The sequence below is a fragment of the Aegilops tauschii genome, chromosome 6 (genome assembly GCF_002575655.3).
Source record: "Aegilops tauschii subsp. strangulata cultivar AL8/78 chromosome 6, Aet v6.0, whole genome shotgun sequence".
NCBI lineage: Eukaryota > Viridiplantae > Streptophyta > Magnoliopsida > Poales > Poaceae > Aegilops > Aegilops tauschii.
The window spans coordinates 404,557,381-404,629,469 of record NC_053040.3 but is presented as its reverse complement, the minus strand read 5'-3'; positions in this window follow the sequence as shown (position 1 = coordinate 404,629,469).

Here is a 72,089-nt window from a genome sequence, read left to right as displayed (position 1 = left end):
GACACCAAGGAGGCCGTGACGGTGCTCAAGCTCGCCCTCAAGACCGCTGTGGCAGCGCAGCCTGCCGACGCAGGCACCTCCGTGCCCAAGGGAGCTGCACCGACCAAGAAGAAGCAGTTGTACACACAAGACAAGGCAGAAACCAAGCAAGTGCCAGTCCACGAGGACGGGTTCTCAGGATCCACCTTTACCATACGCGCCGGCCTCGGCATAAGCCAAGAGAAGGCGCTGGTGGAGTTCTTGCACACAAACAAGGACATATTCGCATGGCAGCCCGATCAGCTGGTGGGAGTCCCGAGAGAGGTGATTCAGCATCATTTAAGGGTGTGCCCCAATGTGCGCCCCGTAAAGCAGCGGGCAAGACGACAGTCCACAGAGAAGCAGGCTTTCATCGTCCAGGAGACCCGCAAGTTGGAGGCGGCGGGCGCGATTCGCGAGGTTCAATACCCCGAATGGTTGGCTAACCCCGTCGTGGTGCCGAAGAAAGGCGGGAAGGAGCGAATATGCGTCGACTTCACCAACCTCAACAAGGCCTGTCCCCAAGATCCGTTCCCGCTCTCGCGCATCGACCAGATCGTCGACTCCACTGCCGAGTGCGACCTGCTGTGCTTCCTGGACGCGTTCTTAGGGTATCACCAGATCAAGATGGCAGTAGAAGATGTAGAGAAGACAGCCTTCCTAACCCCGTGTGGGGTGTATTGCTACACCTGCATGCCCTTCGGACTGCGCAACGCGAGCGCAACCTTTCAGCGGCTGATGCACATCGCCTTGGGGCGGCAGCTCGGGAGAAACACGGAGGCCTACGTCGACAACATTGTAGTAAAATCTCAGGAGGCAAGGACCTTGATTCAAGACCTGGAGGAGACCTTCACAAGCCTGCGCCAAGTGAACTTGCGGTTTAACCCGGAGAAGTGTGTATTCGGTGTCCCTTCTGGCAAGCTGCTAGGATTCCTCGTATCCCATAGAGGGATCGAGGCGAATCCAGAGAAGATCAAGGCCATTGAGGACATGAGCCCACCACAGACCCTTAAGGAAATGCAGAAGCTGGCTGGCCGGGTAACCGCGCTAGGACGCTTCATCTCCAAGCTAGGGGAATGCGCCCTACCCTTCTTCAAGCTGATGATGAAGAAGGGCCCATTCGAGTGGACCTAGGAGGCCAACTGAGCTTTTCGAGACCTCAAGAGGTACCTGACCAGCCCCCCGGTGATGGTAGCGCCACGACCCCTCGAGCCCCTAGTACTCTACCTCGCTGCGACTCCATACTCCGCCAGCGCAGCACTGGTGGCGGTTCGGGAGGAGCACCAAGCCAAGGGCGCGCCGCGCCGGACTACGACTGGAGCAATGCAAGATCAGGAAGGCGCCGCAAGACCCGCGGCAGTGCCGACAGAAGACCGAGCTCAACAGGATGACGCCGCCAAAACTCCCGCAAACGATCAGGCGTCAGGAGTCCCGTTACCTCACGAGGCATCTCAACCTCCGCAAGACGCGAGCCCAGACACTGCGCTAGCACTCGTCGAACACCCGGTATATTTTGTCAGCACCGTGTTGCGAGATGCGAGGGCACGATATCCCATGCCTCAGAAACTTCTGCTCGCACTCTTGGTGGCCTCGCGCAAGCTGCAGCACTACTTCCAGGGGCACTTCTTCTCAGCTTACCCATTGGAGAGGGTGCTCAGGAGCCCCAATTCTGCTGGAAGGGTCGCTGAGTGGAACATCAAGCTGCAAGCATTCCAGTTAGAGTTCAGCACCACCAGGGTCATCAAGGGAGCCGCGCTCGCTGATTTTGTGGCAGAATGGACGGACGTCCCGATGCTTGGAGTAGGCAAAGACCGGTCAACCTCGCCAGGAAGTGAAGCACCAGACGGTTGGGTCATTGTACTTCGATGGCGCCTTCGTGCACCAGGGCGCAGGGGCTGGAGCAGTACTCATCTCGCCCACTCAGGATAAGCTCTATTACGCCGTGCAGCTCTGCTTTCAGCAAGGTGAAAAGGTCAATAACATCACGGAATACGAAGGCCTCATAGCCGGTCTGAAGGCCGCGATAGCTCTGGGGGTGAAGCGCCTTACCGTTAAAGGCGACTTGCAGCTCCTCGTCAACTTCCCCAACAAAGTATACGAGCCGAAGGACGAGCATATGGAGGCATACCTCGCGGAAGTGCGCAAGATGGAGAAGCAGTTCTTGGGCCTGGAGCTGCAGCACGTGCCTCGGGGCACCAACAAGGAAGCCGACGACATCGCCAAGAGAGCATCCAAGCGGCAGCCACAAGAGCCCAGTGTCTTTGAGGAACGGCTCTTCAAGCCATCGGCGACACCACCACTCTCAAGCGCGGCTCAGCCTCGGGAGGAGCTTCCACAGCCTCCTGCCTCAGGAGCCCCGGCCTGTGGCCCGACCTCAGGAGCTCGCTTGGTCTTGGCACTCGAACCTCAGGAGGGATGCTGGGCCAAGGAATTCAAGGAGTATCTGATGCAAGGGGCACTGCCAGAGAAGGAGGAGGATGCCGATCGTGTGGTTCGGCAAGCCACGGCGTACTGCATCCAGGATGGTGAGTTGTACAGGAAGTGGCCAAACGACGTTTCCCTACGCTGCATTTCCAGGGACCAGAGGAAGGAGCTGCTAACTGACATACACGGAGGGGACTGCGGGCACCACTCATCGTCACGGACCCTCGTCGGCAAAGTATTCTGTAGTGGTTTTTACTGGCCCACTGCGCTCAACGATGCAGCTGAGCTGGTGAAGTCCTGCAAAGCCCGCCAGTTCCACGCCAAGCAAATTCATCAGCCGGCTCAGGGCCTCCGGGCTATTCTGCTCACATGGCCGTTCGCGGTATGGGGGCTGGATATCTTGGGCCCGTTCCCTCGAGTGCCTGGGGGCTACCGCTACCTCTACGTCGCCATCGACAAGTTCACCAAATGGGCAGAAGTGGAAGCCGTCCGCACCATCCCAGCTGGCTCTGCTGTCAAGTTCATCAAGGGCCTCGTGAGCTGCTTCGGGTGCCCAACCGCATCATCACAGATAACGGCTCCCAATTCACTAGTAACCTCTTCAAAACCTACCGTGCTAACCTTGGAACGCAGATTTGCTATGCTTCGGTGGCACACCCCAGGAGCAATGGTCAGGCCGAGCGCGCCAACGCAGAGGTCCTGAGGGGCCTCAAGACCAGGACCTTCGAGAAGAAGCTCGAGGTGTCACGCCCAAGATGCGACCCTATCCTAAAGGAACTCGAAGGTCCCACCAAGGATAGAAGCGCATCTTGAAGACGCTTTTGCAAGGTGGATATCATTACATCAACATTACATAAAAGATGGGGATACATTCAAGGCATACAAATGCCACAAGAATACATCAATATACATGAGAACCACATCCGACTACGGATGAAACACAAACAGAAACTCAAACGACATCCACCCTGCTAGCCCAGGCTGCCGACCTGGAACCTATCCCCTGATCGAAGAAGAAGCAGAAGAAGAAGTCCAAAACAAGTAACATCGCTCTCGCGTCATGATCATCGCAAAACCTGTACCTGCAACTGGTGTTGTAGTAATCTGTGAGCCACGAGGACTCAGCAATCCCATTACCATGGGTATCAAGACTAGCAAAGCTTAATGGGTAAGGAAGGGGGTAAAGTCGTGAGGTTGCAGCAGCGACTAAAGCATATATGGTGGCTAACATACGCAAATAAGAGCGAGAAGAGAAGCAATGGAACGGTCGTGAAGCTAGCAATGATCAAGAAGTGATCCTAAACTCCTACTTACGTCAAACATAACCCAGAAACCGTGTTCACTTCCCGGACTCCGCCAAGAAGAGACCATCACAGCTACACACGCGATTGATGCGTTTTATTTAAGTCAAGTGTCAAGTTCTCTACAACCGGACATTAACAAATTCCCATCTGCCACATAACCGCGGGCACGGCTCTCGAAAGTTTATACCCTGCAGGGGTGTCCCAAGTTAGCCCATTATAAGCTCTCACGGTCAACGAAGGATATTCCTTCTCCCGGGAAGACCCGATCAGTCTCGGAATCCTGGTTTACAAGACATTTCGACAATGGTAAAACAAGACCAGCAAAGCCGCCCGATGCGCCGACAATCCCGATAGGAGCTGCACATATCTCGTTCTCAGGGCAACACCGGATGAGAGTAGCTACGAGTAAAAACCAGACTTCGAGTTTCTCCGAGGTGGCCCCGCAGGCAGCTCGGTTCGGACCAACACTTAGAGAAGCACTGGCCCGGGGGGTTAAAATAAAGATGACCCTCGGGAGCGCGACTCCCAAGGGAAAAGAAATAGGTGATAGGCAAATGGTAAGACCAAGGTTGGGCCTTGCTGGAGGAGTTTTATTCAAAGCGAACTGTCAAGGGGGTCCCATAAATCACCCAACCGCGTAAGGGACGCAAAATCAAGGAACATAACACCGGTATGAAGGAAACTAGGGCGGCAAGAGTGGAACAAAACACCAGGCATAGGCCAAGCCTTCCACCCTTTACCAAGTATATAGATGCATTATTAAATAAGAGATATTGTGATATCCCAACAAAGTCCATGATATACATGTTCCAACATGGAACAAACTTCATCTTCACCTGCAACTAGCAATGCTATAAGAGGGGCTGAGCAAAAGCGGTAACATAGCCAAACAACGGTTTGCTAGGAAGGGTGAAAAAGGTTAGAGGCTGACATGGCAATCTGGGAGGCTTGAAGAGCAAGTGATAGGTAGCGCAGCATAGCGATAGAACGAAGCAACTAGCATAGCAATGATAGTAGTGAGATCCAGGGTAACGGTCATCTTGTCTGAAATCCCGCTAGGAAGAAGAACGAGTCTATGAAGAAGATGAAGCCACGAAGGCGAACCAAGCGTAGACGAACGAATCCTCACGATCGCAACGAAACGGGAACTATCGAGAAGGAGCACAACATGGTAAACACACCACACATGAACAAGGCATGATGCTCAATCAAGTATGATGCATGACAAGGCTATATGAAGCTACTCATGGCAAGAGATGATGCATACAAGAACAACACATCAAAGCAAATTTAAATGAGGCCGGAACTAACATATAACAAATCCGGTAAGTCCTCGTATGAAAATTTCGAAATTGGTCCAGATCTGAATAAATCTTATGTTCAAGTTGTTAAACAGCAAGTTAAGATGCACCAAAATGATCTACACGAACTTCTAGTCAAGTTACATATAAAGTTCATTTAGTTCGGAGCTACGGCCTAGAAGATATGAGCAAAGCAAGTTAAACATAGCATTGATGCAAAATACATTCAAACATCAAGCAAACACTCTCAAAACAAGGAAGCAACAAGGTAATATGAAACTACATGAAAAACTAAGCAAGTTTCATATAGAGCAAGCTCAAAACGGAGCAACGGTGCAACACATACACTCCAAACAAGATATAACAACAATCTGTCCAAAACAGCAACTAGGCATCTTGCAAGCATCAAAACAATATGCTACAGCACCCCAACATAACAAAAAAAGGCATGGATGTGATGTACAGGTAAAGCATGAAAAAATGTGAACACTGAGCTATCTCCAGAAATCACTAGAATATGCTCAAAAGAACATGGCAAGATTGCAAATAATAACAGTTTCACAGACTTAGCAGAAAATCACTGGACATGGCAGAAATAACATCAGGTTGCTAAGTTTAGAGCTATCAAACAACATGCTACAGGAATATATCATGGCAAATGAAAGTATGGAATGATTCTACTCAAAGCATATAACAAATGTCCCTTACTGATCACGAGCCAAAAAGGCACAGAAGATATGATGGCATCCATGTACACATAGCAAGTTTTATAAACAAATTCAGACTTGGCAGAAAAACTGAGCATGGCATAAACAGAATTATGAAGGCATCTCAGCGAGCTCAAATCACCCATCACAAAGAATTTCATGGCATGTGAAGGCATCTAACAGTAAGATGGCATAATTATGAAGCTAAGCATGGTAAGAGAAAGTTCATAGGGTGCACGGATCACTAGCAAAATACATGTCAAAACTGAACTTCATGTTAACAGGCTGACAACAACATTATTTAGCAATTTGAGAGCAAGATTACAACAAGCTACAGCTGACTATAAATGCAACCAATGGTATGGATGGATAGACCATAACATGTATAACAAAACACCCTTAGTGAATATCTCCAGATTATGCATAGAACTCATGGTAGCGGCATGGCAACATAGCAACAAAATATAACTGACTCAGACTTAGCAGAAATGACCAAGTCACAGAAATCAGCAACATCATGGAGGCTACTTTGCATGCTTGTGTAAGTCACCACATATATCAAAAAAATACAAGACAAGCACCCCTGTAAAGATGGCATGATGTAGTTCAAAACTCATGTAGACATCAAGCTTATAGGATGCACGCACAAAATGCAATGAAAAAGCCAAACCATCAAGTTATGTTAAACTACAGCAGACAACATCACATAGCACTCTTGCAACGATGATTAGGGCATCAATATTAACTCAAACAAGCATGGCACAATGGAATCAAATGTAAAGCATCTCATGATGAACATTTTGACATATTACACGCACAAAACGGAGTAGCACACATGAAGTTATGGCATGATGAACAGGGCATAAAAATATCACAGGAAAATGACAGTGGAAAACGAGGGGGGTTCGACCTTCAGATCTGGGGTTTGACCGCGGCACGGATCCCAAGGCGGCGGCGGATCTCGCCGGATCTCCGCCAGAGAAGTGGCCGGAGCTTGGGGGAAGAAGGCCGGAGCGCGGGGGGCGAGCAGATCTGGCCGGAGCTCGGAGCAGCGGGTCGGCGGGGGACGCCGCGGCGCAGGCGGGCGCCGGACGGCGGCCGGCGGCGAGGCCGGGGACCGGCCGCGGGGCGGCACGGGGTCGGCGACGGGAAGGTGAGGCGGCGGTGGTCGGCGACCGGAGGCGGCGAGCGGCGCTCAGGAGAGGCGCGTGAGGCAAGAGGCCGAGGGGCAGCGGCGCGGCTGGAGGCCGGCGGAGGCGGGGCGGCCGGACGTCGACGGGACGCCAGCGCGGGGCGCGGCGGTGGGGCGCTCGGAGCGCGGCGGCGTGGCGCTCGGAGCGCGGGCGGCGGCGGATGGGCTCCGAGGGCCTGCTTCGGGCACGCGGGCCGGCGGCGGCGCGGAGACGCGCGGGACGGCGCGTGGCGCGCTCCCGTTGGCCACGGGAGGCGGCGGAGCTCAGGTGGAGGCTGGGGATTGGCTGGGGTGAGGTGTCCGGGTAAGGCGGACATGTCCGGCGCGGCGGAGACGCGTTCGGCGGCGCGGAGGAAGAGGAGACTAGGGTTTGCACCGCGAATTTCGGGGGAGGCACACACATATATATAGATAAAGGGAGCTAGGAGAGTCCAAATGAGGAGTGGTTTTCGGCCACGCGATCATGATCGAACGACCGAGAGCATGGAGGGGTTTTGGATGGGCTCATGGGCTGTGGTGAAGGGGTGTTGGGCTGCAAAGAGAGAGGGGCTTCGGGCTACGCGGTTAACCGTTGGGGCATCAAACGACCTCCAAATGGAACGAAATTTGACGGGCGGTCTACCGGTGCTATACCAAGGACACTCGGCAAATCTCGGTTCATTCCGAGAACGTTTTTCTCCCGCTCGCGAAACAAGGTCTGAGAGGGGCGACGGGCGCGTGCGAGTGTGGTCTGGGCTCAGAACGGACAACGGAGAGAACCGGGAGGACCCGAACGGATGCAAGTTTTGAAAAGCATGCAGATGAAATGCAGATGATGACATGGCAAAATGCAACACGCAAGCAAATGACATGGCAACAACGACGAATAACTGGCAGACACCTGGCGCATCAAATCTGGGGCGTTACACGAGGCCTGTGGCAGGGGCTGGTACGACGAGCTCCAGTCCGTGCTATGGTCCATCCGCACCACCGCCACCAAGCCGGCGAGACCCCCTTCTTCCTCGTCTACGGAGCTGAAGCGGTCCTCCCTCATGAGGTCAAGCATCGCTCCGCATGGGTCCTGGCATTTGATGAGACGCAGCAGGACGCCACGCGGGGAATGGACCACGTGCTAGGGGAGGAACGCTGATGCGAAGCCGCATTGAGGGCAGCAAGGTACCAGCAGGCGCTGCGGCGATACCACTGCCGCAACATCCGCTCCAGGACGCTCGAGGTAGGCGACCTCGTCCTAAGGCGGGTCCTCTCCAGGGAAGGGCTGCACAAGCTCTCAGCTATGTGGGAGGGCCCGTTCAGGGTCGCCCATGTCTCCAGGCCCGGTGCCGCGCGCCTGGAGACGCAGGACGGGGTACCCATCCAGAACGCCTGGAACATCCAGCACCTCCGGAAGTTCTACCCATGAAGCAAGGCCCAGAGCCTATGAAGAAAGGCCTAGAGCCTGTGAAGAAGGCCCGGCGCCTGTGAAGAATCGCCGCCCGTGACACTCTCACGTAATAATGAGTGGGGCTGTACACGCCCCGGAGTCTCAGGAGCGCCGGCCTCAGGCCCTGCGGCTCCCTCCCACGCCTAGTGGCAGCACTTAGCTCCGCGCTGGTGAGAAGACTTGAAGACTAGATTAGGTGCCGGACGCGGCTTTTCATTTGCTTTCCGTAGTTGGCTCGTGTTTCCTTAATCAAAGTTTGCTTTTGGTGTTCCTCGCTGATTCGATTCCCTCGCCTCTTACCGCTTTTTCCGACTCTGGTTCGCTCGTGTTCTCTCTCTCTCGCATACCTCGTGAGGGGGCTAGGCAGGTGCCCTCGTGAGCATTTTTCTCCTCTCTGCCTTCTCGCGAGCCCCCTCGTTCGAGCCCAAAAACTGGCGCATCTCTCCTGGTCCGTGCCCCCTCGGGTACTGCGATACAAAGCGCCAGGTCAAGGCTTGGGCGAACGGCAAATCTTCCGGCGTACCTTCTAACGAATTTTTGTAGTTCCTGAGCAAACAGGTCAAGATGGACACGAGGAAACAAACACCTCGTAAGGAAGGAGGCATCCCGAATGCACCAGGTTAAGTTATCTTTTGCGCAAAATAACAACACGGCACGGGAACAACGCGCATAGTGCAATAACCAAGGAACCATAGTTCGGTACACGCCCCTCTGGGCCCATACAGGTTTCATTTTCGATGCAGGAAAAAGAGCAAAACAAAAGCAGCGTTGCAGCGATCCACGGAGGCAGGACCCTAGCGACGCCCCGAGCCTAGTCAGACTCCTCCTCGCGCTTCACGGAGGCGCGGCGACGAGATGACCTGCTGCCGCCTTCAAGGCGGGCGCGGCGGCTGGTCGTAGCCACCACTGCTGGAGCTGTCGCCGGAGGAAGAGCCGCCGTAGCTGGACAAGACACGGTCGCCGCCGAGGTCAGGCTCGCCCTCATCCTCATCGCGGCCGTCGCCAAGACAAAGCACCTCTTTGTCGTTGTTCGCCTCGGGGCAGCACCCGGTGCGGCGACCATCTTCCCCAAACACCCTCACATAGAGGGTCGCTCCACCATCATACTTGAAGTGGAGGGTGCACCGCCTGCCTAGGCCGCGCGCGTGGGCGAACGTCTGCCAGCCGCGGGCCTGGGCTATGTTGCCCGCGGCGGAAGTCTCGACCGCGACCCAGAAGGCCTTGCTGCAGCAACCATCCGCCTGCAGCCAAAGCCCGCCTGGACCAGAGGCCGGCAGTTCGTCGACAAAGAAGCGCGGAAGCTGGAGCCAGTTGCCGTCCGGGTTCTCCGACCAGACGACGAACTCCGGCGACACTTCCGCCGCGTGGAAGCGCGGACGGGGAGGCCACGCCACCATAGCACGCCTCCCTTCTTCAATTGGACCGCCATGACTGGGACGACCCCCTCCGCGCACCGCGGCGCCGCCACGATGGTGGGCCGCAGCGAGGGTCGCGACGTGCTTGCGCGGACGGCCGCGTCCGTGTTTGGGCGCCGGGGAGCCGGGTCCCTCCCGAGGGGCCTTCCCCTTCTTGGCGGCAGAGAACTTCCTTCGTGGCGCCATTGGTGGCACTGCTAGCAATGGAGCGAGGAGGAAGAAGCAAGCGAGCAAGGAAGAGATGATCGACGGGGGCTCCGCCCCCCCTCCCCATTTATAGCGGGAGAAGGCCAACCGGCGCCTCCCACAATCACAGGTAATGATGGTTTTCCGTGCATGTCGCAGGGACTTGTCACGTCAAGCAGTTGCCGAGGCAGCGTGGGGAAGCGCAGACGCCCACGTCCAATCAACCGCCACGTGTCGACCAAGGCCGCAGGCTTTTGGGGCCCGCGGCGCTCCGTACTTGACCTTTGGCTTCGCCTCGAAGCCAAGCCCAAGCGCACCTTGGGCCCAGGGGCTACTGTCGGTGTTCTGGGAATGGGGATCCCCAGACTTGCCTGCCTGCGGCCCATGGCGTGGCTATGCTGGCGGGCCTGTACGGCCCATCTTCATCAACAAGGCATTCAATACCCTCGCGAGGGGCCAAGCCTCGCGAGGCGGACGACGCAAGACCTTCTCAGGAGCTGCCTCGCCAGGCAGGCTCACGAGGAGCGGAGATATCAAGGCGGGGCCAACCTCGCGAGGCTCTCATGACGTGAGCCGTGACGATCAGGATCAGGCGGGTGCCAGCGCATGCAACGTCCTTGTTTCCTCTTTGGTGCTAAGGCGGCAAGCGTAGGCGCGGAGTACCAAGGCATCAGACAAAGGTTTCCATATCGGTGCAACAAGACCGGGACTGGAAGGACTGCAAGATGGAGGTCGCCATGGAGCCCAAGACGACGTCACCGCCAGAGCCCTTTTGCAGGCGAAGACCGCTTTTGTCAGGATAGCTTGTACTAGCTGTCCCCTTTCAAATTGCCCGCTGTTGTTGGCTCCCTTCCCGCTCAATATTTGGGAAGAGGACCAGGGCCTATATAAGTAGAGCTAGCCACCACAGTAGAGAGGGGATCTCGTCCGATCTTGAGCCAACCCACGCTCGCACAAGAACACCTCAACCTCAGAAGGCTGTTCTTCCCCTTGTACTGTTTCTCATCAGCCCAAGAGGCAATCCACCACCACCACACTGGAGTAGGGTATTACACCACATCGGTGGCCTGAACCAGTATAAACCTCGTGTCTTTCTATGTTGCGAGTTCGTCGAGTTCGTCCGCGAGATCCAGTGAGCTAGGGCGTAGATTGGTAGGAGGGAAAGAACTTCGCGTGCACCCCAGAGTTCGAACCTTAAGGGTTTTGCCGGAACCCGTGATCCAACAATGACATAATAAACAACCGCGATGCCACGGGACGGATCGCCAAATGGGCCATAGAGCTACTTCCATTTGACATAACATACAAGCCACGTCGAGCCATCAAATCCCAAGTGTTGGCTGACTTCGTCGCCGAATGGACAGAGGCCGAACTCCCTAAAGATTAAGGCGCATATTCCAATTGGGTTATGTATTTTGACGGCTCCAAAATGCTGGCGGGGCTAGGAGCGGGAGTCGTGTTAACATCCCCCACTAGAGATGTCGTCCAGTATGTACTCCAAATACTATACGCAGACTCCAACAACGCAGCCGAATACGAGGCCCTATTGCATGGTCTTCGGATGGTCGTATCCATGGGCATACAATGCCTAGTGGTGCGCGGGGATTCAAACCTCGCAATATCTCAAATAAACGGAGACTTTTATGCCAAAGATCCAAAGATGGCAGCTTATCGTAATGTTGTCTTAAAAATGTCAGCTCCGTTCGAGCGGCTCGAATTTCATCACGTCGCCCGAGAAAGTAATCAGGCAACGAACGTCCTTGCGTGCATTGGCGCCAAGCGCGACCCCGTCGCACCCAACATTTTCCTCGAAAGGCTTTTCAAGCCATCCGTGGTGTGGCAAGGGGAGGGCGGCAACAACAGTCCAGATTTGAATACAACCCCAAATCCCGAACACACCGATAGTATCGGGGGCTCAGCCACCGAAATAACACCGTCGGCTCATCTCATTATGGCAGTCATTGCCCCATGGACCGAACCCTTCTTGGCCTACATTAATAGGAAGGAGCTTCCCGAAGACTAGAATGAGGCTCGCCGCATTGTCCGGCGTTCGAAGGCCTACAAGGTTCACAACGGAGAGCTCTACAAGAAAAGTACTACCGGAGTGCTTCAAAGATGTATCTTCGAGTAAGAGGGGCGGCAGCTTTTAGCGGAAATTCACGCTGGTCTCGGCGGACACCACGCCGCAGCTCGGGCCCTTGTTAGCAAGGCCTTCCGTACTGGGTTTTATTGGCCGACAGCCCGAGCAGACACGCAGGACCTTGTTCAACGCTGCGTCGGATGCCAACTCTTCGCCAACCAAAGCCACATGCCCCCAACTGCCTTACAAACTATCCCCATTACTTGGCCTTTCGTGGTCTGGGGACTGGATATGGTTGGACCCCTTAAAGGGGGAAGCCATAAGAAAAAAAATATCTGCTGGTCATTGATAACCAACAAGTATAGGGGATCAATTGTAGCCTCTTTCGATAAGTAAGAGTGTCGAACCCAACGAGGAGCTAAAGGTAGAACAAATATTCCCTCAAGTTCTATCGACCACCGATACAACTCTACGCACGCTTGACGTTCGCTTTACCTAGAACAAGTATGAAACTAGAAGTACTTTGTAGGTGTTTTTGGATAGGTTTGCAAGAAAGTAAAGAGCACGAAAATAAAACTAGGGGTTGCTTAGATAAAAACACAACTAAAGTAAATATAGCGAGTGTGGAAAAGTGGTGGTAGGAGTTGCGAAATTGTCCCTAAGCAATTGACTACTTTACTAGATCGATATCAAGTTTTATGTGGGAGAGGCCACTGCTAGCATGTCATCCCTTACTTGGAATTCTATGCACTTATGATTGGAACTATTAGCAAGCATCCGCAACTACTAACGTTCATTAAGGTAAAACCCAACCATAGCATTAAGATATATTGGTCCCCCTTCAATCCCGTATGCATCAATTTCTATGCTAGGCTGAAGCTTCTGTCACCCTTGCCCTCCAATACATAGTCCTATCAACATACAATTAACCCTATGGTGTGATCCACGTGCGCGCTCATATGATGGGCACCAAAGGACAGCAACATAACCACAAGCAAATTAAATCAATCATAGCAATCCATCAACCACCGATAGGACAACGAAAATCTACTCAGACATCATAGGATGGCAACACATCATTGGATAATAATATGAAGCATAAAGCACCATGTTCAAGTAGAGGGTACAGCGGGTTGCGGGAGAGTGGACCGCTGTAGATAGAGGGGGGAAGGTGATGGAGATGTTGGTGAAGATGGCGAAGGTGTTATTGAAGATCGCGGTGATGATGATGGTGGCCACAGCAGCGTTTCGGCGCCACCTGAGGAGAGGGGGAGAGGGGCCCCCTTCTTAATCTTCTTCCTTGACCTCCTCCCTAGATGGGAGAAGGGTTTCCCCTCTGGTCCTTGGCCTCCATGGCGTGGGAGGGGCGAGAGCCCCTCCGAGATTGGATCAGTCTCTCTGTCTCTCTCTGTTTCTGCGTTCTGGTCTGCAGCCCTTTCACCGTTTCATATATATATATATATATGGAGATCCGTAACTCCGATTGGACTGAAACCTTCGCCGTTATTTTTTTTTACCAAAAATTAGCTTTCTTGCGGCCGAAGAAGGGCATCAACCGCCTTACGGGTGGCCCACGAGGGTCAGGGGCGCGCCCCTGCCTCGTGGCCACCTCGGGCACCGTCTCAGGTTGACTCTTCTTCCGGAATTCTCCAAATATTCCAAAAATATTCTCCGTCCGTTTTTATCCCGTTTGGATTCCGTTTGATATGGATATTCTGCGAAACATAAAACGTGCAACAAACAGGAACTGCACTGGGCACTGGATCAATATGTTAGTCCCAAAAATAGTATAAAAAGTTGCCAAAAAGTATATGAAAGTTGTATAATATTGGCATGGAACAATCAAAAATTATAGATACGACGGAGACGTATCAGCATCCCCAAGCTTAATTCCTGCTCGTCCTCGAGTAGGTAAATGATAAAAAGATAATTTTTGATGTGGAATGCTACCTAGCATAATCTTGATCACATATCTAATCATGGCATGAATAAGACACGAGTGATTCAAAGCAATAGTCTATCATTTGACATAAAAACAATAATACTTCAAGCATACCAACCAAGCAATTATGTCTTATCGAAATAACATAGCCAAAGAAAGCTCATCCCTACACAATCATATAGTGTGGCTATGCTCCATCTTCACCACACAAAGCATTCAAATCATGCACAACCCCGATGACAAGCCGAGCAATTGGTTCATACTTTTTAACGCGCTTCAGCCTTTTCAAACCTCACACAATACATGAGCGCAAGCCATGGATATAGCACTATAGGTGGAATAGAATATGATGATAGGGGTTATGTGGAGAAGACAAAAAAGAGGAGAAAGTCTCACATCGACGCGGCTAATCAACGGGCTATGGAGATGCCCATCAATTGATGTCAATGTGAGGAGTAGGGATTGCCATGCAACGGATGCACTAGAGCTATAAGTGTATGAAAGCTCAAACTGAAACTAAGTGGGTGTGCATCCAACTTGCTTGCTCATGAAGACCTCGGGCATTTGAGGAAGCCCATCATCAGAATATACAAGCCAAGTTCTATAATGAAAATTCCCACTAGTATATGAAAGTGATAACTCAAGAGACTCTCTATATGAAGAACATGCTGCTACTTTGAAGCACAAGTGTGGTAAAAGGATAGTAACATTGCCCCTTCTCTCTTTTCTCTCATTTTTTTCTTTTTTTTCCTTTTCTTTTTTTGGCCTTTCTCTTTTTTTATTTTTTTTATTTTTTTCGTCCGGAGTCTCATCCCGACTTGTGGGGGAATCATAGTCTCCATCATCCTTTCCTCACTGGGGCAATGCTCTAATAATGATGATCATCACACTTTTATTTACTTACAACTCAATATTACAACAAGATACTAGAACAAAGATATGACTCTATATGAATGCCTCCGGCGGTGTACCGGGATGTGCAATGATCTAGCGTAGCAATGACATCAAAAAACGGACAAGCCATGAAAATATCATGCTAGCTATCTTACGATCATGCAAAGCAATATGACAATAAATGCTCATGTCATGTATATGATGATGATGGAAGTTGCATGGCAATATATCTCGGAATGGCTATGGAAATGCCATGATAGGTAGGTATGGTGGCTGTTTTGAGGAAGATATAATGAGGCTTATGTGTGATGGAGCTTATCGTATCACGGGGTTTGGATGCACCGGTGAAGTTTGCACCAACTCTCGAGGTGAGAAAGGACAATGCACGGTACCGAAGAGGCTAGCAATGATGGAAGGGTGAGAGTGCGTATAATCCATGGACTCACATTAGTCATAAAGAACTCATATACTTATTGCAAAAGTTTATTAGCCCTCGAAGCAAAGTACTACTACGCATGCCCCTAGGGGGATAGATTGGTAGGAAAAGACCATCGCTCGTCCCCGACCGCCGCTCATAAGGAAAGCAATGAAAGAACACCTCATGCTCCGACTTCGTTACATAACGGTTCACCATACGTGCATGCTACGGGACTTGCAAACCTCAACACAAGTATTCCTCAATTTCACAATTACTCAACTAGCACGACTCTAATATCACCATCTTTATATCGCAAAACTATTGCAAGGAACCAAACATATCATATTCAGTGATCTACAAGTTTTATGTAGGATTTTATGACTAACCATGTGAATGACCAGTTCCTGTCATCTCTCTAAATAGATATAAGTGAAGCAAGAGATTTAATTCTTTCTAAAAAATATTTGCCCGTGCTCTAACAAGTACTCCCTCTGTTCCGAAATGTAGGTCGTTTAATGATCTGTAGTACAAAATTTCCTAGGCTACGAAATTTCTCGAGTTTCCCATTCTACCCCTCTTCTCGTGCCCACCGACACGTTCCCCTCTCTCTCGCGCGACGCCGCCCACCACTCGCTCCCCTCCACTCGTCTCTCTCTCGCGCGCGACATGCCCTCTCTCTCTCCCTCTCGCCGGCATCTTGCTCCGCACCGCCGCCTAGCTCACCGCTCCCCACGCGCCGCCGCCTAGCTTACCGCTCCCCACGCGCCGCCCTCTCCTACTCCGGCAACGCGGTGCTGGGCGAGGAGTAGATGCAGAAAGCTGCCATTTTTATGCGCCGGCAACACGCTGCTGGGCGAGGAGGACGTGCGCACTGGCGCTAGATCTGAGTGCGCCGGCAGTCGATCTGCTTTGAGGCTTGAGGGAGGCGCTGAACCGGCCCGGGCGTGAAGACGGCGGTGTGGGGAGCTGGAGCACGAGCGGGAGGAGCTGGAGCCGCATCTGGATGTCGCCGTGATGATGAGCCGCATCTGGACGTCGTCGTAGATGGCCAGGGCTTTAATCTGGAGCTCATTTAACTTGGCCAGGGCTTAAATCTGGAGCTCCATGGCGTTCCACAAGCGCGGCGGCCAGGCAATACTCCACTTGTACTGCATCAAGGTCTGACCACCGTCTCCTCTTTGATTAACTGAAATCATTTACTGTAGGACTTGCAAGCAGCTGTGCTTGCAAGCAGTAGCCCTTCTCTCTTATTCTCATTTCTCTCATCTCAAGCAGTTAAAAACTTTAATTAATTAAAACTACTTAACACAAAATTAAATGAAACTTTTCAAACAAAAATGATCATATATATATGGACTAAAGTTTCAGTATAGTTCCAAGCACAGTAAAGTTTCAGTAATGTTATGGAGTACTGAATTTTGCAATTTTGGTTCTCTGTAATTTTGCAATATTGCTTGCAGTCAGTATTGCTTTAATCTGTGAAAATTGGAGTAGCATTATTGCTTGCTTTGTAGTGCATTTTTGCTAGGGACCTGATACTCCATAGTCCATAGTAGTGCATTTTTTCTGCAACCTAAACTGGAGTAAACTAGAGTAGGACCTGATACATTTAAGCCATTTGCTAGCACTTCTTGCAGCAGTACAGTAGCATGTGAGCACTTCTTTCAGGAGTATGTTGGAGCTACAAGTAGGACTTACTGTTATAGTAGGACGTGCTCTCTTCTTCTTGATAGGACCGTGTACAAGAGCTGCGACTACGACTACGACGACTCCGGACTCCATTCCGAAAGATTGCCACCGAGTAGAGATGCTTGGTGCCACTGTTAACAGCAAGTCGCGGCTCTTACTCATAGCAACTGTTAACAGCAAGTGCTGATCATAGTAAAAGATTAAAGAAACTTGAGGAATGAGTATTTTTTTAATGATGCTTCTTGTGCCATATTTTCCCAGGAATGAGTACTTCAAACGCTGGTAGCATCAGCAGCACCAAAGGGTAGCTTCAGGTTCTCTCCTGGCCATGGAGCCATGGGCTGTGAATATTAAGCACGAAACAGGGGTCTCCTTTCCTCTTAAGCAGAGTAAGTACTCCATTATGATGCAAATTGTTGGAGTATCTTTCTAAAATTTTGAAAAGGAATCAAGACCTACAGTTTTACTCTATTTGGCATTCTTTCTGTATACATACATTTGGCATTCTTGTTCAAATTATCAGTTCAAATTTAGTGATATCTCTGAATTATACTCCATCAGTACTGCCAAATTCAGTTAACTTGTTCACATTATTTGTTGAATTGTCGGCAACAAACATCTGAATCAAATGCAGGCAGAAGCTCCGGTTGAGGAGATGAACCTGGGCCGCAGCCGAGCCCAGCAGCAGGTCGAGGAAGAACCTCCACCTGGGCATGCACGGGCCAGGAGGAGCTCCTGGACGTGGGAGAGGAGGAGCGCCTGGGCTGGAGGTGGAGGCGCCTGGACCTGGGCGCAGTCGCCGGATGTGGGAGCGCCTGGACCTGAGCGCAGTCGCCGGATGTGGGGGTCCCTGGACCTGGGAGCAGTCGCCGGATGTGGGGGTCCCTGGACCTGGGCGCAGTCGCCGGATGTGGGGGCGCCTGGACCTGGGCGCAGTCGCCGGAGGTGGGGGCGCCTGGGACCTGGGCACAGTCGCCGGATGTGGGAGGAGGTGGCGATGGAGGGCGGAGGGCGAGGGCGGAGGTGGGCGTGGAGCTGGAGGGCTGAAGGTAGAAGACGACGCAGGCTTCAAATTCAAATTGGGGGTAGTACGGTCCTTTTGCACGATTTCACCTGGTCGGAACAAGGTCGCCAGCGACCTACATTTCGGAACGGAGGGAGTATAAGTGAAGCAAAAGAGCATTCTACAAATGGCGGTTGTCTAAGTGAAGAGAAACAGGCAATCCAAACTTCAAATGATATAAGTGAAGCACATGAAGCATTCTATAAAGCCATACTCAAAAAATTTAAGTGAAGTGCAATGAGCATTCTATAAATCAACCAAGGACTATCTCATACCAGCATGGTGCATAAAAGAAAAAAGATAACTAAGTGCAACAGACGCTCCAAGATTGCACATATCGCATGAACGAAACGAATCCGAAAACATACCGATACTTGTTGAAGAAAGAGGGATGCCTTCCGGGGCATCCCCAAGCTTAGACGCTTGAGTCTCCTTGAATATTTACTTGGGGTGCCTCGGGCATCCACAAGATTTAGCGCTTGCATCTCTTCCTTCTTCTCACATCGAGACCTTCTCGATCATCGAACACTTCACCCACACAAAACTTCAACAGAAAACTCGGTAAGACCGGTTAGTATAATAAAGCAAATCACTACTCTAAGTACTGTTGCAAACCAATTCATATTTTGTTTTTGCATTATGTCTACTGTAATATAACTTTTTCATGGCTTAATCCACTTATATAAATTGATAGTTTCATCAAAACAAGCAAACTATGCATCAAAAACAGAATCTGTCTAAAACAGAACAGTCTGTAATAATCTGAACATTCACCATAATTCTGATACTTTAAAAATTCTGCCAAAATTAGGAAAAATAAAAAATTTGTACAGAAAGACAGTGCAAAAAGAATCAGAACCATTTGACGTTCCAGTAAAACATTAAAAATCTCGCACTACAGCCAAAGTTTCTGTCATGCACCGCACAAACCAACAAGCATTGTAACCATCCTAAAGGCAAACCTTGGCACATTATTTTTATAATACAATGGAATTGTACAAGGGGATAATTATTTTTGTTGAAAAGTTTCTGTAATCAAGATTCACAAAGTTTCCGTGAGCATGAACAAAGTTCAAGGAGCTCTCCCACTTCAACAATGCTTGTCTTTCTCACTTTCGCTTTTCTTTTTTGAAAAAGGTTTTGGATTCCCCTCTTTATTTTTGTTGTTTTTAAACTATATGAAAGCACACAACAGAAATAAATGACTCTCTAAAACTTCCGGGTTGTCTCCCTGACAGCGCTTTCTTTAAAGCCATTAAGCTAAGCATATTGTGCTCAAGTAATGGATCCACCCGGATCCCAAGGTATATCAAAGCCAATTTTAGTCAACAATGATTTGTAATTTAGTAGTGAGCACAAAGTAACATATATCATGAAATGACGAAGTCTAACTCTCTTCCTATGCATCGGCATGTCATAAAAGAACAATTCATGCACGCAAAGTAAAGGCCAATGCATAGTATAAGCAGTTTCTTGCAATTCTATCGTGTTGGAAACATAAAGAGGCGGAGATGTAGTTCCTCTCTCATAATAATTGCGAGTAGGAGCAGAAAGCACATGCATATTATATCTATCAAAATTATCATGTGCAATGGTAAAAGGCAACCCATCAATATAATCCTTAATAAGCACAAACTTCTCCGATATAGTGTAGTTGGGAGAATTCAAAAAGATAATAGGACTATCATGCGTGGGTGCAATAGCAAAAATTTCATGTTTAACATAAGGAACTATAGCAAGTTCATCTCCATAAGCATAATTCATATTGGCATCTTGGCCACAAGCATAGCAAGCATCATCAAAAAGGGATATTTCAAAAGAATCAAAGGGATCATAACAGTCATCATAGCAATCATCCTTCGGTAAGCACGAAGGGAAATTAAACAATGTATGAGTTGAAGAGTTACTCTCATTAGAAGGTGGGCACGGGTGATCAATCCGCTCTTCCTCCTTTTGTTCTTCGCTCTCCTCCTCATCTTTTTCATCCAATGAGCTCACAGTTTCATCAACTTCTTCTTCCATAGATTCCTGCAAGATATTAGTCTCTTCTTGGATAGCGGAGACTTTCTCAATAAGCGCATTAATATAGGAATTATATTTATAATTATCATAGCAATATTTGAAGATAGCTAAATTTTCAGGTCTATAAACAGCATCATCAAAATCTTCAAACTCTTTAAACATAGATTCAATTTCATAAGCACCCACAAAAGCAACAAATTCTTCTATTTGTTCCACATCATACTAATCATATATACCATTAGCATAAGAAGCTAAGGTTTTATTATCATTAAATTTGCATGAAAAGGGAAGGTGTGGAGCCTTCATCCTAGAGCAACAAGTATAATCATAACTCAAGCATAGTTGCCTAGCATACCACTTCAATATATGAATTTGATCCCATAATAGTTTCCCTTTTTGTGTCAAGCGGTAATCCCCAAAGTATTCACGTTGATCCAACGTTACTCCCATTACATAATTGAATGGGTTTTCTCAGGATTATTAAAGTAGTACATAATATCTTTCACATAACCAGCATCGAGGGTTTTAGGAGGTTCCCCATCTCCATGAGCAGAAAGTACACCTAAATTTTTTGGTATTTCGTGTTCCATATCCATAACTAAAGATAAAGAACAACTTAGAACAGCAAATAAAAATTACTTAATGATAAAGCAAACAAGCACACACGAGAATATTCACCCCACGCTATTGCTCCTCGGCAACGGTGCTAGAAAAAGGTCTTGATAACCCACAAGTATAGGGGATCAATTGTAGCCTCTTTCAATAAGTAAGAGTGTCGAACCCAACGAGGAGCTAAAGGTAGAACAAATATTCCCTCAAGTTCTATCGACCACCGATACAACTCTACGCACGCTTGACGTTCGCTTTACCTAGAACAAGTATGAAACTAGAAGTACGTTGTAGGTGTTTTTGGATAGGTTTGCAAGAAAGTAAAGAGCACGAAAATAAAACTAGGGGCTGCTTAGATAAAAACACAACTAAAGTAAATATAGCGAGTGTGGAAAAGTGGTGGTAGGAGTTGCGAAATTGTCCCTAAGCAATTGACTACTTTACTAGACCGATAGCAAGTTTTATGTGGGAGAGGCCACTGCTAGCATGTCATCCCTTACTTGGAATTCTATGCACTTATGATTGGAACTATTAGCAAGCATCCGCAACTACTAACGTTCATTAAGGTAAAACCCAACCATAGCATTAAGATATATTGGTCCCCCTTCAATCCCGTATGCATCAATTTCTATGCGAGGCTGAAGCTTCTGTCACCCTTGCCCTCCAATACATAGTCCTATCAACATACAACTAACCCTATGGAGTGATCCACGCGCGCGCTCATATGATGGGCACCAAAGGACAGCAACATAACCACAAGCAAATTAAATCAATCATAGCAATTCATCAACCACCGATAGGACAACGAAAATCTACTCAGACATCATAGGATGGCAACACATCATTGGATAATAATATGAAGCATAAAGCACCATGTTCAAGTAGAGGGTACAGCGGGTTGCGGGAGAGTGGACCGCTGTAGATAGAGGGGGGAAGGTGATGGAGATGTTGGTGAAGATGGCGAAGGTGTTGGTGAAGATTGCGGTGATGATGATGGTGGCCACGGCAGCGTTCCGGCGCCACCGGAGGAGAGGGGGAGAGGGGCCCCCTTCTTCCTCTTCTTCCTTGACCTCCTCCCTAGATGGGAGAAGGGTTTCCCCTCTGGTCCTTGGCCTCTATGGCATGGGAGGGGCGAGAGCCCCTCCGAGATTGGATCATATAATAGCATGAAACAATCAAAAATTATAGATACGTTGGAGACGTATCAGCATCCCCAAGCTTAATTCCTGCTCATCCTCGAGTAGGTAAATGATAAAAACAGATTTTTTGATGTGGAATGCTACCTAACATAATCTTTATTGTGGCAAGAATATTTACATCCAAAAGATTCTAGACAAAAGTTTAATATTGACATAAAAATAATAATACTTCAAGCATGCTAACTAAGCAATTATGTCTTATCAAAATAACATAGCCAAAGAAAGCTTATCCCTACGAAATCATATAGTTTGGCCATGCTTCATTTTCGTCACACAAAATGCTCCCATCATGCACAACCCCGATGGTTCATACTTTTTAACGCGCTTTAGCCTTTTCAACCCTCACGCAATACATGAGCGCAAGCCATGGATATAGCACTACAGGTGGAATAGCATATGATGATGGGGGTTATGTGAGAAGACAAAAAAGGAGAAAGTCTCACATTGACGCGGCTAATCAACGGGCTATGGAGATGCCCATCAATTGATGTCAATGCGAGGAGTAGGGATTGTCATGCAATGGATGCACTAGAGCTATAAATATATGAAAGCTCATCAAAAGAAACTAAGTGGGTGTGCATCCAACTTGCTTGCTCACGAAGACCTAGGGCATTTTGAGGAAGCCCATCATTGGAATATACAAGCCAAGTTCTATAATGAAAAATTCCCACTAGTATATGAAAGTGACAAAATAAGAAACTCTCTATCATGAAAATCATTGTGCTATTTTGAAGCACAAGTGTGGAAAAAGGATAGTAGCATTGTCCCTTCTCTCTTTTTCTCTAATTTTTTTGTTTGGGCTTCTTTAGCCTCTTTTCTTTTATTTGGGCTTCTTTGGCCTTTTTTTGTCCGGAGTCTCATCCCGACTTGTGGGGGTGTCGGAGTAATGGGCCACGGGTAGCCTAACCCATGTCCCAGAACCTTTCAAGACATCGGGGCCGGCTGTGCCCCTCGAGACGTCAAGACGAAGCGCCGCCTTCTGGTAGCCGGCTGGCTGAACGACCGACTGCCAGAAGACGGCCATGCTCAGAAAGGCGGCTCCAAGACGGGCCGACTCCTAGCAGGCGGCCTCCAGAGAGGCCGGCTCCTAGCAGTCGGCCCATGGCGCCCTCGAAGTCTGCGGCCCCATTAAGAAGACAAGACAATGCAAGGCTACAGTGTATCCCATCACCCCCGTATCCAGGGCCGGACGTGGCCACAGTGTTCCGTACAGGCGGAGATCTCGGCGCGGCACTGTTGCCACTCCACCCCTGACGTCACTCCTGTCAGGCGGAGCCCTGCTCCCATGACCGCATGTCGGTACGGCCAGAAGACGGCGGGCCCTACCAGGCAGCGAGAGCCCGGAAGGCGGCCGAAGCGTCACCAGTCGGACCCGAGGGAGGCCGGCTCCTAGCAGGCGGCCCGTTCCTTCCTCGGGGCCCGTGCACCATTAACCAGATAAGACCCGGAGTGGCTACAGCGATCTCCCGCTAGGCGGCGGGACTGTAGCCACGCTCCCCTGACCAAGCAAGCGTCATTAGCATCACGGCTATAGTAATCAGCAGCCGGCAAGACCTGCGAGCGGGAGCGGCCTGTCGGCTCCGTACCAGACCAGACGGCGGGACCCACCAGGCGGCGGGCCCCAGCAGCCGCCAGGGAAGCCGGCGACCAGAGAGACTGACAGCCGGGTCCTACACCCGGCCAGATTACCGTTGTACCCCTGGGGGTAGGCCTATATAAACCCCCCAGGGCACCCATGCAAAGGGTTCCAACCTGTTAGAATTAGACTCACACCTAGGGGGAGAGGAGAGCAAGCCCTGCCTTCTCCTACCTCTAGCATACAGCTCGAGGAGCACCATTGTACTCACTAATGCCTTAGTGATCATGCGGAGGCCCCGCAGATCAGGACTAGGGGTGTTATCTCCTAGGAGAGCCCCGAACCTTGGTAAAGTGCGCCGGCGTTCGTGTCTACGCCTCATCCCGCTTCCAGGCACCGGCGACGTTCTACTCGTTCCCACCATGATAAGCCATCCATTGGCATATGTCGCACCCAACCCCCGACATTTGGCGCCCACCATGGGGCGAGGTGCACCGTCTCCCGGAGACATGTTCTGGACGGGAACCCTGTTCCTTCCTGGCAAGCGCAGCCAGCCCAGCACGCCAGATGGTGTCTGCGCCGACGAGCTACACGGCGCGGAGGTTGCCTGCGCGGTGAGCTACCTCGCCGATCTTGTTGGCGAGATTCGCCTCTCCGACGAGCCCGCGTCTGATGCGGGCACCGATGGCCGTGAGAGCCGCCTCGTGAGCCTCCTTGATCAGCTCCATGTCGCCAGCGAGCCTGCTGCTGACTTGGAGTCAGTTGGCTCCACCGACCCGATGTTGGTCGACTCCGACACGGCGTCGCTTGATGCGTTCCCCACCAATGTGGTGGTCTACGACGAGCCGCTTCCCCGCGCGGACAGCGGCGGCAGCACCGCCACAGAAGTGCTCGTCATCAGCCATGGCGAGCACTCTGGCCGAGGTGGCCGTTGGGAATCGTAGCATAATTTAAAATTTTCCTACGCTCACCAAGGTGCATCTATGGAGTATACTAGCAACGAGGGGAAAGGAGTGCATCTACATACCCTTGTAGATCGCGAGCGCAAGCGTTCCAATGAACGTGGATGACGGAGTCGTACTCGCCGTGATCCAAATCACCGATGACCGAGTGCCGAACGGACGGCACCTCCGCGTTCAACACACGTACGGTGCACCAACGTCTCCTTCTTGATCCAGTAAGGGGAAAGGAGAGGTTGATGGAGATCCAACAGCACGACGGCGTGGTGGTGGATGTAGCGGGTCTCTGGCAGGGCTTCACCAAGCTTCTGCGAGAGAGAGAGAGGTGTTGCAGGGGAGGAGGGAGGCGCCCAAGGCTGTGTGTTGCTGCCCTCCCTCCTCCCCCTTTATATAGGCCCCCTGGGGGGGCGCCGGCCCAGGGAGATGGATCTCCAAGGGGGGGCGGCGGCCAAAGGGGGGAAGGGGTGCCTTGCCCCCCAAGGCAAGGGGGAAGCTCCCCCCCTAGGGTTCCCAACCCTAGGCGCATGGGGGGAGGCCCAAGGGGGGTGCCCCAGCCCACTAAGGGCTGGTTCCCTTCCACTTTGAGCCCACGGGGCCCTCCGGGATAGGTGGCCCCACCCGGTGGACCCCCGGGACCCTTCCGGTGGTCCCGGTACAATACCGGTAACCCCCGAAACTTTCCCGGTGGCTGAAACTGGACTTCCTATATATAATTCTTCACCTCCGGACCATTCCGGAACCTCTCGTGACGTCCGGGATCTCATCCGGGACTCCAAACAACTTTCGGGTTTCCGCATACATATATCTCTACAACCCTAGCGTCACCGAACCTTAAGTGTGTACACCCTACGGGTTCGGGAGACATGCAGACATGACCGAGACGCCTCTCCGGTCAATAACCAACAGCGGGATCTGGATACCCATGTTGGCTCCCACATGTTCCACGATGATCTCATCGGATGAACCACGGTGTCGAGGATTCAATCAATCCGTATGCAATTCCCTTTGTCAATCGGTATGTTACTTGCCCGAGATTCGATCGTCGGTATCCCAATACCTTGTTCAATCTCGTTACCGGCAAGTCTCTTTACTCGTACCACAATGCATGATCCCATGACTAACGCCTTAGTCACATTGAGCTCATTATGATGATGCATTACCGAGTGGGCCCAGAGATACCTCTCCGTCACACGGAGTGACAAATCCCAGTCTCGATCCGTGCCAACCCAACAGACACTTTCAGAGATACCCGTAGTGCACCTTTATAGTCACCCAGTTACGTTGTGACGTTTGGCACACCCAAAGCACTCCTACGGTATCCGGGAGTTGCACGATCTCATGGTCTAAGGAAAAGATACTTGACATTGGAAAAGCTCTAGCAAACGAAACTACACGATCTTTTATGCTATGCTTAGGATTGGGTCTTGTCCATCACATCATTCTCCTAATGATGTGATCCCGTTATCAATGACATCCAATGTCCATAGTCAGGAAACCATGACTATCTGTTGATCAACGAGCTAGTCAACTAGAGGCTTACTAGGGACACGTTGTGGTCTATGTATTCACACACGTATTACGATTTCCGGACAATACAATTATAGCATGAATAATAGGCAGTTACCATGAACAAAGAAATATAATAATAACCATTTATTATTGCCTCTAGGGCATATTTCCAATAGTCTCCCACTTGCACTAGAGTCAATAATCTAGTTACATTGTGATGAATCGAACACCCATTGCGTCCTGGTGTTGATCATGTTTTGCCCTAGGGAGAGGTTTAGTCAACGGATCTGCTACATTCAGGTCCGTGTGTACTTTACAAATATCTATGTCTCCATTTTGAACACTTTCACGAATGGAGTTGAAGCGACGCTTGATATGCCTGGTCTTCCTATGAAACCTGGGCTCCTTCGCAAGGGTAATAGCTCCACTGTTGTCACAGAAGAGAGTCATCGGGCCCGACGCATTGGGAATCACCCCTAGGTCGGTAATGAACTCCTTCATCCAGACTGCTTCCTGTGCTGCCTCCGAGGCTGCCATGTACTCCGCTTCACATGTAGATCCCGCCACGACGCTTTGCTTGCAACTGCACCAGCTTACTGCTCCTCCATTCAAAATATACACGTATCCGGTTTGTGACTTCGAGTCATCCAGATCTGTGTCGAAGCTAGCGTCGACGTAACCCTTTACGACGAGCTCTTCATCACCTCCATAAACGAGAAACATATCCTTAGTCCTCTTCAGGTACTTCAGGATATTCTTGACCGCTGTCCAGTGTTCCATGCTAGGATTACTTTGGTACCTTCCTACCAAACTTACGGCAAGGTTTACATCAGGTCTGGTACACAGCATGGCATACATAATAGACCCTATGGCCGAGGCATAGGGGATGACACTCATCTCTTCTATATCTTCTGCCGTGGTCGGGCATTGAGCCGTGGTCAGGCATTGAGTCGTGCTCAATTGCACACCTTGCAATACAGGCAAGAACTCCTTCTTGGACTGATCCATACTGAACTTCTTCAATATCTTGTCAAGGTATGTACTCTGTGAAAGACCAATGAGGCGTCTTGATCTATCTCTATAGATCTTGATGCCCAATATATAAGCAGCTTCTCCAAGGTCCTTCATTGAAAAACACTTATTCAAATAGGCCTTTATACTTTCCAAGAATTCTATATCATTTCCCATCAATAGTATGTCATCCACATATAATATGAGAAATGCTACAGAGCTCCCACTCACTTTCTTGTAAACACAGGCTTCTCCATAAGTCTGTGTAAACCCAAACGCTTTGATCATCTCATCAAAGTGAATGTTCCAACTCCGAGATGCTTGCACCAGCCCATAGATTGAGCGCTGGAGCTTGCATACTTTGTTAGCATTCTTAGGATCGACAAAACCTTCCGGCTGCATCATATACAACTCTTCCTTAAGGAAGCCGTTAAGGAATGCCGTTTTGACGTCCATCTGCCATATCTCATAATCATAGTGTGCGGCAATTGCTAACATGATTCGGACGGACTTCAGCTTCGCTACGGGTGAGAAAGTCTCATCGTAGTCAACCCCTTGAACTTGTCGATAACCCTTAGCGACAAGTCGAGCTTTGTAGATGGTCACATTACCATCCGCGTCCGTCTTCTTCTTAAAGATCCATTTGTTTTCTATGGCTTGCCCATCATCGGGCAAGTCAGTCAAAGTCCATACTTCGTTTTCATACATGGATCCTATCTCGGATTTCATGGCTTCTAGCCATTTGTCGGAATCCGGGCCCGCCATCGCTTCTTCATAGTTCGAAGGTTCACCGTTGTCTAACAACATGATTTCCAGGACAGGGTTGCCGTACCACTCTGGTGCGGAACGTGTCCTTGTGGACCTACGAAGTTCAGTAGTAACTTGATCCGAAGCTTCATGATCATCATCATTAACTTCCTCCCCAGTCGGTGTAGGCACCACAGGAACATTTTCCCGCGCTGCGCTACTTTCCGGTTCGGAAGGGGTGACTATCACCTCATCAAGTTCCACTTTCCTCCCACTCAATTCTTTCGAGAGAAACTCCTTCTCTAGAAAGGACCCGTTCTTGGCAACGAAGATCTTGCCCTCGGATCTGAGGTAGAAGGTATACCCAATAGTTTCCTTAGGGTATCCTATGAAGACGCATTTTTCCGACTTGGGTTCGAGCTTTTCAGGTTGAAGTTTCTTGACATAAGCATCGCATCCCCAAACTTTTAGAAACGACGGCTTAGGTTTCTTCCCAAACCATAATTCATACGGTGTCATCTCAACGGATTTCGACGGAGCCCTATTTAAAGTAAATGCGGAAGTCTCTAAAGCATAGCCCCAAAATGAGAGCGGTAAATCGGTAAGAGACATCATAGATCGCACCATATCCAATAGAGTGCGATTACGACGTTCGGACACACCGTTTCTCTGAGGTGTTCCAGGCGGCGTGAGTTGTGAAACTATTCCACATTTTCTTAAGTGTGTACCAAATTCGTGACTTAAATATTCTCCACCACGATCTGATCGTAAGAATTTTATTTTCCGGTCACGTTGATTCTCGACTTCACTCTGAAATTCCTTGAACTTTTCAAAGGTTTCAGACTTGTGTTTCATTAGGTAGACATACCCATATCTACTTAAATCATCAGTGAGAGTGAGAACATAACGATATCCTCCGCGAGCCTCAACACTCATTGGACCGCACACATCGGTATGTATGATTTCCAATAAGTTGGTTGCTTGCTCCATTGTTCTGGAGAACGGAGTCTTCGTCATCTTACCCATGAGGCATGGTTCGCACGTGTCAAATGATTCGTAATCAAGAGACTCCAAAAGTCCATCTGCATGGAGCTTCTTCATGCGCTTGACACCAATGTGACCAAGGCGGCAGTGCCACAAGTATGTGGGACTATCGTTATCAACTTTCATCTTTTGGTATTCACACTATGAATATGTGTAACATCACATTCGAGATTCATAAAAAATAAACCATTGACCAGCGGGGCATGACCATAAAACATATCTCTCAAATAAATAGAACAACCATTATTCTCGGATTTAAATGAGTAGCCATCTCGAATTAAACGAGATCCAGATACAATGTTCATGCTTAAAGCTGGCACTAAATAACAATTATTGAGGTTTAAAACTAATCCCGTGGGTAGATGCAGAGGTAGCGTGCCGACGGCGATCACATCGACCTTGGAACCATTCCCGACGCGCATCGTCACCTCGTCCTTCGCCAGTCTTCGTTTATTCCGTAGTTCCTGTTTTGAGTTACAAATATGAGCAACCGCACCGGTATCAAATACCCAGGAGCTACTACGAGTACTGGTAAGGTACACATCAATTACATGTATATCACATATACCTTTGGTGTTGCCGGCCTTCTTCTTGTCCGCTAAGTATTTTGGGCAGTTCCGCTTCCAGTGACCACTTCCCTTGCAATAAAAGCACTCAGTCTCGGGCTTGGGTCCATTCTTTGACTTCTTCCCGGTAACTGGTTTACCGGGCGCGGCAACTCCCTTGCCATCCTTCTTGAAGTTCTTCTTACCCTTGCCCTTCTTGAACTTAGTGGTTTTATTCACCATCAACACTTGATGTTCTTTTCTGATCTCTACCTCAGCTGATTTCAGCATTGAATATACCTCAGGAATGGTCTTTTCCATCCCCTGCATATTGAAGTTCATCACAAAGCTCTTGTAGCTTGGTGGAAGCGACTGGAGGATTCTGTCAATGACCGCGTCATCTGGGAGATTAACTCCCAGCTGAGACAAGCGGTTGTGCAACCCAGACATTCTGAGTATGTGCTCACTAACAGAACTATTCTCCTCCATTTTACAGCTGAAGAACTTGTCGGAGACATCATATCTCTCGACCCGGGCATGAGCTTGAAAAACCAGTTTTAGCTCCTCGAACATCTCATATGCTCCATGTTTCTCAAAACGCTTTTGGAGACCCGGCTCTAAGCTGTAAAGCATGCCGCACTGAACGAGGGAGTAATCATCAGCACGCTGCTGCCAAGCGTTCATAACGTCTTGGTTCTCAGGGATTGGTGCTTCACCTAGCGGTGCTTCTAAGACATAATCTTTCTTGGCTACTATGAGGATGATCCTCAGGTTCCGGACCCAGTCCGTATAGTTGCTGCCATCATCTTTCAGCTTGGTTTTCTCTAGGAACGCGTTGAAATTGAGGACAACGTTGGCCATTTGATCTACAAGACATAGTGTAAAGATTTTAGACTAAGTTCAATAATTAAGTTCATATAATCGAATTATTTAATGAACTCCCACTCAGATAGGCATCCCTCTAGTCATCTAAGTGAAACATGATCCGAGTTTAACTAGGCCGTGCCCGATCATCACGTGAGACGGACTAGTCAAGATCGGTGAACATATCCATGTTGATCGTATCTTCTATACGACTCATGCTCGACCTTTCGGTCCTCCGTGTTCCGAGGCCATGTCTGTACATGCTAGGCTCGTCAAGTCAACCTAAGTGTATTGCGTGTGTTCCGAGGCCATGTCTGTACATGCTAGGCTCGTCAACACCCGTTGTATTCGAACGTTAGAATCTATCACACCCGATCATCACGTGGTGCTTCGAAACAACGAACCTTCGCAACGGTGCACAGTTAGGGTGAACACTTTCTTGAAATTATTATAAGGGATCATCTTACTTACTAACGTCGTTCTAAGCAAATAAGATGCAAAAACATGATAAACATCACATGCAATCAAATAGTGACATGATATGGCCAATATCATTATGCTCCTTTGATCTCCATCTTCGGGGCACCATGATCATCTTCATCACCGGCATGACACCATGATCTCCATCATTGTGTCTTCATGAAGTCGTCACGCCAACGATTACTTCTACTTCTATGGCTAACGCGTTTAGCAACAAAGTAAAGTAAATTACATGGCGTTATTCAATGACACGCAGGTCATGCAAAATAATAAAGACAACTCCTATGGCTCCTGCCGGTTGTCATACTCATCGACATGCAAGTCGTGATTCCTATTACAAGAATATGATCAATCTCATACATCACATATATCATTCATCACATCTTCTGGCCATATCACATCACATAGCACTTGCTGCAAAAACAAGTTAGACGTCCTCTAATTGTTGTTGCAAGTTTTTACGTGGTTTGTAGGTTTCTAGCAAGAACGTTTTCTTACCTACGTATGACCACAACGTGATTTTCCAATTTCTATTTACCCTTCATAAGGACCCTTTTCATCGAATCCGTTCCGACTAAAGTAGGAGAGACAGACACCCGCTAGCCACCTTATGCAACTAGTGCATGTCAATCGGTGGAACCTGTCTCACGTAAGCGTACGTGTAAGGTCGGTCCGGGCCGCTTCATCCTACAATGCCGCCGAAACAAGAAACGACTAGTAGCGGCAAGAAGAATTGGCAAACTCAACGCCCACAACTGCTTTGTGTTCTACTCGTGCATAGTAACTACGCATAGACCTGGCTCATGATGCCACTCTTGGGAATCGTAGCATAATTTAAAATTTTCCTACGCTCACCAAGATGCATCTATGGAGTATACTAGCAACGAGGGGAAAGGAGTGCATCTACATACCCTTGTAGATCGCGAGCGGAAGCGTTCCAATGAACGTGGATGACGGAGTCGTACTCGCCGTGATCTAAATCACCGATGACCGAGTGCCGAACGGACGGCACCTCCGCGTTCAACACACGTATGGTGCACCAACGTCCCCTCCTTCTTGATCCAGCAAGGGGAAAGGAGAGGTTGATGGAGATCCAACAGCACGACGGCGTGGTGGTGGATGTAGCGGGTCTCTGGCAGGGCTTCACCAAGCTTCTGCGAGAGAGAGAGAGAGGTGTTGCAGGGGAGGAGGGAGGCGCCCAAGGCTATGTGTTGCTGCCCTCCCTCCCCCCCTTTATATAGGCCCCCTGGGGGGCGCCGGCCCAGGGAGATGGGATCTCCAAGGGGGGCGGCGGCCAAAGGGGGGAAGGGGTGCCTTGCCCCCCAAGGCAAGGGGGAAGCTCCCCCCCTAGGGTTCCCAACCCTAGGCGCATGGGGGGAGGCCCAAGGGGGGTGCCCCAGCCAACTAAGGGCTGGTTCCTTTCCACTTTCAGCCCACGGGGCCCTCCGGGATAGGTGGCCCCACCCGGTGGACCCCCGGGACCCTTCCGGTGGTCCCGGTACAATACCGGTAACCCCCGAAACTTTCCCGGTGGCCGAAACTGGACTTCCTATATATAATTCTTCACCTCCGGACCATTCCGGAACCTCTCGTGACGTCCAGGATCTCATCCGGGACTCTGAACAACTTTCGGGTTTCCGCATACATATATCTCTACAACCCTAGCGTCACCGAACCTTAAGTGTGTAGACCCTACGGGTTCGGGAGACATGCAGACATGACCGAGACGCCTCTCCGGTCAATAACCAACAGCGGGATCTGGATACCCATGTTGGCTCCCACATGTTCCACGATGATCTCATCGGATGAACCACGGTGTCGAGGATTCAATCAATCCGTATGCAATTCCCTTTGTCAATCGGTATGTTACTTGCCCGAGATTCGATCGTCGGTATCCCAATACCTTGTTCAATCTCGTTACCGGCAAGTCTCTTTACTCGTACCGCAATGCATGATCCCGTGACTAACGCCTTAGTCACATTGAGCTCATTATGATGATGCATTACCGAGTGGGCCCAGAGATACCTCTCCGTCACACGGAGTGACAAATCCCAGTCTCGATCCGTGCCAACCCAACAGACACTTTCAGAGATACCCGTAGTGCACCTTTATAGTCACCCAGTTACGTTGTGACGTTTGGCACACCCAAAGCACTCCTACGGTATCCGGGAGTTGCACGATCTCATGGTCTAAGGAAAAGATACTTGACATTGGAAAAGCTCTAGCAAACGAAACTACACGATCTTTTATGCTATGCTTAGGATTGGGTCTTGTCCATCACATCATTCTCCTAATGATGTGATCCCGTTATCAATGACATCCAATGTCCATAGTCAGGAAACCATGACTATCTGTTGATCAACGAGCTAGTCAACTAGAGGCTTACTAGGGACACGTTGTGGTCTATGTATTCACACATGTATTACGATTTCCGGACAATACAATTATAGCATGAATAATAGACAATTACCATGAACAAAGAAATATAATAATAACCATTTATTATTGCCTCTAGGGCATATTTCCAACAGTGGCCAGGATCCGTTGCAGGCGGCGATGCAAGACTTGACTGCGCCCATCCCGGAAGACGCCGACGCCGAGACGCTGGAGGCACGCCGTGTCCATCTCGTCGAAAGCGCCAACCGACTGGCCAGCATGAGACGCCTTTCAGAGGCCTACCAGCGAGAGATAGACCGTGCCGTCGGCGGCACGCCAGCTCCCGGTGTCCTAGCCGTATTGGCCTGGTCCGGCAGCGTGGCGCGACCGTCGCCAGCATGTTCGGGACAGATCGTCCCGTCTACGCCACGCCTGCAGAGAACATACGAGCTGCCTAGGCGGCAGCAGATGAGCTAGACAAGCTCGAGGGTGACGAGCATTGCCACATGACGGAGCGAGTCCAGCAGCTCCTCGACGCGGCTGCTGAGCAGCAAGAGGCCAGGTGCCGCACTGAAGCAGCCAACCGGCAAAATGATGACCTGCCTCCTCACCGAGACCAAGGCGCGACATCCCGGACGCCGACTGGTGGCGTCCGTGATAGAAGAGACAAGGAGTCGGCTGCCAGCCGCAGCTGGACTCACATCACCATCGAGCGCGACCAAGACGGCCGCCCGAGGGCAGTGCGGCGGCAAGACGACTGTCCGCCTCCTCCCCCCGCAGGGAGAGGCGTATTTCCCCACCGCCTGTTGATCACCCGTCACTCGGCGACCGCCTTGGCCGCCGAGAGGGAATCGGAGAAAACGATGCCCGCCACCGGATTAATCGCCTCAATCAATCCCTGGCGCTAGAAGAAGAAGATGAGCTGGGTCCGCCTTGCTTCGGCCCCCGCATCCGAGACGAGCCTTTCCCTAGAGGGTTCACGCTCCCAAGAGACAAACCCAAGTACACCGGCTCCGTGAAGCCGGAGGATTGGCTGGTCGACTACTCCACAGCCGTCAGCATCGCCAACGGCAAAGAGCGCTTTGCCGTGAAGTACGTTCCGCTCATGCTCCAGGGCACGGCCCGGACGAGGCTGAACAGCCTGAAGCCCCGCAGCATCAACAGCTGGGTTGACTTCACTGAAGCATTCATCCGCAACTTCACCAGCACGTACAAGCAACCGCCCAAGCCTCGCCAGCTCTCCTTGTGCGTCCAAGGCCCCAACGAGTCGACTCGCGACTACCTCACGCGCTGGGCCAAGCTGCGCAACTCTTGCGAGGGCCCGCTTCCTCCTCCTCCTCAGCAGCCGGCGGTTCGGCCAGTCAGCACGATACTGTTGGGGAACGTAGTAATTTCAAAAAAATTCCTACGCACACGCAATATCATGGTGATGCATAGCAACGAGAGGGGAGAGTGTTGTCCACGTACCCTCGTAGACCGATAGCGGAAGCGTTATCACAACGCGGTTGATGTAGTCGTACGTCTTCACGATCCGACCGATCAAGTACCGAACGTACGGCACCTCCGAGTTCTACACACGTTCAGCTCGATGATGTCCCTCGAACTCCGATCCAGCCGAGTGTTGAGGGAGAGTTTCGTCAGCACGATGGCGTGGTGACGATGATGATGTTCCACCGACGCAGGGCTTCGCCTAAGCTCCGCAATGGTATTATCGAGGTGTAATATGGTAGAGGGGGGCACCGCACACGGCTAAGAGATCTCAAGGATCAATTGTTGTGTCTCTGGGGTGCCCCCCTGCCCCCGTATATAAAGGAGCAAGGGGGAGGCAGCCGGCCTAGGGGAGAGGCGCGCCATAGGGGGGAGTCTTACTCCCACCGGGAGTAGGACTCCTCCTTTCCTTGTGGGAGTAGGAGAAGGGAAGGGGGAAGGAGAAAGAAGGAAGGGTGCGCCCCCCTTCCCTAGTCCAATTCGGACCAGACCAAGGGGAGGGGTGCGGCCACCCTTGAGGCCCTTTTTCTTCTTTCCCGTATGGCCCAATAAGGCCCAATACGTATTCCCGTAACTCTCCGGTACTCCGAAAAATACCCGAATCACTCGGAACCTTTCCGAAGTCCGAATATAGTCGTCCAATATATCGAGTTTTATGTCTCGACCATTTCGAGACTCCTCGTCATATCCCCGATCTCTTCCGGGACTCCGAACTCCTTCGGTACATCAAAACTCAATAAAACTGTCATTGTAACGTTAAGCGTGCGGACCCTACGGGTTCGAGAACTATGTAGACATGACCGAGACATGTCTCCGGTCAATAACCAATAGCGGGACCTGGATGCCCATATTGGCTCCCACATATTCTACGAAGATCTTTATCGGTCAGACCGCATAACAACATACGTTGTTCCCTTTGTCACCGGTATGTTACTTGCCCGAGATTTGATCGTCGGTATCTCGATACCTAGTTCAATCTCGTTACCGGCAAGTATCTTTACTCGTTCCGTAACACATCATCCCGCAACTAACTCATTAGTCACAATGCTTGCAAGGCTTATAGTGATGTGCATTACCGAGTGGGCCCAGAGATACCTCTCCGACAATTGGAGTGACAAATCCTAATCTCGAAATACGCCAACCCAACAAGTACCTTTGGAGACACCTGTAGAGCACCTTTATAATCACCCATTTACGTTGTGACGTTTGGTAGCACACAAAGTGTTCCTCCGGTAAACGGGAGTTGCATAATCTCATAGTCATAGGAACATGTATAAGTCATGAAGAAAGCAATAGCAACATACTAAACGATCGAGTGCTAAGCTAACGGAATGGGTCAAGTCAATCACGTCATTCTCCTAATGAGGTGATCCCGTTAATCAAATGACAACTCATGTCTATGGCTAGGAAACATAACCATCTTTGATTAACGAGCTAGTCATGTAGAGGCATACTAGTGACACTCTGTTTGTCTATGTATTGACACATGTATTATGTTTCCGGTTAATACAATTCTAGCATGAATAATAAACATTTATCATGATATAAGGAAATAAATAATAACATTATTATTGCCTCTAGGGCATATTTCCTTCAGTCTCCCACTTGCACTAGAGTCAATAATCTAGTTCACATCGCCATGTGATTTAACATGAATAGTTCACATCACCATGTGATTAACACCCATAGTTCACATCTTTATGTGACCATCACCCAAAGGGTTTACTAGAGTCAGTAATCTAGTTCACATCGCTATGTGATTAACACCCAAAGAGTACTAAGGTGTGATCATGTTTTGCTTGTGAGATAATTTTAGTCAACGGGTCTGTCACATTCAGATCCGTAAGTATTTTGCAAATTTCTATGTCTACAATGCTTTGCATGGAGCTACTCTAGCTAATTGCTCCCACTTTCAATATGTATCTAGACCGAGACTTAGAGTCATCTAGATTAGTGTCAAAACTTGCATCGACGTAACCTTTTACGACGAGCCTTTTGTCACTTCCATAATCGAGAAACATATCCTTATTCCAGTAAGGATAATTTTGACCGCTGTCCAGTGATATACTCCTAGATCACTATTGTACTCCCTTGCCAAAATCAGTGTAGGGTATACAATAGATCTGGTACACAGCATGGCATTCTTTATAGAACCTATGGCCGAGGCATAGGGAATGACTTTCATTCTTTTTCTATCTTCTGCCGTGGTCGGGTTTTGAGTCTTACTCAATTTCACACCTTGTAACACAGGCAAGAAATCTTTCTTTGACTGTTCTATTTTGAACCACTTCAAAATCTTCTTAAGGTATGTACTCATTGAAAAAAAAACTTATCAAGCGTCTTGATCTATCTCTATAGATCTTGATGCTCAATATGTAAGCAGCTTCACCGAGGTCTTTCTTTGAAAAACTCCTTTATGCTTTGCAGAATAATTCTACATTATTTCCGATCAACAATATGTCACTTACATATACTTATCAGAAATGTTCTAGTGCTCCCACTCACTTTCTTATAAATACAGGCTTCACCGCAAGTCTGTATAAAACTATATCCTTTGATCACCTTATCAAAGCGTATATTCCTACTCCGAGATGCTTGGACCAGTCCATAGATGGATCGCTGGAGCTTGCATATTTTGTTAGCACCTTTAGGATTGACAAAACCTTCTGGTTGCATCATATACAACTCTTCTTTAATAAATCCATTAAGGAATGTAGTTTTGTTTATCCATTTGCCAGATTTCATAAAATGCGGCAATTACTAACATGATTCAGACAGAGTTTAAGCATAGATACGAGTGAGAAACTCTCATCGTAGTCAACATCTTGAACTTGTCGAAAACCTTTTTGCGACAATTCTAACTTTGTAGATAGTGACATTACTATCAGCGTTCGTCTTCCTCTTGAAGATCCATTTAATCTCAATGGCTCGCCAATCATTGGGCAAGTCAATCAAAGTCCATACTTTGTTCTTCATACATGGATCTCATCTCAGATTTCATGGCCTCAAGCCATTTTGCGGAATCTGGGCTCACCATCGCTTCTTCATAGTTCGTAGGTTCGTCATGGTCTAGTAACATAACCTCCAGAACAGGATTACCGTACCACTCTGGTGCGGATCTTACTCTAGTTTACCTACGAGGTTTGGTAGTAACTTGATCTGAAGTTACATGATCATCATCATTAACTTCCTCACTAATTGGTGTAGAAGTCACAAGAACAGATTTCTGTGATCCAATAAGGGAGCAGGTACAGTTACCTCATCAAGTTCTACTTTCCTCCCACTCACATCTTTCGAGAGAAACTCCTTCTCTAGAAAGGATCCATACTTAGCAACGAATGTCTTGCCTTCGGTTCTGTGATAGAAGGTGTACCCAACTGTCTCCTTTGGGTATCTTATGAAGACACATTTCTCCAATTTGGGTTTGAGCTTATCAGGATGAAACTTTTTCACATAAGCATCGCAACCCCAAAATTTTAAGAAACGACAACTTTGGTTTCTTGCCAAACCACAGTTCATAAGGCGTCGTCTCAACGGATTTTGATGGTGCCCTATTTAACGTGAATGCAGCTGTCTCTAATGCATAACCCCCTAAACTCTAAACAATTAGTGGTAAATTGGTAAGAGACATCATAGATTGCACTATATCCAATAAAGTACGGTTATGACGTTCGGACACACCATTATGCTGTGGTGTTCCAGGTGGCATGAATTTGTGAAACTATTCCACATTGTTTTAACTGAAGGCCAAACTCGTAACTTAAATACTCTTCTCCACAATCAGATCGTAGAAACTTTATTTTCTTGTTACGATGATTTTCTGCTTCACTCTGAAATTATATGAACTTATCAAATGTTTCAGACTCTTGTTTCATTAAGTAGATATACCCATATCTGCTCAAATCATCTGTGAAGGTCAGAAAATAATGATACCTGCTACGAGCCTCAATATTCATCGGACCACACACATCTGTATGTATGATTTCCAATAAATCTGTTGCTCTCTCCATAGTTCCGGAGAACGGCGTTTTAGTCATCTTGCCCATGAGGCACGGTTCGCAAGCATCAAGTGATTCCAAAATCCCATCAGTATGGAGTTTCTTCATGCGCTTTACACCAATATGACCTAAACGGCAGTGCCACAAATAAGTTGCACTATCATTATTAACTTTGCATCTTTTGGCTTCAATATTATGAATATGTGTATCACTATGATCGAGATCCAACAAACCATTTTCGTTGGTGTGTATGACCATAGAAGGTTTTATTCATGTAAACAGAACAACAATTGTTCTCTAATTTAAATGAATAACCGTATTGCAATAAACATGATCAAATCATATTCATGCTCAACGCAAACACCAAATAACACTTATTTAGTTTCAACACTAATCCCGAAAGTACAGGGAGTGTGCGATGATGATCATATCAATCTTGGAACTACTTCCAACACACATCGTCACCTCGCCTTTTACTAGTCCCTGTTTATTCTGCAACTCCCGTTTTCGAGTTACTACTCTTTAGCAACTGAACCAGTATCAATTACCGAGGGGTTGCTATAAACACTAGTAAAGTACACATCAATAATCTGTATATCAAATATACCTTTGTTCACTTTGCCATCCTTCTTATCCACCAAATAGTTGGGGTAGTTCCGCTTCCAGTGACCAGTCCCTTTGCAGTAGAAGCACTTAGTCTCAGGCTTAGGACCAGACTTAGGCTTCTTCACTTGAGCAGCAACTTGCTTGCCATTCTTCTTGAAGTTCCCCTTCTTCCCTTTGCCCTTTTCTTGAAACTAGTGGTCTCGTTAACCATCAACACTTGAAGTGGTCTCGCCAACCATCAACACTTGATGTTTTTCTTGATTTCTACCTTCATCGATTTCAGCATCACGAAGAGCTCGGGAATTACTTTCGTCACCCCTTGCATATTATAGTTCATCACGAAGTTCTACTAACTTGGTGATGGTGACTAGAGAATTCTGTCAATCACTATTTTATATGGAAGATTAACTCCCACTTGATTCAAGCGATTGTAGTACCCAGACAATCTGAGCACATGCTCACTAGTTGAGCGATTCTCCTCCATCTTTTAGCTATAGAACTTGTTGGAGACTTCATATCTCTCAACTCGGGTATTTGCTTGAAATATTAACTTCAACTCCTGGAACATCTTATATGGTCCATGACGTTCAAAACGTCTTTGAAGTCCCGATTCTAAGCCGTTAAGCATGGTGCACTAAACTATCAAGTAGTCATCATATTGAGCTAGCCAAACGTTCATAACGTCTGCATCTGCTCCTGCAATAGGTCTGTCACCTAGCGGTGCATCAAGGACATAATTTTTCTGTGCAGCAATGAGGATAATCCTCAGATCACGGATCCAATCCGCATCTTTGCTACTAACATCTTTCAACATAATTTTTCTCTAGGAACATATCAAAAATAAACACAGGGAAGCAACAACGCGAGCTATTGATCTACAACATAATTTGCAAAAATACTATCAGGACTAAGTTCATGATAAATTTAAGTTCAATTAATCATATTACTTAAGAACTCCCACTTAGATAGACATCCCTCTAATCCTCTAAGTGATCACGTGATCCATATCAACTAAACCATGTCCGATCATCACGTGAGATGGAGTAGTTTCAACGGTGAACATCACTATGTTGATCATATCTACTATATGATTCACGCTTGACCTTTCGGTCTCCGTGTTCCGAGGCCATATCTGTTATATGCTAGGCTCGTCAAGTTTAACCTGAGTATTCCGCGTGTGCAACTGTTTTGCACCCGTTGTATTTGAATGTAGAGCCTATCACACCCGATCATCACGTGGTGTCTCAGCACGAAGAACTTTCGCAACGGTGCATACTCAGGGAGAACACTTATACTTTGATAATTTAGTGAAGGATCATCTTATAATGCTACCGTCAAACAAAGCAAGATAAGATGCATAAAGGATTAACATCACATGCAATCAATATAAGTGATATGATATGGCCATCATCATCTTGTGCTTGTGATCTCCATCTCCGAAGCACCGTGCTTGTGATCTCCATCTCCGAAGCACCGTGCTTGTGATCTCCATCTCCGAAGCACCGTCATGATCACCATCGTCACCGGCGCGACACCTTGATCTCCATCGTAGCATCGTTGTCGTCTCGTCAATCTTATGCTTCTACGACTATCGCTACCGCTTAGTGATAAAGTAAAGCATTACATGGCGATTGCATTGCATACAATAAAACGACAACCATATGGCTCCTGCCAGTTGCCGATAACTCGGTTACAAAACATGATCATCTCATACAACAAATTATATCACATCATGTCTTGACCATATCACATCACAACATGCCCTGCAAAAACAAGTTAGCCGTCCTCTACTTTGTTGTTGCAAGTTTTACGTGGCTGCTACGGGCTTAGCAAGAACCGTTCTTACCTACGCATCAAAACCACAACGATAGTTTGTCAAGTTGGTGCTGTTTTAACCTTTGCAAGGACCGGGCGTAGCCACACTCGGTTCAACTAAAGTGAGAGAGACAGACACCCGCCGGTCACCTTTAAGCAACGAGTGCTCGCAACGGTGAAACCAGTCTCGCGTAAGCGTACGCGTAATGTCGGTCCGGGCCGCTTCATCTCACAATACCGCTGAACCAAAGTATGACATGCTGGTAAGCAGTATGACTTATATCGCCCACAACTCACTTGCGTTCTACTCATGCATAGCATCAACGCATAAAACCAGGCTCGGATGCCACTGTTGGGGAACGTAGTAATTTCAAAAAAATTCCTACGCACACGCAAGATCATGGTGATGCATAGCAACGAGAGGGGAGAGTGTTGTCCACGTACCCTCATAGACCGATAGCGGAAGCGTTATCACAACGCGGTTGATGTAGTCGTACGTCTTCACGATCTGACCGATCAAGTACCGAACGTATGGCACCTCCGAGTTCTACACACGTTCAGCTCGATGACGTCCCTCGAACTCCGATCCAGCCGAATGTTGAGGGAGAGTTTCGTCAGCACGACGGCGTGGTGACGATGATGATGTTACACCGACGCAGGGCTTCGCCTAAGCTCCGCAATGGTATTATCGAGGTGTAATATGGTGGAGGGGGGCACCGCACACGGCTAAGAGATCTCAAGGATCAATTGTTGTGTCTCTGGGGTGCCCCCTGCCCCCGTATATAAAGGAGCAAGGGGGAGGCAGCCGGCCTAGGGGAGAGGCGCGCCATAGGGGGGAGTCCTACTCCCACCGGGAGTAGGACTCCTCCTTTCCTTGTGGGAGTAGGAGTGTAGGGACCAGACCTCAAATGGCTTGTGCTGCTGTGCACCAGTGTCATCCCTGGATCAGTAATGCTGACACGCACAGTACAAATGGAGGATTTATAACAGAGTAGCAATCACACACTTATTACAACGAATAACTCCGAAGAGTTAAAGTATGATAAACATGGCTTAAGGCCATCTAAAACGATAACAGCGGAAGACTTGGAAGATAAGTGAGTCCATCAACTCCAGCGGCATCACTGAGTATAAGACCACGACCTAAGGCACCTTACTCGTCATCTGAAAAGTCTGCAACATGAAACGTTGCAGCCCGAAAATGGGTCAGCACATAGAATATGCTGGCAAAGTAACACATAGAGAGTAATGAACAACAATAATGCTATACTACATGCATATATGGCTGGTGGAAAGCTCTATGGTTACAGTTTTGCGAAAAGCCAATTTTATCCTACTTCAAAGGAATAAATTTTATTTAACTATCATGGTGGTTGAAACATTGAGAAGGTACCTCCAACTCAATCCCAATTAAGTGTCATCTTTAACCCAACAAAATTAATTATAAGTATCACGGTGATGAGATTCAAATGATAATCCAGGTACTAGATACTCAAGTTGTCCATAACCGGGGACACGGCTAACCATGATTAGTTTGTACACTCTGCAGAGGTTTGCGCACTTTTCCCCACAAGACTCGATCGCCTCCGCTTGATTCTCGCACTGCATGATGTTTGAGAAACGGATGACCGAGACACAGTCTTTCAGAAACAATCACTCTTTACTCTGGATGGACCGGTACACCTACTTTCCCCTACATCTGCTAGTCCACCTCTTCAAGAGATCATGTAACCTACTCAGCTATGCTAGAGCCCATAATAGCTTGTGGCTGCACACGGAAGTTCCTAGCATGAATAATCTTATGATCCCTTTGAGCCTGGGTGGCGGACCTTATACATACAGACAACACTGGGTTCTCCAGGTGCCTCAATCCACCCAGATGTGAGTTTTAGTTGCCACCTTAAGTTGAACCATTAAAAAAAACATCTCACATCTGTCATGAATATCACTCAAACCCAATCCACGTCTACGAGCATAGCATGGCAATAATAAAAGCAACGTAGGAGTAACTCCCAAGGGTTTGAATAGAAAACAGGTAATAGGTACTACCTCAACTACTTCCCAATACCCACAGTTTAATTAGATCCTAATCATGCAAGTGTTTGAGGAAATAGATCTAATGCAATAAAAACTGGGTATGAACGGGGTATGATCAAAGTGTTACTTGCCTTGCTGATGATCCGCAAAACCTAGCGAGTCGAAGTAACAAGCGGCACACTCCGGGTACTCTATCGCAAACAAACAAGCATACAATCAGTACTCATCTAATGCACAGGTAAAACTCGAATGAAAGATCCAACCAGAAAGTTCAACTTAAGAACTCCGGTTTGCAAAAAGAATCAACTCGAAAGAAGCAACGAAAGTCAAACGGCGAAAGAAAGAAACTTCGTTTGCTAATCTGGATCTAGGTCAAATTTTACTGTAGCAAAAACTTGTTTGAGTAGGTTAAACGGAAAGAGAATTTCGAGACGAAACTCTAGGCGCTTGAATCGCCTGATTCCGATAAACGAGCGAGAAAATAAACAGAATCGAAGATTTGATCAAAGATCGAATCTGAGAAAATAACGAGAAAAATCTGACGAAAAGAAAAACGGACGAACGGTTAAATAACGAACGTTCGTTAACAGAGAAAAACCGACGAACGCGTTCGTTAAAACGAACGGTTCGGTGAACGCCCGCAAAATAATAAAACCGAAAAAACCCGATCTAGGGTTTTTTTTAAACAAAGGGTTTTTTTAAAACAAAAACCGGCAAGGTCAACGGGCATCAGCAGTACCTCGACGGGCTACTCCGGCGAGGGCTCCGGCGGGGCTCCGGGCTCGGGTGCGGGGCTCGGGGCTCGGGGGTGCGGGGCGGCGGCTCCGGCGACGAACGGGCGGCGGCGGGCGCGACTCCGGCGAGGCGGCGGCGAGATGCGGGCGGCGGCGGGCTCGGCGGTCAGGGCGGCGACGGTGGCTTGCGGGTTGAGGGAGAGAGAGAGAGAGGGGGGTTATTTAAGGAGGGGGGTGCTAGGCTTGGGGAAGGGGGCACCGGCGGCGACGTACGGCGGCCGGACTCGGGCGGCGGTCCCGAGGCGCGTTCGGTCTCCAGGAAGGAGACTGGCGCGGGGTTGGGCCGTCGGCTGGGCCTTTGGCCCAGTCGGCGCGCGGGCGTTTTTTTTAAACAAGTTCCGCGGAAAATAATACGTAGAAAAATAAATAAAAATCGGAAAAATATGAAATAAATTTTCCCCGTATAGTTAGAAAATCTAGAATAGGGTGAACATTTTTTTAAATCAAAATAAATATTTTGAAAACATGCAATATTTTTAATGCAATAAAAATTGCAAATAAAATCCAAATAAATTCCAAATAATGATTTTAACATTTTTCCTCCAATATTTCAATTGTTTTGGAGAAGTCATGTTTTCTCCTCTCGTTTTATTTAAAATGAAATATTTTTCCGGAGAGAAAAATAATTAATACCAAAATCCTCGTCTTATTATTTGACGAAAATCAAATATGAAAATTCGAGAAAATCCCCAACTCTCTCCGAGGGTCCTTGAGTTGCTTAGGATTTATCGAGGATTTGTCAAAATGCAATAAAACATGATATGCAATGATGATCTATGTATAACATACCAAATTGAAAATTTGGGATGTTACAAACCTACCCCCCTTAAGATGAATCTCGCCCTCGAGATTCGGGTTGGCTAGAAAACAGGTGGGAGTGGTCTTTCCGTAGATCTTCCTCTCGCTCCCAGGTGGCTTCATCCTCCATGTGGTGACTCCACTGGACTTTGCAAAACTTGATAACCTTGCTGCGGGTAACTCGGCTGGCATACTCGAGAATCTTAACTGGTTTCTCCTCATAAGTCAAATCACTTTCCAACTGAATCGCTTCCAGTGGCACAGTATCTCTCAGTGGTATCTCAGCCATCTCTGCGTGGCACTTCTTCAACTGCGAAACGTGAAATACATCATGTACTCCAGACAATCCTTCGGGCAATTCCAACTTGTAGGCAACTTCTCCCATACGTTCCAACACTCTGTATGGTCCGATAAAACGGGGCGCTAACTTTCCTTTAACTCCAAAGCGCTTCACTCCTCGAAGGGGTGATACTCGAAGGTACACTCTGTCTCCGACTTCGTGAACTGTCTCCTTTCGTTTAGAATCAGCATAACTCTTCTGCCTGGACTGGGCTACCTTGAGCCTATCGCGAATCAACCTCACTTTCTGTTCAGACTCCTTAATCAAATCTGGTCCGAACAACTGACGGTCTCCAACTTCGTCCCATAACAACGGTGTTCTACACCTCCTTCCGTACAAGGCTTCGAAAGGGGCCATCTTCAAACTGGTTTGGTAACTGTTGTTATATGAAAACTCCGCATATGGCAAATTGTCGTCCCAGCTGGATCCATAATCTAGTGCACATGCTCTCAACATGTCCTCCAAAATCTGGTTGACTCTTTCGGTCTGTCCATCTGTCTGTGGGTGGAAAGTTGTACTAAATTCCAGCCTGGTTCCCAATGTTTCATGTAACTGCTTCCAAAACTTCGAGGTAAATTGGGTTCCTCTGTCTGATACAATGGTCCTCGGAACTCCATGCAAACATACGATCCTGGTCATGTATATCTTTGCCAACTTAGCACTGGTGCAAGTGGTCTTCACTGGAATGAAATGAGCCACTTTCGTCAAACGGTCGACTACAACCCATATCGAGTCATAGCCTGAACGAGTCCTGGGTAACCCTGTGATAAAGTCCATGCCTATTTTATCCCACTTCCATTCGGGTATCAGCAATGGCTGTAGCAATCTTGCTGGCTTCTGATGTTCTGCCTTCACTCTCTGGCATACATCACAAACTGCTACATACTCCGCAATATCCTTCTTCATTCCGGTCCACCAGAAAGTATTCTTCAAATCCAAATACATCTTGGTATTCCCTGGGTGAATCGAGTACGGTGAATCATGGGCTTCTTGCAAAATCAACTTCCTGATCTCCGGATCATTTGGCACATATACGCGGTCCTCGAGAAATTCTCGATGAATCTCCGGTAGTATCCTGCAAGTCCAAGAAAACTCCGGATTTCTCCAACTGTCGTGGGCGATTCCCAACTTGTCACTGTGTCAACCTTGGCAGGGTCTACTGCTATTCCTTCTCCAGAAATAACATGTCCAAGGAATCCAACTTCCTTCAACTACAACTCACATTTGCTGAACTTGGCATATAACTGATGTTCTCTGAGCTTCTCAAGTACCAATCGCAAATGCTCCTCATGCTCTTCTTCATCCTTGGAAAAGATTAAAATATCGTCAATGAACACCACGACGAACTTATCCAAAAACTCCATAAACACTTTGTTCATCAGGTTCATGAAATAGGCAGGTGCGTTAGTCAGACCAAATGACATAACGGTGTACTCATACAATCCATATCTGGTGGTAAATGCCGTCTTGGGTATATCCTGCTCTCGAATCTTTAACTGATGGTACCCTGATCGTAGATCGATCTTGGAAAATACTTTAGCTCCTTGCAAGCGGTCAAACAAATCATTGATCATCGGCAGTGGGTACTTGTTTTTGATGGTCACTTCATTCAATCCTCGGTAATCAACAACCATCCTCAGCGATCCATCTTTCTTCTCCACTAGAAGTACTGGTGATCCCCAAGGTGACGAACTTGGGCGAATATAGCCTTTATCCAGTAACTCCTTGATCTGCTTCTTAATTTCCTCCAAATCCTTTGCGGGCATCCTATACGGTCTCTTAGATATTGGCCCTGTGCCTGGCAGAAGTTCAATCAAGAACATAATGTCTCTATCTGGTGGCATGCCTGGCAACTCTTCTGGAAATACATCCGGATAATCTTTCACCACTGGTACTTCCTCCTGTACAACTCCTGATAAGGAATTCACTTGAGTCCTCTTCGGCATATGCCGGGATACATACTTGATCCTTTTTCCTTCTGGGGTGGTAAGCAAAATCGTCTTGCTGGCACAATCGATGTTTCCTCCATACAACGATAGCCAATCCATTCCCAAAATCACATCCAAACCTTGCGATTCCAAAACAATGAGGTCTGAGGGGAAAACATGCCTACCAATGGCCAACGGTATCTGAAAACATCCTTGGGTGGCCATATACTCTGCTCCTGGCGAGGTTACTAACATAGGGCTTTTGAGAACTTGGGTGGACATCTTAAACTTATTCACGAATCCCCTTGATATGTATGAATGCGATGCACCAGTATCGAAAAGAACAGTTGCAGTAAATGACTTAACCAAAAACATACCTATTACTGCATCAGGCTGAGCTTCAACCTCCTCCACGCTCACGTGGTTCACATGTCCTTTGTTGAACGGGTTCGGCTTCTTCCCAGAGCTTCCATTGCCATTTCCATTTTGGGCTTCGGGACAATCGGTAGCATAATGTCCAGTCTTCTGGCACTTGAAACAAGTAATGTGGCTTAGATCTCTCTTGGTTGGGGTAGATGGGTTGGTGCAGTTCTGTCCGTTTCCTCCTCCATTCCCGTTACCATTCTTGGAGCCATTATGGTGGTGCGAACTACCTCCTCCATGGGTATGCTGAAACTGTCCTCCCGGCTTCGGGGTAAATCGTGGCTTCTGCTGGGCTCCAGAATTGTACTTCCCTTGTCCATACTTCCTCTTACGGTTTTCAATCTGCTGTTGCTTCCCTTCAATCATGAGAGCTCTATCTACCAGCTCCTGGTAGTTGTTGAAGGTTGCTACCATCAACTGCATACTCAGTTCATCATTCAGTCCTTCCAAGAATTTCTCCTGCTTGGCAGCATCTGTAGCAACGTCATCTGGTGCATAACGTGCTAACTTACTGAAATCCTCCACATACTGGCCTACGGTGCGTCCTCCTTGGTGTAGGTTACGAAACTCATGCTTCTTCATAGCCATAGCTCCTGCTGAAACATGAGCTGTACAGAAAGCTTGCTGAAACTGGTCCCATGTGACAGTGTCAATAGGGTGTGTGGCTGTGTAATTCTCCCACCATGATGCTGTGGGTCCATCAAGCTGATGTGCGGCAAAACGCACTCTTTCCGCATCTGTGCATCCTGCAGTGGTCAACTCCCTTCCAACTTTGCGGAGCCAATCATCTGCTACAATCGGCTCGGTGCTACTGGAAAACACCGGCGGGTTTAGCCTTAAGAAACGGGCTAAGTGATCAACAGGTGGTGGTGGCGGTGGGTTGTTGTTGTTGTTGTTGCCTTGGTTCTGAACTAACACTTGCATCAGGGCGTTCTGTTGCTGAATCAACTGGGTGATCTCTGGCGGGAAAACAAATCCGGTGTCGCGTCTCGGAGGCATCTGATAGGTTTAGAAAAGATGAGAGTTAAGAATAGAATGGGGTCTAGAGAGAAAACACTACCCATATGCTCATGAGACAAATTCAATCAATATCACTCAATCAAATCAAACAAAGCAGAACAATCGATCTAACTAGCGCTACAAAGTGCTTGAACTATACTATTAAATGGGGGAAAACTACTACTGATATGGTGGTCCACTAGAAATTCTGATCCGTTGAAGACTCCATGATGTCTGCTCCAGCTTCATCAATCCAGTCGTCTTCACTTGGTTCCGAGTCGGCGTCGTCGATGATGATGTAGTTATCCGGACAAGTGTATTCATCGACTTCTGCTTTTGGCACTGGATTTCCAACGAATGCTCCAATCTTATTCTCCAGGTCGTCAATCTTCCCTACTAGTGCATTGATTTCCTCCAAGTAATCTTCGCGTGTAGCCTTGAGTTCTTCTTGGAGTTCCTTGATCTTTGTTAATGCCTTCTTCAATTCTTCCTTGTCCGTGCACATCTGGTTCTCCTGGCGTCGAATATGTTGGTTCTGCTCCTGGATGAAAGCTGCAATTGATCCATCCTTCTTGGTCTTGATCATCTCCCATTGCGCGTCTCGACGTCCACAAATCTGATAAATTGTATCCTTAAGCTCCTGGTGGTAGACTTCTCCAATGCGTCCCATGACGATGTGTGCGGCCATGCTCTTCCCTAAACTCCAAGTTGGTGCTTCGAAAACCAATCTCATGGGTTCCGTAATTGGCACAAACGTCCTTCCTGGAATGATAACTTGAATCTTCCAGCTCTCCTCTTCAGGTAATGTGGCGTTGTAGGTTCCGGTGATGCTTGGTATTCCTATGTTCAAGTACTTGGTGACTTCCTTCAAGTATCGACCAAACGGCGTGTCTTCATCTGGTTGCATGAACTTGCTCCTTGCATTCGCCATTCCTAAAAGAGTAGAAAGTGGAGAGGGGTCAGAAATGAGAAGAGAGAAGCTTTCAAGGGCTTAAGCTTAGTGGTCGTGTCCTATAGTCAGCGTGTGCTCTGATACCAACTTTGTAGCGACCAGACCTCAAATGGCCTGTGCTGCTGTGCACCAGTGTCATCCCTGGATCAGTAATGCTGACACGCACAGTACAAATGGAGGATTTATAACAGAGTAGCAATCACACACTTATTACAACGAATAACTCCGAAGAGTTAAAGTATGATAAACATGGCTTAAGGCCATCTAAAATGATAACAGCGGAAGACTTGGAAGATAAGTGAGTCCATCAACTCCAGCGGCATCACTGAGTATAAGACCACTACCTAAGGCACCTTACTCGTCGTCTGAAAAGTCTGCAACATGAAACGTTGCAGCCCGAAAACGGGTCAGCACATAGAATATGCTGGCAAAGTAACACATAGAGAGTAATGAACAACAATAATGCTATACTACATGCATATATGGCTGGTGGAAAGCTCTATGGTTACAGTTTTGCGAAAAGCCAATTTTATCCTACTTCAAAGGAATAAATTTTATTTAACTATCATGGTGGTTGAAACATTGAGAAGGTACCTCCAACTCAATCCCAATTAAGTGTCATCTTTAACCCAACAAAATTAATTATAAGTATCACGGTGATGAGATTCAAATGATAATCTAGGTACTAGATACTCAAGTTGTCCATAACCGGGGACACGGCTAACCATGATTAGTTTGTACACTCTGCAGAGGTTTGCGCACTTTTCCCCACAAGACTCGATCGCCTCCGCTTGATTCTCGCACTGCATGATGTTTGAGAAACGGATGACCGAGACACAGTCTTTCAGAAACAATCACTCTTTACTCTGGATGGACCGGTACACCTACTTTCCCCTACATCTGCTAGTCCACCTCTTCAAGAGATCATGTAACCTACTCAGCTATGCTAGAGCCCATAATAGCTTGTGGCTGCACACGGAAGTTCCTAGCATGAATAATCTTATGATCCCTTTGAGCCTGGGTGGCGGACCTTATACATACAGACAACACTGGGTTCTCCAGGTGCCTCAATCCACCCAGATGTGAGTTTTAGTTGCCACCTTAAGTTGAACCATTAAAAAAAACATCTCACATCTGTCATGAATATCACTCAAACCCAATCCACGTCTACGAGCATAGCATGGCAATAATAAAAGCAACGTAGGAGTAACTCCCAAGGGTTTGAATAGAAAACAGGTAATAGGTACTACCTCAACTACTTCCCAATACCCACAGTTTAATTAGATCCTAATCATGCAAGTGTTTGAGGAAATAGATCTAATGCAATAAAAACTGGGTATGAACGGGGTATGATCAAAGTGTTACTTGCCTTGCTGATGATCCGCAAAACCTAGCGAGTCGAAGTAACAAGCGGCACACTCCGGGTACTCTATCGCAAACAAACAAGCATACAATCAGTACTCATCTAATGCACAGGTAAAACTCGAATGAAAGATCCAACCAGAAAGTTCAACTTAAGAACTCCGGTTTGCAAAAAGAATCAACTCGAAAGAAGCAACGAAAGTCAAACGGCGAAAGAAAGAAACTTCGTTTGCTAATCTGGATCTAGGTCAAATTTTACTGTAGCAAAAACTTGTTTGAGTAGGTTAAACGGAAAGAGAATTTCGAGACGAAACTCTAGGCGCTTGAATCGCCTGATTCCGATAAACGAGCGAGAAAATAAACAGAATCGAAGATTTGATCAAAGATCGAATCTGAGAAAATAACGAGAAAAATCTGACGAAAAGAAAAACGGACGAACGGTTAAATAACGGACGTTCGTTAACAGAGAAAAACCGACGAACGCGTTCGTTAAACGAACGGTTCGGTGAACGCTCGCAAAATAATAAAACCGAAAAAACCGATCTAGGGTTTTTTTTTAAACGAAGGGTTTTTTTTTAAACGAAAACCGGCAAGGTCAACGGGCATCGGCAGTACCTCGACGGGCTACTCCGGCGAGGGCTCCGGCGGGGCTCCGGGCTCGGGCGCGGGGCTCGGGGCTAGGGGGTGCGGGGGCGGCGGCTCCGGCGACGAACGGGCGGCGGCGGGCGCGACTCCGGCGAGGCGGCGGCGAGATGCGGGCGGCGGCGGGCTCGGCGGTGAGGGCGGCGGCGGCGGCTTGCGGGTTGAGGGAGAGAGAGAGGGGGGGTTATTTAAGGAGGGGGGTGCTAGGCTTGGGGAAGGGGGCACCGGCGGCGACGTACGGCGGCCGGACTCGGGCGGCGGTCCCGAGGCGCGTTCGGTCTCCAGGAAGGAGACGGGCGCGGGGTTGGGCCGTCGGCTGGGCCTTTGGCCCAGTCGGCGCGCGGGCGTTTTTTTTTAAACAAGTTCCGCGGAAAATAATACGTAGAAAAATAAATAAAAATCGGAAAAATATGAAATAAATTTTCCCCGTCTAGTTAGAAAATCTAGAATAGGGTGAACATTTTTTTAAATCAAAATAAATATTTTGAAAACATGCAATATTTTTAATGCAATAAAAATTGCAAATAAATTCCAAATAATGATTTTAACATTTTTCCTCCAGTATTTCAATTTTTTTAGAGAAGTCATGTTTTCTCCTCTCGTTTTATTTAAAATGAAATATTTTTCCGGAGAGAAAAATAATTAAAACCAAAATCCTCGTCTTATTATTTGACGAAAATCAAATATGAAAATTCGAGAAAATCCCCAACTCTCTCCGAGGGTCCTTGAGTTGCTTAGGATTTATTGAGGATTTTTCAAAATGCAATAAAACATGATATGCAATGATGATCTATGTATAACATACCAAATTGAAAATTTGGGATGTTACAAGGAGAAGGGAAGGGGGAAGGAGAAAGAAGGAAGGGTGCGCCCCCCTTCCCTAGTCCAATTCGGACCAGACCAAGGGGAGGGGTGCGGCCACCCTTGAGGCCCTTTTTCTTCTTTCCCGTATGGCCCAATAAGGCCCAATACATATTCCCGTAACTCTCCGGTACTCCGAAAAATACCCGAATCACTCGGAACCTTTCCGAAGTCCGAATATAGTCGTCCAATATATCGATTTTTACGTCTCGACCATTTCGAGACTCCTTGTCATATCCCCGATCTCATCCGGGTCTCCGAACTCCTTCGGTACATCAAAACTCAATAAAACTGTCATCGTAACGTTAAGCGTGCGGACCCTACGGGTTCGAGAACTATGTAGACATGACCGAGACATGTCTCCGGTCAATAACCAATAGCGGGACCTGGATGCCCATATTGGCTCCCACATATTCTACGAAGATCTTTATCGGTCAGACCGCATAACAACATGCGTTGTTCCCTTTGTCACCGGTATGTTACTTGCCCGAGATTTGATCGTCGGTATCTCGATACCTAGTTCAATCTCGTTACCGGCAAGTATCTTTACTCGTTCCGTAACACATCATCCCGCAACTAACTCATTAGTCACAATGCTTGCAATGCTTATAGTGATGTGCATTACCGAGTGGGCCCAGAGATACCTCTCCGACAATTGGAGTGACAAATCCTAATCTCGAAATACGCCAACCCAACAAGTACCTTTGGAGACACCTGTAGAGCACCTTTATTGTAACGCCCACGATGCGGCTATATCTCCCACGTGTCGAGGCACGACTTAGAGGCATAACCGCATAGTGGTTTTTGTCGCAAGAAGGGTCATCTTCACACAATCCCATGTAATGAACAAGAATGGGATAAAGAGTTGGCTTACAATCGCCACTTCACACAATACATAAATATCATCATACATCATCCAAAATACAATCATATAGACCGACTACGGTCAAAATCCAGATGAAAATAAGACAACCCCAAATGCTAGATCCCCGATCGTCCCAACTGGGCTCCACTACTGATCATCGGGAAAAGACACATAGTAACGACCACGTTCCTCGTCGAACTCCCACTTGAGATCGACGCCATCGTCTGCACTGGCATCGTCGGCACCTGCAACTGTTTTGGTAGAATCTGTGAGTCACGGGGACTCAGCAATCTCACACCCGCGAGATCAAGACTATTTAAGCTTATAGGAAAAGGAGGTGCAAAGCGGTGGAGCTGCTGTGGCAAAAGCATATATGGTGGCTAACTTGCGCAAATGAGAGCGAGAAGAGAAGCAACGGAACGGACGTCATCTAACAATGACCAAGAAGTGATCCTGAACACCTACTTACGTCATCCATAACACAGACCGTGTTCACTTCCCGGACTCCGCCGAGAAGAGACCATCACGGCTACTCACGCAGTTGATGTGTTTTAAATGGGTCAAGTGATAAGTTATCTACAACCGGACATTAACAAATTCCCATCTGCCTCATAACCGCGGGCACGGCTTTCGAAAGATAAAACCCTGCAGGGGTGTCCCAACTTAGCCCATCATAAGCTCTCACGGTCAACGAAGGATAAACCTTCTCCCGGAAAGACCCGATCAGTCTCGGAATCCCGGTTTACAAGACATCTCGACAATGGTAAAACAAGACCAGCAAAGCCGCCCGAATGTGCCGACAAATCCCGATAGGAGCTGCACATATCTCGTTCTCAGGGCACACCGGATAAGCGAAGCGTACAGGTACCAACATAACCCAAGTTGCCAAGGGACGGTCCCGCACGGTGCTCTAGTTTGGACCAGCACTCAGAGGAACACTGGCCCGGGGGTTAAAATAAGATGACCCTCGAGCTCGCGAAAACCCGGGGGAAAAGGCTTAGGTGGCAAATGGTAAAACCAAAGTTGGGCCTCGCTGGAGGAGTTTTATTCAAGGCGAACTGTCAAGGGGGTCCCATAAATCACCCGACCGCGTAAGGAACGCAAACTCAAGGAACATAATCCTGGTATAACAGTAACTAGGGCGGCAAGAGTGGAACAAAACACCAGGCATAAGGCCGAGCCTTCCACCCTTTACCAAAATATATAGATGCATTAATTAGATAGGAGATATTGTGATATCCCAACATATCCATGTTCCGACATGGAACAAACTTCAACTTCACCTGCAACTAGCAACGCTATAAGAGGGGCTGAGCAAAAGCGGTAACTTAGCCAAACAATGGTTTGCTAGGAAAGGATGGTTAGGGCTGACATGGCTAAAATGGGAGACATGATATAGCAAGTGATAGGTAGCGATCATGGCAATAGAGCGAACAACTAGCAAAGCAAAGATAGAAGTGATTTCGAGGGGTGGTCATCTTGCCTGCAAGATTCTCTGAGTTGTCGAAAGCTTGATCCTCGTAAGCGTACTCGACAGGTTCCTCGTTCACGAACTCGTCTCCCGGCTCTACCCAAAACAAGAACACAAACAAACGGAACCACAATCAACAACGAGAAATGCACAAGCAACATGATGCAAAACATGTATGATATGCAAGATATGATATGCGATGCATATGCGTGCTCCGGAAGGAGAATGATGAACATGGCAGTAACTTGGCAAACCAAGCATGCCACTGGAAAGATGAGATGATTTCGGCCGAAATCGATATAAAGATCACCGGAATCGGGTGCACGGTTTGCAAATGGCAAGCAAAACAAGAATGACACGAATCTGCGATAAACAGCAAGATAGCACTTAAAATGCAACAAGTAACAATGCTACAGCACCCCAACATAGCAACAAATCACATGGCAGTAATCTACAGGAGATGCTTGACAAAAGATGAACACTGAGCTACGGCTAGTTCACAACATATCAAGCTCAAACAAGCATGGCAAAAGTGCAAAAGATTACAGGTTCACAGACTTGGTGAAAAACTGGACATGGCAGAAATCAGCATCAGGTAGCAATGTTCAGAGCACGAAATCAACATGCTACAGGAACTTAACATAGCAAAACAAGGCATGGTAGTGTTCTACTAAATGCACATGACAAAAGTCCCTTACTGACCATAAGCCAAAAAGTACCAGAAGATATGATGGCAAGCATGTAAACATAGCAAGTTTCGTTAACAGGTTTCAGACTTGGCAGAAAACAGAGCATGGCAGAAATAATAATATGTAGGCCTCTTTGTGAGCTTGATGCACTCACTACAGAGCAATTCATCAAAAACCAGGCATACTTACAGCAATATGGCATGTTTATGAAGCTAACCATGGCAAGAACAATTGCATAGCCTGTATGGATTAACTACAATAAGCTTGGCAACATTGCAAATCATGTCAAGAATCTGCCAGAAATATTTTATAGCAAAAGTAGAGAAAGATTGAGTCATGCTATGGCACTCCATAATTGCAAACAATTGCAGTAATGGATCAATTACAACTATAGCTACAAAACATCCTTACTGAACATCTCCAAAATATGCATGGATCTCTCTGTAGCATCAAGTTTACAAGGCAACAAAATTACAGCAGACGAGGACTTAAAGAAATCACCAAGTCCCTGAAATCAGAAATATTACGGGACCTACTTTGCATGCTTGTGCTAGTCACCACAGAGATCACAAAAATATAAGGACTATACCACTGGAAAGATGGCATGGCATAATTCAAAACACATGTAGAGCTCATGCTCAAACGATGCACAGATTAAATGATACAAAAATGACAAATCTCCAAGTTCTGTCAAGAACCAGAGAACAACAGCAACTAGCCCTCTTCCAACGAAGATTTGGGCATCAAGATGACCTCTAATGAACATGGTGAAATTTAACAAAATGAAGAGCATCACGAGACGAACAATTTTACATATTACACGCGTGAATTGGAGCTACATGCACAGAGTTATCGCAATACGAACAGGGGCATATGCTGATGAAATTTTATGACTTAGGAAAAAAACGGACGCGAGGGAAGTCAAAGGGGGGGCTGTACCAGATCGGATCGAGGGCTGGCTCCTCGAGCTCGACGATGGCGGTCGCCGGCGAGAGGAAGAGGAGCTGGAGGGGCGACGGAGGAAGGGGAGGAGGCGGCCGGAGGAGGGGCGCCGGCCGGGGCGGCGGAGGAGCCCGGCGGGGCCGGCCGGCGGCGACGGCAGGCGGCGGTGGGGGCGCGCCGGCGAGCCACGGGCGCGGGCAGGCGCCTCGGGCGGCGGTGCGGGATTCGGGCCGCGGGGGCCGGCGTCGGGCCTGCGGGCCGCGGCGGCGGGAGGAGCCCGGCGGCGACACGTGGCGGCTCCGGACTGGACGCGGCGCGGTGGCGGACGTGTCCGCCGGGGTACGGACGCGTCCGGCGGCGCGGAGGGATTTTTTTAGGGTTTGGACTGCGGATGTATTTCGGGATGCCCACATATTTATAGGTAGAGGGAGCTAGGAGGCTCCAAATGAGGTGCGGTTTTCGCCCACACGATCGTGATCGAACGACCTAGAGCATGGAAGAGAGTTTGGTGGGTTTTGGGCTGGTTTTAGAGGGGGTTTTTGCTGGACACTCAAATGGACTTTGCGGATGCCCGGTTAACCGTTGGAGTACCAAACGAACTCCGAATGGAACGAAACTTGACCGGTGGTTTCCGGGTGGTATATTAAGGCCACTTGACAAGCCTCGGTCCATTCCGAGAAAGTTTGACACACGCACATGAAAGAAAACAAGAGGGGTGCACCGGATGAGATAGGAGCGCCGGATTGGAAAACGGACAACGGGGAAAATGCTCGGATGCATGAGACGAACACGTATGCGAATGCAATGCACATGATGACATGATATGAAAATGCATGACATGACAAAATACAAAACGAAAGACAAAACCCGACAACGGAGGGAAAAACATAACACATAGCCGGAAATGGCAAGAGTCGGAGTTACAAATATGGCAAGTTACATGCGGGGTGTTACATTTATAATCACCCATTTACGTTGTGACGTTTGGTAGCACACAAAGTGTTCCTCCGGTAAACGGGAGTTGCATAATCTCATAGTCATAGGAACATGTATAAGTCATGAAGAAAGCAATAGCAACATACTAAACGATCGAGTGCTAAGCTAACGGAATGGGTCAAGTCAATCACGTCATTCTCCTAATGAGGTTATCCCGTTAATCAAATGACAACTCATGTCTATGGCTAGGAAACATAACCATCTTTGATTAACGAGCTAGTCAAGTAGAGGCATACTAGTGACACTCTGTTTGTCTATGTATTCACACATGTATTATGTTTCCGGTTAATACAATTCTAGCATGAATAATAAACATTTATCATGATATAAGGAAATAAATAATAACTTTATTATTGCCTCTAGGGCATATTTCCTTCAGTCTCCCACTTGCACTAGAGTCAATAATCTAGTTCACATCGCCATGTGATTTAACATGAATAGTTCACATCACCATGTGATTAACACCCATAGTTCACATCTTTATGTGACCATCACCCAAAGGGTTTACTAGAGTCAGTAATCTAGTTCACATCGCTATGTGATTAACACCCAAAGAGTACTAAGGTGTGATCATGTTTTGCTTGTGAGATAATTTTAGTCAACGGGTCTGTCACATTCAGATCCGTAAGTATTTTGCAAATTTCTATGTCTACAATGCTCTGCATGGAGCTACTCTAGCTAATTGCTCCCACTTTCAATATGTATCTAGACCGAGACTTAGAGTCATCTAGATTAGTGTCAAAACTTGCATCGACGTAACCTTTTACGACGAGCCTTTTGTCACTTCCATAATCGAGAAACATATCCTTATTCCAGTAAGGATAATTTTGACCGTTGTCCAGTGATCTACTCCTAGATCACTATTGTACTCCCTTGCCAAAATCAGTGTAGGGTATACAATAGATCTGGTACACAGCATGGCATACTTTATAGAACCTATGGCCGAGGCATAGGGAATGACTTTCATTCTTTTTCTATCTTCTGCCGTGGTCGGGTTTTGAGTCTTACTCAATTTCACACCTTGTAACACAGGCAAGAAACTCTTTCTTTGACTGTTCTATTTTGAACCACTTCAAAATCTTGTTAAGGTATGTACTCATTGAAAAAAAACTTATCAAGCGTCTTGATCTATCTCTATAGATCTTGATGCTCAATATGTAAGCACTTCACCGAGGTCTTTCTTTGAAAAACTCCTTTATGCTTTGCAGAATAATTCTACATTATTTTCGATCAACAATATGTCACTTACATATACTTATCAGAAATGTTGTAGTGCTCCCACTCACTTTCTTGTAAATATAGGCTTCACCGCAAGTCTGTATAAAACTATATCCTTTGATCACCTTATCAAAGCGTATATTCCTACTCCAAGATGCTTGCACCAGTCCATAGATGGATCGCTGGAGCTTGCATATTTTGTTAGCACCTTTAGGATTGACAAAACCTTCTGCTTGCATCATATACAACTCTTCTTTAATAAATCCATTAAGGAATGTAGTTTTGTTTATCCATTTGCCAGATTTCATAAAATGCGGCAATTACTAACATGATTCAGACAGAGTTTAAGCATAGATACGAGTGAGAAACTCTCATCGTAGTCAACATCTTGAACTTGTCGAAAACCTTTTTGCGACAATTCTAGCTTTGTAGATAGTGACATTACTATCAGCGTCCGTCTTCCTCTTGAAGATCCATTTAATCTCAATGGCTCGCCAATCATTGGGCAAGTCAATCAAAGTCCATACTTTGTTCTTCATACATGGATCTCATCTCAGATTTCATGGCCTCAAGCCATTTTGCGGAATCTGGGCTCACCATCGCTTCTTCATAGTTCGTAGGTTCGTCATGGTCTAGTAACATAACCTCCAGAACAGGATTACCGTACCACTCTGGTGCGGATCTTACTCTGGTTTACCTACGAGGTTTGGTAGTAACTTGATCTGAAGTTACATGATCATCATCATTAACTTCCTCACTAATTGGTGTAGAAGTCACAAGAACAGATTTCTGTGATCCAATAAGGGAGCAGGTACAGTTACCTCATCAAGTTCTACTTTCCTCCCCCTCACATCTTTCGAGAGAAACTCCTTCTCTAGAAAGGATCCATACTTAGCAACGAATGTCTTGCCTTCGGTTCTGTGATAGAAGATGTACCCAACTGTCTCCTTTGGGTATCTTATGAAGACACATTTCTCCAATTTGGGTTTGAGCTTATCAGGATGAAACTTTTTCACATAAGCATCGCAACCCCAAAATTTTAAGAAACGACAACTTTGGTTTCTTGCCAAACCACAGTTCATAAGGCGTCGTCTCAACGGATTTTGATGGTGCCCTATTTAACGTGAATGCAGCTGTCTCTAATGCATAACCCCCTAAACGATTAGTGGTAAATTGGTAAGAGACATCATAGATTGCACTATATCCAATAAAGTACGGTTATGACATTCGGACACACCATTATGCTGTGGTGTTCCAGGTGGCATGAATTTGTGAAACTATTCCACATTGTTTTAACTGAAGGCCAAACTCGTAACTTAAATACTCTTCTCCACGATCAGATCGTAGAAACTTTATTTTCTTGTTACGATGATTTTCTGCTTCACTCTGAAATTATATGAACTTTTCAAATGTTTCAGACTCTTGTTTCATTAAGTAGATATACCCATATCTGCTCAAATCATCTGTGAAGGTCAGAAAATAATGATACCTGCTACGAGCCTCAATATTCATCGGACCACATACATCTGTATGTATGATTTCCAACAAATTTGTTGCTCTCTCCATAGTTCCGGAGAACGGCGTTTTAGTCATCTTGCCCATGAGGCACGGTTCGCAAGCATCAAGTGATTCATAATCAAGTGATTCCAAAATCCCATCAGTATGGAGTTTCTTCATGCGCTTTACACCAATATGACCTAAACGGCAGTGCCACAAATAAGTTGCACTATCATTATTAACTTTGCATCTTTTGGCTTCAATATTATGAATATGTGTATCACTACGATCGAGATCCAACAAACCATTTTATTGGGTGTATGACCATAGAAGGTACCCTTGGACCCAGAGCACCCGGAGAGGCACGCTGTCATAGGTGCAAACCTTGACAGCAAATAGGAAAGCGAGCTCGTCGATTTCCTCGGTGAGAATCGGGACATCTTTGCATGGTCTCCCAAGGACATTCCGGGTGTTTCGACGGATTTCGCCGAGCACAAGCTACATGTCCGGTCTGATGCCAAGCCAGACAGGCAGCCCTTGCGCCGCCTGTCAGAAGAGAAGAGAAGAGTTGTTGGAGAAGAAATAACCTGGCTTCTAGCAGCCGGCTTCATCATGGAAGTGTTCTTTCCAGAGTGGCTAGCCAACCCAGTCCTTGTACTGAAGAAGAACAAGCAGTGGCGCATGTGTATTGATTATACCAACCTAAACAAAGCATGCCCCAAAGACCCATTTGCTTTGCCAAGAATCGACCAAGTGATTGACTCCACAGCCGGATGCGAGCTGTTGAGCTTTTTGGATGCATACTCAGGGTATCATCAGATCAAGCTAAACCCGGCCGACAGGCTGAAGACCGCCTTCATCACGCCATTCGGAGCCTTCTGTTACCTGACCATGACGTTCGGCTTGAGGAATGCCGGCACCACGTTCCAGCGTTGCATGCAGAAGTGTCTCCTCAAGCAACTCGACAGAAACGCCCACGTCTATGTGGACGATGTTGTGGTGAAGACGGAGAAGCGTGGAACGCTGCTAGAAGACCTCAAGGAGACCTTTGAAAACTTGCGCCGATTCCAGATCAAGCTCAACCCGGAGAAATGCGTCTTCGGGGTACCAGCCGGCCAGCTCCTTGGCTTTCTGGTCTCAGAGCGCGGCATAGAATGCAACCCTGTGAAGATCAAGGCCATCGAGAGGATGGAGGTGCCCACCCGACTGCTAGACGTGCAAAAATTCACCGGCTGCTTGGCATCCATCAGCCGTTTTATCAGTCGGCTGGGCAAGAAGGCTCTTCCCCTGTACCAGCTCATGAAGAAGACCACTTTTTGAGTCGAACGACAAGGCGGATGAAGCTTTTCTACAGCTCAAGAAGATGTTGAGCACTCCGCCTGTCCTGGCGGCTCCGACTCCTAAAGAGCCCATGCTCCTCTACATCGCCGCCACCAGCCGGGTGGTCAGCACAGTCATAGTTGTGGAACGCAAGGAAGAAGGCAAAGCGCTACCAGTCCAGAGGCCGGTGTATTACCTGAGTAAAGAACTGTCCGCCTCCAAGCAGAATTACCCCCACTACCAGAAGATGTGCTACGGTGTGCATTTTTCGCTAAGAAGCTGAAGCCGTATTTTCAAGAGCACCCAATCACTGTGGTTTGCACTGCTCCACTTGCCGAGATCATTGGAAGCCGAGATGCTTTAGGCCGAGTGGCCAAATGGGCCATAGATTTGGCCCCCTACACCATCTACTACCAACCTCACACCGCCATCAAGTCACAAGCACTGGCCGACTTCCTCGTCGACTGGGCCGAGACCCAGTACCTGCCGCCAGCGCCAGACTCCACCCATTGGCGAATGCACTTTGATGGTTCCAAGATGCGCACCGGTTTGGGAGCCGGCATCGTCCTCACCTCTCCCAAAGGCGACATGCTCAGATATGTGCTACAAGTCCATTTTGCCGCCTCTAACAATGTTGCCGAATACGAAGCACTCATTAACGGGCTCCGGCTTGCCAAGGAACTCGGCATTCGCCAGATCCTCTGCTATGGAGATTCCGACTTGGTGGTCCAACAGTCGTCAGGTGATTGGGACGCCAAGGATGCAAATATGGCCAGCTACCGCTTCCTCGTTCAGCAACTCAGTGGATACTTTGAAGGATGCGATTTCCTCCATGTGCCAAGAAATGACAATGAGCAAGCAGATGCCTTGGCACGAATCGGCTCCACCCGGCAAGCAATACCAGCCGGCGTCGCCCTACAACGCCTCCCTAAGCCGTCTGTCAAGCCATCGCCAGAGTCGGATTTCATCTTTGTGCCGGCTCCTCCTGAAGCAGTCGGATCCGACATGAGGACCCCGGCAGCCGGCACGGGGAATTCGGCAGGCGACTCGGGGACTGCAGCAGCCGCACCCGGCCCAGGGACTTCAGAACCCAGCCCGGGGACTGCAGCAGTCGGCCCGGGGACTTCATCGACTCAGCAAGAGGCAGCCGACTCCAACCCGCCGCCTCCCGGCCCAACCGCCCTCGTGCAAGTAGCAGTCCTAGCAGTCGAAGAAATTGCAGCACCTTCCTGGGCTCAGCCCATCCTCCACTTTCTGGTGAATAAAGAGCTGCCGACTGACGAGATCTCGGCCCGATAGGTGCAGCGTCGGGCAGCAGCATACACCATCGTCAACAGAGAACTTGTGAGGCGCAGTGTCACTGGTGTTTACCAGCGCTGCGTAGAGCCGGAGCAAGGCCAAGCAATCCTCAAAGATATCCATCAAGGCGAGTGTGGTCACCACACAGCTTCAAGAGCACTCGTGGCCAAAGCTTTCAACCATGGTTTTTTCTGGCCGACTGCTCTAGAAGACGCCAAAGACTTGGTCCAGAAATGCAAAGGGTGCCAGAAGTTCCGCTCCAAGCCACATCAACCGGCTTCTACACTCAAGACCATCCCCATTGCCTGGCCCTTCGCTGTCTGGGAGCTGGATATGGTGGGACCATTCAAGACAACACGCGGCGGCATGACTCATCTGCTTGTCGCGGTGGACAAGTTCACCAAGTGGATAGAAGCAAAGCCAATTAAGAAGTTGAATGGTCCGACTGCTGTGACTTTCATCTCCGACATCACCATCCGGTATGGCATACCACACAGCATCATCACCGACAACGGCACAAACTTTGCCAAAGGCGCCTTGGCTTGTTTCTGCGCGACGCAGGGCATCCGACTGGACCTAGCGTCCATTGCCCATCCGCAGTCAAACGGCCAGGTGGAGCGAGCAAACGGCCTCATTTTGTCCGGCATCAAGCCCCGACTGGTCAAGCCTCTGGAGCGTTCGGCCGGCTGTTGGCTCGATGAGCTGCCGGCCGTCCTCTGGAGCCTGCGCACAACTCCGAACAAGTCAACCGGCTTCACGCCTTTCTTCCTCGTCTACGGTGCCGAAGTCGTCATCCCGACGGACATAGAATTCGACTCCCCTCGAGTCACCATGTACACCGAAGAGGAGGCAAAACAAGCACGAGAAGACGGCGCCGATCTGCTGGAAGAAGGCCGGCTGTTGGCACTCAGCCAGTCCACCATCTACCAGCAGAGCCTTCGTCGATACTACAACCAGAAGGTCAAGCCAAGATCCTTCCAAGAGGGAGACCTTGTGCTCCGGCTGATCCAGCGAACAGCCGGCCAGCACAAGCTCTCGGCAACTTGGGAGGGGCCCCTTCATCATCAGCAAGGTGTTGGGCAATGACTCCTACTACCTGATTGATGCTCAGAAACCTCGAGCACGCAAAAGAGATGACTCCGTCAAGGAGACGGAGCGACCATGGAATGGAAACCTCCTTCGAAGGTTTTATAGTTGATGCAGTATGTACCACGCCAACTTTTGTATTAAGTACGAAGACTATGGGTCCCCCGAGAAGAGCTCGGGGACTGCCCTCTTTTATCTATATGATAAGTATTATGCCCGTCATTGTGTTATTTCATTAGTCCGCCTGGCACCGGGTTCGACCAGTCGACCCGGGGACTCGCCGCCTTGTACTATGTAGTGATTCCTGCAGCCGGACAAGTAATGTGTTGGCACTTAGGCCTTCTCCTGCCAGAAGCCGCAGCACGCAGAGCGACTGGCCGGTGGGCAGGAGTTAAGGAAGAAAGGGTGTTCGCATGAAAAATGGCTAAGGACCCAAAGCATGCACATAGTTCAAGCCGGCTTCCTGCTTCACCGACCGGCTGCTGAGCAGCCGGCCGGCCGGCTTCTACTTAACTTGCTAGAAAACTCTAATTGGCTAAGTACTTACCTCCCTAGAGGTGGCTAAGTACTTGACCCAGCCACAGTCCGCAGAGCGGCTGTTCGGCTGGCAAGACGGCAACCGAGGGAAGGCGGCAAAGGAAAAAAGCCAAAGAGCAGAAAGCAAGGAAAGATAGAACCTGGCAAGCATATTTACATACCAAAAGGCTCTTGGCCAGCATTCAACAGAAGTTTGAAATACACCCCGCGGGTGGAATTGTGCGAAGTTAACGAAGTTTGTCGAGACTGATAAGCAGGTAAAAACAAAAGGTAAATTGGCAGCCTAGGGAGCAGCAGACGGGTTCGGCGGAACGGTGGAGTCGGTGGTGCCGGTTGGTGGAGCGGCCGGCTGGTCGGTCTCCGCTTGGTCGCCTTCAGCAGCAGCCGGCTCGCTCAGGCGTGGCTCGTTGCTGGAGGCACGGTCGAGCTGAGGCTGGCCGTCTGCTCCAACTTCTGGCTCCTCCTCTTCACTTTCCTCCTCCTCCCCGCCTTCTCCCTCGTCGCTGGAGTCGATCACTTCAGCCGAGTCCTCGCCATCCTCTCAGTCCAGCCCGAACCACTCCTGCGGCGCCTCGGTGCCGTTCTCAGCTAGCTCCGGGACAAAGATGCCGGTATTGGTGTACTCGGCGATCGCCGCGACCCGCTGGACAAGATCACGCTCCACCGCCGCCAGCTCCTCTCGGGCTTCCAGTCGAAGTGTGGCCAACTAGGCTAGATCTAGCCCAGGGTACCACGCCTTGAGGAATTCCAAGGCCCGGCATGCCGCAGCCCGGGCCGAGGAACCCTTCCAGGCCTCAAGGCGGCCGGCCGCCACCTCTAGCCAGTCGACAGTCCGGCTGGGTGTGCGTGGAGCCGGCATGTCCGGCCACAGGACGGCGATCGCCTGGGCGCCGACACGCTGAAGACGGCGCAGCATCCGATGAGCCGGCCGAAGATGGGCCTGGATGCTGAGGAGCTGCTTGCTGAGGGTCCGGGGGGGCGTTGGCAGCAATCTGCGCACCTTCCGCCCTCCGCTCTTCGCGATCAACCTCGATGGCCTGGTTGGCGGCGTCAGAATGACCAGGGAAGAAGGCTGCTCAAACGAAAAGCAAAAGAGCCAAAGTTAGAGACAAGAGGCCGTCTTGGTCAGCAGTCGGCAACTCGAAGAAGAAAAAAGTGGGAAGCTCACCGTCGACCATGTCCTCAATTTTGCCGAAGCCGGCGGTCAGCAAAGCCTGCTTGTCGGTCCAGGCGGAGCGTTCGGTCTCGAACTCAGCAAGGAGGCCGGCCTCCTTGTCCTCCGCCTCCTCCTGGGTCTTCTTGAGAAGCTCCGCCTGCTCCGCCAGCTGCGTGACCAGCCGGTGACGCTCTTCGGCCAGCTTGCTGCAGTCCGCCTCCTTGGCACGCAGCACGGTGTTGGCTTCGCCTAGCTGCTGCTGCAGGGCGGCGTTGGCCTCTACAAAAGTAGAAGAAGAAAAAGACATCAACAATCAACAAGGAGAGATATAGTTGCCCGGGAGATCCGGCCCGACTGCTCAGCAGTCGGCCCGAATCTCGGGGACTACAGCCCGGGGGTGCGCCAGCGCGCCCCCATAGAGAAAGAAGTTACCACTAGCTACCCAGAAGAAGAACAGTCGCCGGGGAGATCCGGCCCGACTAATCAGCAGTCGGCCCGAATCTCGGGGACTACAGCCCGACTGATCAGCAGTCGGCCCGAATCTCGGGGACTACAGCCCGCGGGTGCGCCAGCGCGCCCCCGCGGAGAAAGAAAATAAAGACTTACTCCGGCTCTCCGACAGGTCGGCGGTTCGTTGAGTCAGCTCCTGGACCTTGGAGTTGAAGGCGGCTGCACGAAGGTTATGGTAATACTGAAGTGAAGATATCAGACAATGTTAGTACTCCGAGCTTGCCAGTTAAAGTTCCGAGCCGCCTGCTCAGCAGCCGGCCCGAAACTCGGGGACTACACCCAATGGATGCGCTGGCGCGCCCCCACAGAGAAGTATAAGAATACAAGAATCAAAAATGAAGAACCAAGAAGCATACCCGGACGGCTGCTCGTGACTCCAGGAACACCTTGTTGCAGTGCTTGAGAGCATCGGCTTCAGCGTGGAGCTTGGCCTGGACGTCCAGGATTGCCTTATTCAAAGGGCCCGTCCCGCCTCCCCGCACCCACTCAGTGGGCGCGGCGCTGGTTGCCTCGGCGTCTGGGATCGAAGAGCTCGTGGCACCGGCCTCCAGCGCGCACGGCGCCAAGGCCGCCTTTGCAAACCGGCGGCGCGATGGTGTGCTGGCCTCGGGAGTCGGGCCGGTTACCAACTCGTCTCCGGCTGGCGGCACTGGTTCGTCCGCCGGCTGCTTGTCTCGCGCATCTCCAGATAGCGGTGGCGGAGGCACGGCCGCGTCCGGCATGATGACATCGCCGCCGTCCCTCTCCATGATCGGGTGCTCATCGCCGGCTCCCCAGCCGGCGCCATGAACTCTGGTGGTGGCGGCGCAGAGTTCAGGGGGTGACGAATAACGCCAACTTGGCGGCGCGCGGCCTCTACGGCCTGCTCCTTTGCCGCGATAGCAGCCTCGGTCTCCGCCAGCTTCTTCAAGGTGGCGGCTTCCGCCTTGTCCGTCTCCCCCTTCTCCAGGCGGGCGGCTTCCTGCTCCCCGCGCACCTCCCGTGCGTTTCGCTCCCGCGCCTCCCGGAGGTCGGCAGCCGGATCGATTCGCCGGGTGGTGGTGGAGGTCTCCGCCGACCCAATGATGGAGGCGGCGGCCGACTTTTCGAGAGAGAGCGGAGCCCTAAGTCAAGAAAATATAGCAAAGAAAGTTCAAAAGAAGTCGATAAGGAAAATAAAGCATAAGGAAAGATACACCGACACCAAGGGAGGCGCCTTTGGGAGCTTCTGGAACTTGCTCGCCTTCGCTGCGGCCTCCTTCCGCCTGGTCACGGCAGTCGGATTCTTGGCCTTCTTCGGCGCGCTGCCGAACAAGACGGCGCCTTGTTTACGCTTGCGCGTGCCGCCTCGAGCAGTCGGCTCGACGGAGGGACCCGTGTCCGCCCTGCCGGCGCCCCGCGCGGGGCGCGGCTCGTCTTCCTCTTCATCATCGTCAGGCCAGGTCTTGATGCCGCCTTCCTCAAAGCCGCCTGCTTCGTCGACGCCGCCTGTTGCGGTGTCCTCCAAGGCGGCCGCCCCCAGGTCGGGGTCGTCCACGTCGCTCACCGCCCGGTCCAATTCGTACTCGCCACCTGCCCCTACGATGGCGGCCGTCGCTTCCGACATGTAGATCTGTTTTAAGTGGTGAGAGGCCGGCTGATCAAGACCAAGATCAAGACTAAGACGAGTATCAAAAAGAAAGAATTGGAAAACTTACCGCAGGCGACGGGTCGGCGCGGGAATATGGCCACTTGCCGAAGCTCCAAGACCGCTCCAGCTTGAGGTCGGAGATCTCGTTCACCAAGTTTGCGACCTCAGCAGCCGGCATCTCCTTGGTACTCAGCCGGCATGGGTCGCGATGCCCGCTCATCCGGCTGATCAGGTGCGGCCGGCCTTGGAGCGGGAGAACCCGGCGCGCGACGAAGGCAACCAACAAGTCGGACGCCTTGAGGCCTTCGGTGTTGGTCAGCTCCCGGAGTCGTTGGATGGCGGCGGCGCCGTCTGCTGATACCGGCTTCGGCTTGTAGTCCCAGCTGGCCCAAGGCTCGGCCGGAAGTCGACGGCCGGGTCCACGTTCTCCACATAGAAGTAAGACTGCTGCCACATCTTGACCGACTGTGGCAGCTTGATGGTGGGGAAGGCGTTCTTCGGTGACGGCCGGCGAACCGCGACGAAGGCGCCACACTGGGCAGCCACCTCCCGGACGGAAGTGCCCAGCTTGGTGTAGAAGAATGCTCCCCACAGCTCGATGGTGGGGAGGATGCCGAGATAGCCTTCGCACATCGTGACGAAGGCGGCTAGGAGCATCACGGTGTTGGGCGTGATGTGATGAGGCTGGAGGTGATAAAACTCGAGAAGCGAGCGGAGAAAGCCGCTCGCCGGCAGGCCGAAACCGCGGTTGAAGTGTGAGCGGAAGACGACCTGCTCGCCCTCCCCCGGCACCAGCGAGATCTCTCCCTCCGGCGGCACGTGCACCTTCACGTAGCCCGCGCCGGGGAGACGCCTTGTCTCGCGGAGGAAAGTGATATGGTCTTCATTGACATTCGACCCGTCCCAGTCTCCTCCTCGCTCGCGCGCCATGGAGAGATCGACGAAGAAAATGGCGCGGAGGGGGAGCTGAGAGTGGAGCAGGGTCAAGAGGGCTCGGGGCGGACAAGCACAACGGAGGCGAACAGCGGCGGCGCTCCGGCGTGGCTCGGGGGCGCTGCGGCAAGAGGAAGAAGAAGGAGGCAAGAGCGGGGTGGAGGGGCGTGCGTGCTCTGCCGCCCCCTCTCCTCCCCCTACTTATAGCCTACGGGCTATGAAGCCGAGGGGGCGGGCGTGGGATCATGGGATTAACTGTGCCCACGACCCCACGTCCCCACCTTTATCACGCGAGTTACTGCACACAGTAACTCCGCGGGGAAACCCAACCGCCCGCCTCAGCCACAGCGGATCCGCTCACGTGCCGAGGCCCGGTGGTGGCAGGCCCGGCTTGCAGTCGCATCCCATCGCGCGTGTGGGCTGGCAGGCTGGCCCGGCTGGCTGACGCCACATGGCACGCCCACGACAGGCAGCGGGCCTAGAAGCTTAGCTAACACGCCACCTAGTTCCCGCCGTTGCGTTCGAAGTTTCAGACAAACCCGGCTGGACGTGGCCGACTTCTGCCAGCCGGCTTGCTAGGAGTCGGATGAAGCTTCCTTCTAGAGCATCCGGAGGGGGAAACTGTTGAGGCTCCTCGGCTCCTTAGCCGCGGCACCTCACCATCTTCGGGGACTACTGTCGGAGTAATGGGCCACGGGTAGCCTAACCTGAGTCGCAGAACCTTTCAAGACATCGGGGCCGGCTGCGCCCCTCAAGACGTCAAGACGAAGCGCCGCCTTCTGGTGGCCGGCTGGCTGAACGGCCGACTGCCAGAAGACGGCCATGCTCAGAAAGGCGGCTCCAAGATGGGCCGACTCCTAGCAGGCGGCCTCCAGAGAGGTCGGCTCCTAGCAGTCGGCCCATGGCGCCCTCGAAGTCTGCGCCCCCATTAAGAAGACAAGACAATGCAAGGCTACAGTGTAGCCCATCACCCCTGTATCCAGGGCCGGGCATGGCCACAGTGTTCTGTACAGGCGGAGATCTCCGCCCGGCGCGGCACTGTTGCCACTCCACCCCTAACATCACTCCTGTCAGGCGGAGCCCTGCTCCCACGACCGCCTGTCGGTACGGCCAGAAAACGGCGGGCCCTACCAGGCAGCGAGAGCCCAGAAGACGGCCGAAGCATCATCAGTAGGACCCGAGGGAGGCCGGCTCCTAGCAGGCGGCCCGTTCCTTCCTCGGGGCCCGTGCACCATTAACCAAATAAGACCCGAAGTGGCTATAGTGATCTCCCGCCAGGCGGCGGGACTGTAGCCACGCTCCCCTGACCAAGCAAGCGTCATTAGCATCACGGCTACAGTAATCAGCGGCCGGCAAGACCTGCGAGTGGCGGGAGCGGCCTGTCGGCTCCGTACCAGACCAGACGGCGGGACCCACCAGGCGGCGGGCCCCAGCAGCCGGTAGGGAAGCCGGCGACCAGAGAGACTGACAGCCGGGTCCTAGACCTGGCCAGATTACCGCTGTATCCCTGGGGGGTAGGCCTATATAAACCCCCCAGGGTACCCATGCAAAGGGTTCCAACCTGTTAGAATTAGACTCACACCTAGGGGGAGAGGAGAGCAACTCGAGGAGCACTATTGTACTCACTAGTGCCTTAGTGATCATGCGGAAGCCCCGCAGAGCAGGACTAGGGGTGTTATCTCCTAGGAGAGCCCCGAACCTTGGTAAAGTGCGCCGGCGTTCGTGTCTATGCCTCATCCGCTTCCAGGCACCGGCGACATTCTACTCGCTCCCACCATGATAAACCATCCATTGGCATATGTCGCACCCAACCCCCGACAGGGGGAATCATAGTCTCCATCATCCTTTCCTCACATGGGACAATGCTCTAATAATGAAGATCATCACACTTTTGTTTACTTACAACTCAATATTACAACTCGATACTAGAACAAAAATATGACTCTATGTGAGTGCCTCCGGCGGTGTACCGGGATATGCAATGAATCAAGAGCGACATGTATGAAAGAATCATGAAGGTGGCTTTGCCACAAATACGATGTCAACTACATGATCATGCAAAGCAATATGACAATGATGGAGCGTGTCATAATAAACGGAACGGTGGATAGTTGCATGGCAATATATCTCGGAATGGCTATGAAAATGCCATAATAGGTAGATATGGTGGCTGTTTTGAGGAAGATATAAGGAGGCTTATGTGTGATAGAGCGTATTGTATCACGGGGTTTGGATGCACCGGCGAAGTTTGCACCAACTCTCGAGGTGAGAAAGGGCAATGCACGGGACCGTAGAGGCTAGCAAATTGCGAAAAGGTAAGAGTGCGTATAATCCATGGACTCACATTAGTCATAAAGAACTCATATACTTATTGCAAAATTTTATTAGCCCTCGAAGCAAAGTACTACTATGCATGCCCCTAGGGGGATAAATAGGTAGGAAAAGACCATCGCTCGTCCCCGACCGCCACTCATAAGGAAATCATCAAAGAACACCCCATGCTTCAAATTTGTCACACAATGTTTACCATACGTGCATGCTACGGGAATTGCAATCCTCAACACAAGTATTTCTCAATTCCACAATTACCCAACTAGCATGACTCTAACATTACCACCTTTATATCTCAAAACAACTATCAAGTATCAAAATTATCCTAGCATTTAATGCACTCTATATGAAAGTTTTTATTATACCCATCTTGGATGCCTATCATATTAGGACTAGTTTCATAACCTGTCAGCGTTCTGGGAACGGGGGTTCCCAGACTTGCCTGCCTGCGGCCCACAGCGCGGCTGAGCTCGCAGGCCGTACAGCCCATCTTCATCAACAAGGCATCCAAGACCCTCGCGAGGGTCCAAACCTCGCGAGGCGGACGACGCAAGACCTCCTCTGGAGTAGCCTAGTTAGGCAGGCTCACGAGGAGCGGAGATATCAAGGCAGGGCAAACCTCACGAGGCCCTCGTGATGTGAGCCATGACGCATCGCACCAGGCGGACGCCAGGCGGGCGCCAGCGCGCACAGCATCCTTGTTTCCTCTTTGGTGCTAAGGAGGCCAGCGCACGCGAAGAGTACCGAGGCATCGGGCAAAGGTTACTATATTGGTGCAATGAGACCAAGACCAGGAGGACGGCGAGACGGAGGTCATCGTGGAGCCCAAGACGGCGTCACCACCAGAGCTTTCGCAGGTGAAGACCGCTTTTGTCAGGATAGCTTGTACTAGTTGTCCCCCTTCAAATTTGCCCGCCGTTGTTGGCTCCCTTCCCGCTCAATATTTGGGAAGAGGACCAGGGCCTATATAAGTAGAGCTAGCCACCACAGTAGAGGCATCGAATCCTCACGCCACAAGTTCATACGCACAAGAACACCTCAACCTCAGGAGGCTGTTCTTCCCTTGGACTGTTCAACATCAGCCCAAGAGGCAATCCACCACCACCACACTGGAGTAGGGTATTACACCACAACGGTGGCCCGAACCAGTATAAACCTCGTGTCTTTCTGTGTTGCGAGTTCGTCGAGTTCGTCCGTGAGATCTTAGCAAGCTAGGGCGAAGATCGGTAGGAGGGAAAGACTTCGCGCACACCCCAGTGTTCGAACCTTAAGGGTTTGCCGGAACCCAACATCCGACATTTGGCGCGCCAGGTAGGGGTGCGCCGTAGTTTCCCTTCCATCAGTTCGTCGCTCAGTCGCTCCATCGTCTCCATGGCGGACGCTCGCCGTGCTCGAGCTGAGCGTCGGGCTGCCCTCACCGCCGCGTCGCTCAGATGGCTCCCGTTGGCGGGCCACCTCGTCATTCTCCGTATCCCGCCGCCAACGCTTCCACCGGCCCGGCGGGGAACGATCAGCAGGCGTCTTCGCTCCATCCTTCGGTGCGGCAGGACGGCCGCACCGCTACTCCATCACTGACCCCTGCCGGTTCTTCGT